Consider the following 71,526-nt stretch of genomic DNA (forward strand, 5'->3'; position numbering starts at 1 on the left):
TCTGTCTCCTCCCCCACTGGGTCTCTGCAAGGTTTTAGTCATTGCTGGGCCTATGGCAACAGAGTCAATATTAGCTGCTAGTTGCATGATCTCAGATGGGGCTAATTACCCTTGCACAACATTGTCCAGACAGCAAAAGCACAACAGGGAGATTCCTCCAGCTTTTCACTGGGGAAAAAAGGATCTGGGATTTATTGTTAATGTTAATTGTCTCTCCATAAGGATCTCAGGGCACCCCCATCCCACTCACACACAAACATTTACACATTGTTGGCTTTTAACAACATAAGAGGAGCCCTGCTGGAGCAGAACAGTGGTCCATCTGATCCAGTCTTCTGCTCCATGCAGTGGCCAACTTTTCTCTGCCTCCAAAAGAGTTTCCGTCTAAACATTAAGGAGAACTTTCTAACAGAGCGGTTCCTCGGTGGAACAGGCTTCCTCAGGAGGTGGTGGGCTCTCCTTCCCTGGAGGTTTTTAAGCAGAGGCTAGATGTCCATCTGTCAGCAATGCTGATTCTATGTCCTTAGGCACATCATGAGAAGGAGAGCAAGGAGGGTTGCATCAGTGTTTGGTTCTCATGGCCCTTTCTTAGATACCCTGGGTAATGCTGATCACCACTTTGGGGTCAGGAAGGAATTTTCCTCAAGGCCAGATTGGCCAAGGATCCTGGAGGTGTTGTTTGTTTGTTTGTAGTCTTCTGGGCATGGAGTAGGGGGTCACTGGGTGTGTGGGGGGAGGTAGTTGTAAATTTCCTGCATTGTGCAGGGGGCTGGACTAGATGACCCTGGTGATCCCTTCCAATTCTATGATTCTATGATTTATTTCTAGCAATAGCCAACCCCTCTTTCACTGATCAGAAGGAATTTGTTCTTGTCGAGGAGGTCCGGCCTGCCCTCCAGCAAACCGGTTCCTCTTTGATTCAAAACTTGCCAAACTTCCCACTGGGCTTCAGGACTCCCCCTAAAGCACAATGCGGGTAGACTCTGCTACCTTGTCAAGGAGACTCGGTCTGCTCTCCGGCAGGCCGGTTCCTCTTTAGTTCAAAGTCACTAAATGTTTTCCTAAGGAAACCTAAATCCCTTACTGAGCCCCAGGATTCCCCCTTTGAGCGCAGTACAGGTAGATTGCCACCAGCTCTCAATTCCAAAAGGCTGGCTTTCCCAGGGATGAGCTGAGAGCTACTCTTCCCCAGCCAGTTTCCCAAAAGTCAAAACAAGCAAAAACCGTCCCTGCAGAGTAGAGCTTCTGCCAGGGGAGGCTTATTGCCACAAAACACTAGGTAGGTGGTTTCCCACACACACACACACACTCAGGCACTTGGATTTAGCCCTGAGACCCAAAAAAGGTTTCTCAGACTTCAATATAAAGTCTATAAGTTTATTTAATAAAATGTGCTCGTTACAGAAAGGAAATTATTTGTGAGGCAGATAGCATAAAAACAAGAAAACCTTTAGCAATCTCTAACTTCACAGTAGTTCTTAAGTTTCAGGCAAAATAGGCAAAGTTTCCAAGAGAGTAGCAAATACTTCAGTTGATTATAGTTACCAGAGTCCAAAAGCAAGGTTTGTTCCTGACACACAGAGTGTCAGTCCTTCATGATTTTCCTGAAAGGGATCAGAGAGGTGATGAACGCCTCGGACATGGCCGGCATGTCCCTCAAAGGCTCCATAAAACTATATCAGAAAAAGGTTATTCTTATACCTTCCGAATTCGTCCGCCAGGGATCAGGCAGCCAATGAATTCCTCAGGAAAATAATAAAACGATTTCATATTTGCGATGTCACTAGCCAACTCTTTGAAGCCAAGAGATAAGTTGCATTCCTGCAGCGAATGCAAAGTATCAGGAGATTCCCAAGAGCCGGCGAGGGCTAAGGTGTGACAGGATGTGTCACCTTGGAGACAGATGGGCCATCAGTGAGCAAGCTTCAAAGGGAAGGGGGTTTGAGAGAGTCCCTTCCCCCCCCGCCCCCCCCCCGCTCTCAACACCGCCCCCCCCCCGCTCTCAACACAGACTACAAACGGAGCTTTGAAATGCATGTGCTAGGGGTAGCTAGGCCGCAGCCTGAATTAAAGTTTGAGCCAATGTTGCGCAGTGTTGTAGCAAAAGGAAACGCAGGGTGTATTTCCTTTACAGTTCTCTCTTTTTAAAAAAAAGCAATTTATGTATTTTTTATTTTTTTATTAAGGAAACAATAAAGTAGAACAGCAGAACATTATGACAATGACGGCAAAATATAGCTAGTGAAACTTGTACGTTTATGACTGTGGGGAATTCTTCCGGCATACGTTCAGAACCCTGTGTGTTTTTGTTTTGTTTTGTTTTTTGGGTAATCTTTGTTCAATCTTTGTTGGGCATTGATTCTATATTATTATCTGCCAATTATCCGAATGTTGGTTATGCATTGAGGCATTTTGCTATGGACAATTGAGAAATATCCTGAGGAAGATTTCTTCAAAACGGGAAGACAGCCAGCAGCCCGTCAAAATATAACAAAGTTATCCTCCACGAACATGTCCACTCCCCTCTTAAAGCCTTCCAGGTTGGCAGCCATCACCCCATCCTGGGGAAGGGAGTTCCACAATTTAACTATGTGTTGTGTGAAGAAATACTTCCTTGTGTCTGTTTTGAATCTCTCACCCTTCAGCTCCTCATAGGACAGTTGCTCTAGTCCCCTGATCATTTTGTTTGCTCTTTTCTGCATATTCTCCAGCTCTGCAATATCTCCTTTTAGGTCCAGTGATGGTCAGTCCTGGTTAGTACTTGGAGGGGAGACCACCCCAGAAGAACAGGGTCACAACTCACAGGCAGATACTGGAAAACCAACTCTGTTGGTCTCTTGCCTTCAAAGCACTGCGGGGTCTTCCTGAGTCAGCTGGTCTTCCACCATCATCAGTGCTCTTTAGCCTTCTCCCTCCTGAGAACACAGATCTGCAACGCTGAATGTGGAAAATTGTGAATATTTGCAACATCTCTAAACCAGGCCCAAAACCTAAAGCAACCAGTAGAACTGGATCATGATTCTTTGTGTGTCAGAATCTACAAAACTACCTTTTGGGGTAAGGTAAAGGTAAAGGTCCCCTGTGCAAGCACCAGGTCATTCCTGACCCATGGGGTGACATCACATCCCGACGTTTCCTAGGCAGACTTTTTTGTTTACAGGGTGGTTTGCCATTGCCTTCCCCAGTCATCTTCCCTTTACCCCCAGCAAGCTGGGTACTCATTTGACCGACCTCGGAAGGATGGAAGGCTGAGTCAACCTTGAGCCGGCTACCTGAAACCAACTTCCATCGGGATCGAACTCAGGTAGTGAGCAGAGCTTGGACTGCAGCGCTGCAGCTTAACACTCTGGGCCATGGGGCTCCTTTTGGGAGGGGGTGTTTTCATATGTTGCTATTGTAAGCTTTTTCATTCTGCCCAGTTTCACTCATTTATTCTTTTATACCACTTTTACACCTCATCTAGGGTATTCTTATGCCATTCGGTGACATTTCTACACTGAACATCCTTCAGATCCTAAAAATGCAGTAGATTCATACCTTTGCTGATCCCTTAGGGGAGGCTGAGAAAATGCAGATGCATATCCACATGTTGCAAGATACAAACCGATACTGGTGATTAATCCTTCTCCCTGTGACACGTTAAGAATGTTTTTCACCTTCACAGCAAAGACTCAAAATAAGAATTTCTACAGAGCCTCATTACTTGTCGATCACTGCAGTTTTCCATTGACGCTGTACTGTTTCTTCATTTTACATCAGCAATAAGAGTTATAATTTCTTGTGGCCTTCTGTTTTGTTCTGTTCTGCCTGCTTTTAATTAGTTTTACAAAAGTGTTTTTTTCTGCTTCTCAATTGAAACATTGAGTGCGTAATAAAAACTGAACTGAATTCTGGACTCTCTGCGTGCAAAGCAGATACTCTACCACTGAGCCCTGAGCCCACTTATTATCCTGCGCAAAATGCCCTGTAAAAAATCTCTCCCTTCAGCTTCAAAGACTAAGTATAGCCAAGCACTTAAAAGCAGTCAGTGGTAACTCACGGAAGCTATATTTAGGGGAGGTGTTTGTAGGCAAAATATTTGGAACATAAAAAGGGTAATTATTCAGAACATTGTCTATGATCAATTCATAGACAGAACAATGCCCTTAGACATATGTGAGTGGCGATCAGGTTATACAATTTCTGTCAGTTATAATGTCTGACCTATCATATACCCTTGACCGAAGAACGGTACACTCCTTCTATCTGGGATGGTCGTCCTCTTCCACCAAGCGCACAGCTTCGGGAGGGAAGCACATGGAGTGGTGAGGGAGGGAGGGGACACCAGATCAGCCGAATCAACCCTGGCAATCAATGGGGTGGCAGATGTTGCAGCCAGATCACCCTTCTTTAAAGCCTCACTAGAAATGTGGCAGCCTCCCTGAACCAGGAAGTGTGGCTGCGGCCCAGGGCTAGGGCTGCCAACCTCCAGGTACTAACTGGCAATCTCCTGCTATTACAACTGATCTCCAGCTGATAGAGATCAGTTCACCAGGAGTAAATGACTGCTTTGGCAATTAGACTCTATGGCATTGAAGTGCCTCCCCTCCCCAAACCCTGCCCTCCTCAAGCTCCGCCCCAAAAACCTCCCACCGGTGGGAAAGAGGGACCTGGCAGCCCTACCCAGGGCTGCCAATTAGGATTGAAGACTCTTGTGTGGGTGTAGATTCTCAAGTCTTCCCGTCATGGAATTTCATTATTCAGTCTCTTGTACCTTGACTCTCATGCCATCATCTGCATGCCTCCTCTTCATTTTTCCAAAGGCAAGGTGTGTCTCTCCTCCCTGATCCTTCCATTGGCTGTCCCCGGTGCTTCGATGAGAATAAATGCATCCCTTTTAATAGCTTTCATTTCAAGGCTGCTTAGAAGAGTTCTCCTTGTTGCAGAGCCAAGTTGGCCACATCTGCCTTCTTAGGCACTGAATTAATTTTGTAAGGGCATTCTCTCTTGGTTGATCAAGATGAACAAGTTTCTTCTCCTGGGCCTTGCTGGTTTGCTCTTCTGCACAGTTGGTAAGTACAAGAAGGAAGAGAGATATTTTTTGAGATGTGTATATGCATGACTAAACTGAGGCTATTGTATTTTGGTCACGTCATGAGACGACAAGAGTCACTGGAAAAGACAGTCTTGCTAGGAAAAATGGAGGGCAGCAGGAAAAGAGGAAGACCCAACAAGAGATGGATGGACTCCATAAAGGAAGCCACAGCCTTCAATTTGCAAGATCTGAGCAAGGCTGTCAAAGATAGGACATTTTGGAGGACTTTCATTCATAGGGTCGCCATGAGTCAGAAGCAACTTGACGGCACTTAACACACACACATATGCATGTTCACTTGAAGGGATTGTATAAGAATGTAGACAGGATTATTTTCTTCACCCAGTCAGATGACATACTCAACTTTCAGAAATACTGGATTGCGAACACCCGTACCATAAAATGGAAGTCTATGATCTGGGATGGGGCTGGAGACGACGGTTTTTCTCCAATAAAATTTTTGTTACGTGAAGATTTGTGATCACTATCAGTGCATTCAGAGGCAGAGTAAAGCTTTCTAAATCCTCTGAATGGGTGTAACTCTGGTTAGGATTGTATGTGTGTGTTAAGTGCCGTCAAGTCGCTTCCGACTCATGACGACCCTATGAATGAAAGTCCTCCAAAATGTCCTATCTTTGACAGCCTTGCTCAGATCTTGCAAACTGAAGGCTGTGGCTTCCTTTATTGAGTCAATCCATCTCTTGTTGGGTCCTCTTTTCCTGCTGCCCTCCACTTTTCCTTTGAAATGTGGTGTTGGAGGAGAGTGTTACGGATTCCATGGACTGCCAAAAAAAAAAAAAAACACAAATCAATGGGTTATAGATCAAATCAAGCCTGAACTGACCCTAGAAGCTAAAATGACTAAACTGCGGCTACCATATTTTGGTCACGTCATGAGACGACAAGAGTCACTGGAAAAGACAGTCATGCTAGGAAAAGTTGAGGGCAGCAGGAAAAAAGAAAGCAGCGGGTTTGAGGAAAGATTAGGGTTGCCAGGTCCTGCTTTGCCACGGGGAGGAGGATTTGGGGGCATCTCCTGAGGAAGGCAGGGTTTGGGGAGGGGAGGGGCTTCAATGCCATAGAGTCCAATGGCCAAAGCGGCCATTTTCTCAAGGTGTACTGATCTCTATCAGCTGGAGATTAGCTGTAATAGCAGGTCTCCAGCTAGTACCTGTAGGTTGGAAACCCTAGGAAAGAAGTATGTGTGTGCATGAATGAATGAAACTCGTTGGTACACTGAGGTCCTGAAGCTTTTTTGTGACTGCAAAAAAGAATGCCTGGCCTGCAGATGGGTTACCAGTAGGCCTAAAGAATAATGCCGTGTCCCTTTAATAGAGGCTTAATATATGGAAATGGGCAATTGAGGCTTTTCATGCCATGGAGGGGGAAAGGATCATCTGGTAAATAACATCCCATTAAGCATCTAGTAAGAGCCCCGTGGCACAGTGGTAAGCTGCAGTACTGCAGTCCAAGATCTGCTCACCACCTGAGTTCGATCTCAACAAGTTGGTTTCAGGTAGCCGGCTCAAGGTGGACTCAGCCTTCCACCCTTCCGAGGTCGGTAAAATGAGGACCCAGCTTGCTGGGGGTAAAGGGAAGATGACTGGGGAAGGCACTGGCAAACCACCCCATAAACAAAGTCTGCCTAGGAAACGTCGGGATGTGACATCACCCCATGGGTCAGGAATGACCCAGTGCTTGCACAGGGGACCTTTACCTTTAAGCATCTATTAAGGGGACAGGGTTGTTTTTTTCTTCAGGCCTGTTGGCAACCCTAGAGACTGCAGGGCAGTGAAGGGGAAGAAGAACAGGCCAAGTGCCTTGGGTCTGGAAACAGGAACATCTGGCTGTACTCAACTCATGAAGCTGCAGGGAAGGAGATCTAGATTAAATACCAGGAAGGAATGATAAGAGCTAATCTGCTTTGAGTGACTACAAAATCCCTTAGCTTTGAGATTTCCCCAAGCCTGTTGACAACTGCACTCTCTGGTTGTGAGATTACTGTTTATATTCTATATAGGGCATATCTATGCTATGAGTTTAGATCTCTTTTGTGCCCATTAAGGGCTGCGATCCTAAACACATTTATGACTGAGTAGGGCCCTACAAAGGTGTAAATCCTGTTGAGCGCAATGGGAATTACATCTGAGTAAATGTTCTTAGGATTGTGCTATGATTATCCAATGTTGCTTCACTGATAAAATATTGATAAACTTGAAGGGGATGAGAATAGTTTGTCAGAGATCTCTCTGAACTACAGACTGGAGAGAATCATTATTAAACCAGTGTAAACAGAGATGAACACATGAAACTGGATTATGCCAAGTCAGATCACTGGGCCAACACTGTATAGCTGTGATTGGAAGTGGCTCCTTTCAGTTTGAGAAAAGTTTTTCTCAGACCCTGAGAGCTCACCGTTTATTTATTTTATTTTTATTTTAGCAATTTATGGCCCGCCCTCCCTGGCCACAGCCAGACTCAGAGCGGGTAACATCATTTAAAATACATCAATATAATCAACAATAACATTAACCATAAATTCTAAATTTAAAACAATAAAATCCCAATTAAAACTCTCTCAGCCTAGCCTACCTCGCAGGGTTGTTGTGAAGGTAAAACACGTCTCCTGCCTTGATCTCTTTGGAAGGAGAAAGGGATACAAATATGTCGATGCCACTTTCCCACGCCCAGTCCCAAAAAAATTATAAGTCATCACTCAAATTGCTATTTAACATTACTGCCTACAGCTTGTGCCAGGTATTGTGCAGAGGCGCTGGCAAAAACGTGGGTGGGAAGGGAATAAAGTGTATCATAATGGGAGTTCCAGGGGGTGAACCACATTCCATTCTTGTGAGGCACTGAGTTTGCAGTTCCAATGAAGCTCGGTCAAATGAAATTTTTTCATTGCAAAAAAATGATACTCACCATTGGCAGTACTTAGCCAGACAGTCACCAGGTTAAGCCTATAAAATGACTTCTCTCAGCAATCAACGCTTGCTTTCTTATTCTTTTGTTCTTTCTTTCTGGGGTGACATTGACGAGACGAGACAAAAAAGTTCTATATACAGTGACCTCCTAAACTGAGGCCATTTATGCATGGGAGGTTTTGCCTTGGATTTACCTCTCTCTAGATGCACATTTTCCTCATCCGAATTCTCAAAACTTTGCATGCGGGCTTATTGCTGAGTTTTGAGAATTTGGATGGGGAAAATGTGCTTCTAGAGAGCGGCAGGCTAGCCTGATCTTGTCAGATCTCAGGAGCTAAGCAGAGTCAGCCCTGGTTAGTATTTGGATGGGAGACCACCAAGGAAGTCCAGGGTTGCTGTGCAGAGGAAGGCACTGGCAAACCACCTCTGCTAGTCTCTTGCCATGAAACCCTCCCCCAAAAGGGGTCGCCATAAGTCGGCTGCGACTTGACGGCGCTTTACACACACAGAGAGAGCGGCAAATCCAAGGCAAAACCTCCCATGCATAAATGGCCTGAGTCAAACCTTTCTAAATCCACTGACTTCAAATGACTTAGAAAGGCATGATCTCTGCTCAGAATTGCAGTGCTAGTGTTTGTGTCAATTTGATCCGTTTATTGGTGTATAGCTATCCGTCACCAGCAGGGATTATTACAGGAATACTACAGCATGTTGGAAATGTTGGAAATACTATAGCATGTTGGAAACAAAAAAAAACCCACAAAAAACTTGGGGTTTTAAATAAACGATATATTGTGGAAAGTGGAGTCTGATCCTGCTACAAAGATACCGTCTTTGGAGTGGCAGTCTGTAATTAGTAAGAATCTTTCCCCCGCCCTCCAGGTTTCCACACCTTGTCTTGACAAAATGCCTCTCATGAGAGCATTCTGGCATGGTTCCAGCTTCCTAGGCATTGCCTCATTTGTTGATACCTGTGGGATTCAAATGATACTGTCTTGTTTTAGTTTTTCCCTACATGGGACAATTATCCAAGTACCCCCCACCCATATGTGTGGATATTTGGGGAGTGGGTAGGTAAAGGTAAAGGTTCCCTGTGCAAGCACCGGGTCATTCCTGACCCTTGGGGTGACGTCACATCCCAACGTTTCCTAGGCAGACTTAGTTTGCGGAGTGGTTTGCCAGTGCCTTCCCCAGTCATCTTCCCTTTATCCCCAACAAGATGGGTACTCATTTTACCGACCTCGGAAAGATGGAAGGCTGAGTCAACCTTGAGCCGGCTACCTGAAACCAACTCTCGTTGGGATCAAACTCAGGTGGTGAGCAGAGCTTGGACTGCAGTACTGTAGCTTACCACTCTGTGCCACGGGGCTCCTGTCTGGGGAGGGGGTAGAAGTGACTATTGGCAGACAGCTCATAACCCATGCTAGGGATTATTCAGGCAGGGTTTAAAAATAAAATGGCCTGTATTGTAATGGAGTTAAATCAGCAGGGCAGCTGCAGTTGGACACTTTGAACAATTTTGTATGCCCCTTAAAAGGATATCCTGGTGGTGGAAAGTGCCAAGAGTTCACAGCTGATTTATGGTGATTACGTAGGGTTTTCAATGCAAGAGATGTTCAGAGGTGGTTTGCCATTTCCTGCCTCTGCATGGGCGGAGAAGGTTCTGAGAGAACTGTGACTGGCCCAAGGTCACCCAGCAGGCTTCATGTGGAAGAGAGGGGAATCGAACCCGGTTCTCCAGATTAGCGTCTTAACCACTACACCACACTGGCTATCTAAAAGGACATCCTAGCAAGGGGGAAAGTACAGAACAGAGCAAGTAAAAGGATCCCTGATATGGTGTGTTTTCTGATCAAGTGAGGTCTGACTCCTCAAAGGTGATGCCGGTATGAATGTTGTTCATCTTTTAAGTTGAACTCCGAATTCCTCACTTATCTCTATGATTCCTAAATCAGCAGGATCCTTAAGGGAGAGAGGAGAGGAGATGCCATTTTCCACAGCTGGATGTGTTTTGGATTCCTTTGCTGGCAATCAGCATTGGTCCCTAATAGCCAAGGGAGTTCTTTATTACTTCTGTTTAACGGCCGTTTGTCTTTCTGCTTCTCTTCTGCAGCTCAAGGCCTGGTGTGCAAAGTCTGCAAATTCAAAGTGGGCGCCCTATGTTTCCATTCTGCTGACCCCTGCGTAGCAGATGAGGGCCAGTATTGTGAAACCACAAGAGTGTACTCAGGTAAGGCAAAGAGATTTGTCTAGTGTTGGAACGCGCCTGAACGCATGAAGTTGCCTTAGACAGCACTGGCTACATTTTCTGGCAGGTGGTTCTCCAGAGTCTGGGGGCTCAAGCTGTACATTACTTTTTTTCGCAAGTTCTCTACAGGGACTCACAGCTACACTGCAGCTGTGAGTCCAGTGGCAATTCATGCATACAAAGAACAGATGGGCCCAATTCACATCAGGACAGCAAAACGGGGAAGGCCCTTCTACCTCCCCCCCATGCCATTTTTGGCAGCTAAAACAACCCAGGGGCTGAGGGGGTGGGCATGATTCACACCGTTGGAAGGCTGCAAGCATACTGTATCCTTGCAGTTGCCGCTTCCCGAGCTTATAGTTGCTGCAACCCCCCATTTTGTTTAACCTGTAGAGTCCCTAGGGTTGTTTGCCTGCAGGTGGGGCCTGAATTCCTGGAACTACAACTGATCTCCAGACAGCAGAGATCTCCAGGCAACCAAGATCAGTTCCCCTGGAGAAAATGGCTGCTTTGGAGGGTGGACTCTATGGCATTATACCCTGCTGAGGTCCCTCCCTTCCACAAACCCCACCCTGCCTAGGGTCTATCCCCCAAATCTCCAGGTATTTCCCAAACCAGAGCATGCAACCCTGTGTCTATAATATGCTGAACACAACCTCAAGTGATATCTTCCTCGTGTGAATCAGGAACCAGTTCACACATATAGTTATCCCATACAGAGGGATCGAGTAATGCACATTTATCTGTGACGTGGTTCTCCCATCATCCCCCAGTGTGGGGCAGGGCTTCCATCAATTCACATTTTGTCTTCTCTCTCTTTCTAGGTAAAATCAGGCTCTTCAGTAAGCACGGCTGCACCAAACACACAGGGCTGTGCAACATGACTGAGCAGAGGGACAGCGTCTTTGACATGAACTACAACCGGACCTGTTGCAACTTTGACCTCTGCAATGGAGGAATTGTCAGCCATCCCAGCATACCGCTCTTAGCTGGACTCAGCTTGGCCTTGGGGAGCTGGCTGGCACACTAGCAAGGAAGGTTGACAACGAAGCGCATCATCCCCACCCTACCGATGACCTGTTGACTGTCTGTTTTTCCAGAGGAGACAAGATTCCTTCGCCTCCTTCCCTGCCGAAGGGTCGTCATCTCAATAGTAGTCTTATTTCAGATCAGCACAATTTTGACCTCCCATGTCAAATGTAGCCCACCAGCCATGCACGGGGGCCCAATAGGAGAAACCTCCTTTTATTTTATTATTATAAACCCACAAATTAGGCAAGCCTGGCTTTTGGGGGGATTTTTTGAAATAAATACATTTAAAATGATTTATAGAAAGCCTACCTTTTCTATATACATCAGAGCCCGGCTGTGTGTTTTTCCCAAGTCCGTACCCATCAGCTACACAAACAAACCTGCTGTTAAATATTCAAATGAGGGACAGATAACCTCCACCCCTGCATGGCCTGCAGTCTACCCCTCTGCTGAATTTAGGGTTGCCAGCTCCGGGTTGGGAAATATCCGGAGATTTTTGGGGTGGAGCCTGAGGAGGGCGGGGTTTGGGAGAGGAGAGGAGAGGAGCTTCAATGCCATGGAGTCCAATTGCCAAACCGGCCATTTTCTCCAGGTGAACTGATCTCTACTGGCTGGAGATCAGTTGTAATAGCAGAAGATCTCCAGCGAGTGCCTGAAAGTTGGCAACCCTAGATGAACCAATGATAAGGGAAGCCACAGAAATAAAGGAACATATATCAACAGGCAGACGCAGGCAACTCATGTTCCTAAATGCTGGTTTTAAAAAAAAGGGATGACAAAAGATTACTTGGTTATTTGGTGATACTGCTGAGGTCATGCAAGCAAGCAGGCCTTTGAGCAGAATGAAACTGGCAACCTTTGCGGGTATGGTGAATGGCCATTGGTCCCAACTAGGGTTGTGCATATCGTTAATCCACACACACACACACACTCAAATTAAACCCAAAATAAGCCGTTTCAGTAATTTTCGGGCTTTGGGTTTACCAAATGCCAAAACCTGGCCATCTTCCTGAAGCGGAATAGATGATTCCTGAAAAAGCTGAATAAATATTTGGCTTTTCCAGGTTTGTCTATTTGCCTTTGCTCAGAGGCACAGCTCTGTGCTTTCTCCCATTTTTCTATCTTTTTTTATTGGTTTTATTATACCTCTTGAGGTCTTCTTTACTGGTTTTGATTGGTTTTTGTTATATCTTTTGAGGTCGGGGTCGTGCAATCAGAGCCAACTTTGTCTGAACAACTTGCCAGGTATATCACCCAACAGAAGACTAGTCTGCATAGCAGAAGAGTCATTTAAAAGACGGGGATCACCCAGCCCCGTCCGAAGAGATATAACCACCAACTAAAAGCACCAGCTTCAACAGCTGCTGACCACCAGGCTTCTGAAGGAGACTTCTTCATCCACATGGATGAGCAATCTAATAGTCTATTTAAACAATTGCCAGTTAACTCTCAGGAGAGCAGTTGTGCAGAAAGGATATGGTGTAGAAGAACTCAGACAGGCTGTATGAGAATGTCCATGCATGAGAAGGCAAATACATTGTACTGTGGGGTTAAGCAAGGAATACAGCAAAATAACTTGTCAAACATCCACTTACAGATTGACAAATGATCAAACTAATTGTCGAAAAGTTAGGTCTGTGTTCACAACCAGAGAACAGAGTGCGAGCTAGGGTTGCCAGGTCCCTCTTCACCATTGGCGGGAGATTTGGGGGGGGGCAGAGCCTGAGGAGGGTGGGGTTTGGGGAGGGGAGGGACTTCAATGCCATAGAGTCCAATGGATAAAGCTGCCATTTTCTCCAGGTGAACTGATTTCTATCAGCTGGAGATCAGTTGTAATAGCAGGAGATCTTCTGCGGTTACCTGGAGGTTGGCAACCCTAGCATGAGCCCAACCATCTCTGTGTTTGTGCAACCCTAAATATATGCCCCTGGATGCCAAAACTCAGTTCCCATTTCCTCAACCCCACTAAGCCTTCCAGGGTTTATTGAGAGACCGATGGAACAATACAAGTAAAAGAAAAATGGAAGCCTGCTGAATAATTGATGTATGCTGCACATGCCCATGTGCAAGAATGCAGACTGGGAAGATAATATGCAGAACAGCCTCCTAAGATATGAATTCACACAACGAAATAAGTTCACCCTGCTTCACGCCAGATGATCTGAGCCCTATGCAAAGTGTGGAAAGTATAGCCCCACTCCCAATTATAGCTATTTAGGAAAAATATCATGGGTAAAGCAGTGATGTGTTATCAAGGGTGTTGATCCCAGTACAAAAGTAATAGTTTATGTTTAAAAGTTAAACGAGACAATGTTTTAAAAATGGGAATTGCCAACTAATGTACAAGAGCAATTTATTTTCGAAATAGAGAATGTGTCATGGTAGCTCCATCTAGTGTTCACTGAGGGGAAAATCCATATACATTTCATAATCTTGAAGGGATTTTGTGGCCTTTCTACCTGCTTCCTTTGCTTTGCAGTCCCATTTATTTGTTTGTTACTTGTTATTTATTTATTGGCAAAAAATTCTGAGTTTCTCTTTAGTTTTAAAAGCATCACACAATGATTAGACTGAACAATGTAGAATTATTGAAATCATAAAGAGCTAACAGAATAATGTAACTAAAACCAGATTATAGACAGTATATGTTTGTGGCTCAAATTACCAAGGATTTAAGCTAAATGGAAATGATAGAAAATGCTCAATTGAAACAGAAACATGTTTTCTCCTTCTTGAAAAACAATCCACAAAGGAATTTGAGGCACAGCCCAGAAGAGTGGGCTGTGGTTCAGTGGCAGAACATCTGCTTGGCATGGGAAAGTCCCAATTTCAATCCCCACCATCTCCAGTTAAAGAATCTGGCAGTAGGTGATGTAGAAGACCTCAGCCTGAGATAGGGTTGCCAACCTCCAGGTAATGACTGAGCTAATAAGCAGCACGTTGTCTCAAACTGCTTAGTGAGTATGAGAAAAACTGTATGATATTAGTAGCAATTTATTGTAATGCCATGTAAAAAATACCTGAAGTAATAGCAATTTAAATCAAACAGAGTCTACTAGATTTAAACATTGTCTACAATGTCTCCGAGGCAGTGCAGTCCTCGCGCTTCACTCTAGGATCGGGGTTAAATGAACTGTGCGGTTTCTTCTTAAAAAGTTACATTCCTTATGAACTGACAGTAGCCCTTTTGCGCAAGCTGTTTAATATTGTGAAGCTAACAATTATTTTTTGACCTTGTACTTGAAATTGTCTATGTCATGTTGTTATATATGAATCATTGATACGTCATCAATGTCAATAATTTATATTCTTTGGTCTGTAAGATTGAGTTTGAAAATGTCTCTTGCTAAGTCTTGTAGACAATGTTTAAGTCTGGTAGACCTTGTTTGATTTAAATTGCTATTACTTCAGGTATTTTTTACATGGCATTACAATAAATTGCTACTAATATCATACAGTTTTTCTCATACTCACTAAACAGTTTGAGACCACATGTTGCTTATTAGCTCAGTTTCAACCTCCAGGTAATAGCTGGAGATACCCTGCTATTACAACTGATCTCCAGCCAACAGAGATCAGTTCACCTGGAGAAAATGGCCACTTTGGCAATTGGACTCTATGGCATTAAAGTCCCTCCCCTCTCCAAACCCCACCCTCCTCAGGTTCCGCCCCCCAAAATCTCCAGTTATTTCCCAACACAGAGCTGGCAACCCTATTCTCAAGGCAGCTTCCAAGAAATATTTAATTTAATTTAAAATAACAGAACAATGCTAATCTTTTAAAATTTACAGCATTTATTTTGTTGGATATATAATAAGCCAGGCTCTGGGCAGCTTGCAGCACAAAGTAACATCACATTAACACTTAATGCCACTTTAATTGACTTTTAATGCAACCTCTGATTAGGCAGTGGTTCTTAATGAACCAACTTGTGCCTGCCATGGCTGGCAGGAGCCACGATAAAGGAAACATTCCTCTTCCTAATATAATACAGGCACCGAAAAACAGAGAACGTTGCCTTCCCCCTCCCCTTCAAAATGAAATAACTGATTTAATCATATAACCAAATAATTAATTTACCATTATACAAATTTGGCTATGATGCCTTTGAGTGGGGACTCCTTTATGAAGAACAAAAGGCAAATGGTAGGAAGCTCACAAAATGGTCGGCAGGGAAAGGTGGACGTTTTGTCACTTATCGCCGTTGATCTCATAGGCGTTGTCCAATCGGGACTTGAGACAGTCGCAGAACCAAATGGAAGCATGTCCACCATTTACGAAAGCGAAAGCCAGGTAAGAAGAGGTGGATATGATCGAGGACTCTTCTCTGGGGGAAGGGTGGGGTACCAAGAGACACAGCTGAGACGGCCGTGGCCCTTCACATTCTCCGCAGTTGTCACCGGCCACTTTAGTCATGAGGCAAAGGGGGGATAACTCCATTACACTTGTCAGTGGTGCAGCATGTCTGGATGTGTGTAAATTTACCATACCTTTCGGTTGAGTTGCAGTACCACTCCCAATACCGATCCCGAATGCATCCGTATGTCACAGAATACAGCTCTTTATCTGTGTGGAGAAAAGAGAATGGTGTGAATAGGATGTCCTGTGTGAAGGGAAAGTGATCTCCTATGTGGGACAGTCTGAAAGCTGGTGGAGAGGACATCGAAGAAGAAGAAGAGTTGGTTTTTATGCGCCGACTTTCTCTGCCACTTAAGGGAGAATTAGACCGGCTTACAATCACCTTCCCTTCCCCACAACAGACACCCTGTGAGGTAGGCGGGGCTGAGAGTGTGACTAGCCCAAGGTCACCCAGCTGGCTTCATGTGGAGGAGCAGGGAAACAAAACCAGTTCACCAGATTAGCCTCCGCCACTCATGTGGAGGAGTGGGGAATCAACCCTGGTTCTCCAGATCAGGGTCCACCGCTCCAAGGAAAAAGTGGGGAGGAGAGTAGAAGTGGGCTGGGGCCTGGCTAAGGCCTGATGATTCAGAGCAAAGATTCCAGCTAGAGGATGCAGGTACCTTGTGCTCTGGGCCAATACAGCAAACCAGCCAGCTGTTTCGGTTCGCCTGAGATGTCCCTATTTCCTTCTACCTGGTGCCCTCATTCCCTACTACTAGAACCCTGCTCACAAAGAGTCATTCAGGTCCTAACTACATACCCCACTGTTTCTGCCCCGGGGTCCTGCAAAACCAGATGCGCACTAAAAGATCTGCCCTGAAAACCTCAGTCTCAGATAAGCAGGGCCTGAGCTGAGGGGTTGCCTGTACATTTCTCCAATGGAGCAAATAGCAGGTCCCTGGGGCATTTCAGGTCAGGAAATCAGCTCATGGGGGGAGGCTTAAGTCCCTCTCTTCCCATATGGAATGGTACCCATCTGAATCAGGACCCTGAGTCTCTGAGAATTAAATGTAAAAATCTCTGAGAACTCCCCACCCAGAACTTCCAATGCACATCTGAATTAACAAAACCAGGGTCTGTGGGGGGTGGAGGGTGGGGGAGACTCAAGGCAACTTGAAAACATTGCAATATAGCAGAGCTATACTCTTCTAAGTCCATAATTAAATCTATTGTTCACATTAAGCATTCTACAGGGTCAAAAGCTGGAGCAGAATTGCTAAAAGATAAACATATCAATGTTAATTTTATATTATGTTATATTCCATTTACTACCACATCTGTTTCAGAAGCCAGGGAATGATAGTTTATTGCAACATAAATGAATGCACGGTATTACAGACTGATTTAGGCCAAAAACGCAAGGTCCCTTAACCCACTTTATTCTCTGTTTCAGCCAGGATCAAATTTCCCCGGGCTGGGGGGGAAACTGTACGCATTACCTTGAAAAGCAGGGACGAAACTTTGCCAATTGATCCATGTAAACAGAAAATGCGGGAGACATGAAGTTCCTGTTTAGTTTGGAACACACCCCACACTCCCAGTGATTGGTCATTTCAAATTGACCAATGAGGGCCTTCCCTGCCCGGGAAGCGACCAATCACCGGGGGTGTGGGGTGTTGCAAACTAAACAGGAACTGTGCATGTCTCCCACATTTTCTGTTTACATGGATGGATTTGCTCACAGTTTCGTCCCTGCTTTTCAAGGTAATGCATACAGTTTTCCCCCAGCCAGGGTCAATTTGATCCTGGCTGAAAGGAGGCATGAAGTGGGTTAAGGGACCATGCGTTTTTGGCCTTAGTGTTGTTTAACTGTATTTGAAAAAAGTGTATTATTGTGTATGCATATCTATGATGTTAGCCACCCTGAGCCCAGTCCTGCCTGGGGGAGGGTGGGATATAAATAAAATTTATATTATCTTCTATTCTAAGAAGCTTTAGCAGCGTTTTTGGGGAGGTGAGGCACTTGCAATGGACGTTGTGAGACCAGGGGTGATGTATGTATACGTGTTTATCCCTCTTTTCATCAGTGACATGTTGGAAGGTATCCTGTAGTCACTTACCAAAGTAGGGAGCTGCAGATTTGCCCTCTATGCTCCACCGCAGCAGATGATCTGAGCACGGTATTGCAATGCTCAGCTGAGACCATGGGAGACAAAGGGACAGTTGTGTCCTTGCTGTTGGTTCTGTCTGAGCTTCTAAGGTCTGTTCTAAATGATATTGTTACCACATTCCTGGCAGGAGACATAGTATGAAGAGAGTATTTGATACAGTTGTTGATTGTTGCAAGCATTGCATAGTGTACTTAACCCCCGCCCCAGCTCTTAATGATTTTTATCTCTTATTGCCATTGCAAGTTTCCTAAAAGAAGTTATAAAAACTAGCACTCTGAAAGTATTATTAATGTACTTTGAAAGTATTATTAAGGTACTTTGACAGTACTGTTAAGGCAACTTTCCCTAGTGGTTTCAATAGCCAGTCTGACCCTATTAAATGTTGCAGAAAGCTTTAACTGTGTGACTGAAAGTAATGTTAATTTGTTCCACCATTGCCTTGTCTTCCACTGATCCAAAAGCCAACATCACAACAGTTTTCATAAAAAGAGGCTAGAAACATGAGAAGGGTGCCGACGTACTTTACAACTGATCTCCAGCCGACAGAGATCAGTTCCCCTGGACTCTCTTTGACAGGCACCTGCACGCTTGCAACGTGTGTTACTACAACTGCAGAAATATGACTTGACCATCCAACATGTTCCAGGCAAAGAAATGCTCATTGCAGGCAACACCTCAATCCCACTGCTGACACCATGTTATGCCTTTTAAGGAGGGGAAAGTCCAGTGCTGGAGCTGGTAGTGGATATAAGAACTGTATTTATTATAACACAACAACCAACTAACTCGATAGGCCACAACGAGGCCCGTGTAACTCTAACCCCTCCTCCAGTTATAGTCACAAGACCTGAGCCTCTCTGTTCTAGAGAGCCTCTGGGAGTTGTCCTTAAAGCGACAGTACCAATATACCGCACAGGACCCCCTCCTGGCAAAAAAAGAGAAAAGAAACCTGGAAAAGAAACCTTGAGACTTTGGCAATTGGACTCTGTGGCACTGAAGTCCCTCCTCTCCATAAACTGTGCCCTCCTCAGACTCTGCCCCAAAAGCCTCCCGCTGGTGGCAAAGAGGGACCTGGCAACCCTAGTTACCCCAGAAGCAACAAGGATGTGCCCCCCACTTGCTTCTAATAATTTACACAGAAGCCACACACATAAGACCTAATGGAGGAGTTGCTTTTGCATTCCTTTCACATCCTCAGCCATGACTCGGTGCAGTTTTGGTATCAGTTTGCTCCAGACTCCGTTTTTTTCACTGCTAGGCCCATGCTAAGGTGTGCACATGTACAGGGGTCAAGAATGGTGGTGCATGTAAGGGGGAAGTCCCAGGGCATCAGTATTTTTTACAGCTTGCTAAATGTGTATGTGTTTATGGCATTTGGGTCCTGAAGTGTTTGATAAACTGACTATGCCATCTTTTTAATTAAAAAGGAAAAAGAATCGGGCTTTTCCACTTTGGGTTTCTGATGTACCACCTTGACTTCTGAACTGCATCAACTGCTCTCTTCTTTTACAGACATTATTGTTTACTGGTCATTGCTCTCCCAATTTCTCTTCAAGTTTTTCCTGTAGTGTTCCCCCCCCCCCCCAAACCATCCAAAATCCGGTGTGGAAAAGCAACTCCTAGGAAGAGCTCCTACTTCACACCGAGTTCAGTACCATGGAGATACAGCAGAGGGCACTGTTGTCTTACACGGACCAATCTGGCACTTTTAAAAACTAAAGTGCATGGATGTAGAAAGGTAGACAATACATAGGCAGTTTGGTTGAAATGAGACACTTGGGTCATTTATTCGTAGTTGCTATAACCTCCTTTATTCCTAGGGTTGCCAACCTCCAGGTAGTAGCTGGAGATCTCCTGCTAATACAACTGATCTCCAGCCGATAGAGATCAGTTCACCTGGAGAAAATGGCTGCTTGGGCAATTGGACTCTATGACATTGAAGTCCCTGTCCTCCCCAAACCCCACCCTCCTCAGGCTCCACCCCAAAAGCCTCTCGCTGGTGGTGAAGAGGGACCTGGCAACCCTGTTTTTCCCTGTTTCAGCCAGGATCTAACTTTTCAGTATGCACGATATCCCGTTCCTTGGTAGCTCAACACTGTTCCAGCGCAAAACCAACCCGGGTCCTCCCGTTCCTCTGTTAATATGACTTTTCCATGTCCCCTGAACTCAGCCCGGCTCAAAGTTCCATGCAGATGGTAAGCAGGGGAAACACAGAAGACTGGCTTCTCTCACAGACAATCACGAAGCAGTGTGTAAAGAGGCGGGAATTCAAGTGCTTCCTGCTTCCTTGGAGCACTTTCTGAGCAAAATAAAGGCTTTTTTAAAATGAGGGTTGGATTTTCTCTCCCCCCACCCCTTCTTTCAGATTGCTCAATTTTTTTTTTGTTCTTAAAATGATTTTTTATGCAGCAGTTGGATTTTTTTTGGGGGGGGGATCTCTCATGGTGAGCACAGCAAGGTAATCCAATTACAGAGCAGCGTTTAAAGAGGTGGGACTTGATTTGAGCGTGGGAGACAGTTGGTGCATAAATTCCCAACAGAAAAGTGTGAGTCCAGCCAGCAACAAACCAGCCAGCAACAAACTCCCATGCATAAATGACCTTGGTGTGTTTAAAATCCTTACTAATGTGGGATTCCGCACAACTGGCTTCATCTTCCATTTTAATTGCCAGCATCGCCATACTAGGGATCTATGGTCCCTGTACACTATACTGGCATACTAAATCTCCATACAGAGGCATGAATGTATACATTATGGCCTTCCAGTGAGAAGGTATGTATGCCAATCATTTGATCTTCCCTTCACTGTTGCGGTGGCCAGGGGTTTAGCAGTAGAGTATCTGCTTCATGTATGGAATGTCCCAGGTTCAATCCCCAGCATCTCCATAGACTGGTGACCTCGTTTAAATTCAGGAAACAGAGGCAGGCTTTATTAAATAATTTAAAACATATAGAAAGGCAGATTTATACCTGTCAGAACTTCTCAGGGCTGCCCACTCAGGTCTTGTTTGTGGAGATACTCTGAGGTACATAAAACCCGGAGTGGAAATGTCCCAAATTCTGGCATGTTAAAATTACTGCAAAATATGGAATCTTGACTTTGGAGCAGCCAGCTTAACTGTTACCATGAACTCTTTGTTTGACTCTCCCACTCACCCACACCTCCAGTAGGATTGTTGTGAATCAGCCTGCCAACACTTCCTCAGACGAAGAGGAACTAGAGGGAGACGGCAGGGTGAGGACAGAGGAGCAGCCTCAGCAGACAGAAGACCGTGAAAGGAGTGAAGAACAAGAAGTCACGCTGGGTCTGCAGCCTGGCAGCTCAGCAGAACCATCTGCTTCTGGGGTTCAGCCACAGGTGGCCTCAGAGGGTGGCCAAGACCGCTTGAGCAGAGACGCCCAAAGATCAGGGCCATGATAGAAAGCCATCGGAAAAGTGCAAGGCTACAGGCTTTGCACAGAGCACTAAGCGATAATGAAACCAGGAACGCCTAAGAACATAAGAAAAGCCCTGCTGGATCAGACCCAGGCCCATCAAGTCCAGCAGTCTGTTCACACAGCGGCCAACCAGGTGCCTCTAGGAAGCCCCCAAACAAGACGACTGCAGCAGCACCGTCCTTCCTGTGTTCCACCGCACCAAAGATAATGAATGCCTGAATGCCTAATGAGTGACAGCTGGTCTGCATTGAGATAAGGTCTATTTAGGCAGGCAATGAGCTCAGCGTTTTGTGGAAGCAATTCGTTTGCTTGCAGCCACCTTGGGTCTCTGTTATTCTCTGGACTCCTGGGCCTCTGCGACCCTGACCCTGAGAACTGAATCTGACCTTGAATTCGGATTGCCCCTCTGATTCTGGACTCGAACAGCAGGTTACCTGACCTCAGACTGTTTCCCTGATTGCGCTACTTGCCTCTGGCCCCTGCCTCTGCCAGCATTCCAGACGAGGATGGAGGCCAAATGTGAAAAGGCAGCTCATCATGCACTTCTGAGCTCCAGGGTGTGCAAAGCATTGCAATCGAAGTGATAGATGAGCGTGGGAAACCAGACTCACAAGATCCCGTTTCTGCCCATGTGGGAGAAAGAGAGCTCCCCAGGCTCCTGAGTTGTATGTTCTCATTGGCTCCCGTGGTACAACTGCCCAATCACGGACTTGGGGGGCATGGCGTGGGCAGCTGAGCGGGCATATAAGCAGGGGTTTGGGGCACCATTCGCCAGTTCTGTTCTACGGTTACCTAATAAAGCAGTTGCTGTTGGAACTCCGTCTCCGGTCCCATGCTGACTTAACTCTCTCTGTACTGCCACAACCAGCTAATCAATAAATAGGGCACAAACCATTTGAGGGCAAGAACTCAGGCACTGCCTTAATGCTTTGTTGCTTCCCAGGGCATCTCAGCCCTCTGCGTCTCCATCTGTCACCAAGGGGAGGAAGCACTCTTACTTGTACTACTCTCTAGGGGGGCGAGGATCAACCACTGCCCCTCCTCTCCTGTCTTTGCATATTCATGACTGAACTGGGCTTAGCATGTATCAAAGAGATCAGACTCACCATGTTCGAAGTGTAAATAAACAAACAAAACACTTATCATACAAAAGCACAGCAGACTGAGCAAGGACAAAAGAAAAGGTGATGAAACCAAAATCCTTTCATCCTAACTCTTGCAGACCCTAAATGATGAAAAATTAGGATAAACTATTGATTCTTGAATGGAGCCCCGTGGCGCAGAGTGGTAAGCTGCAGTACTGCAGTCCAAACCTCTGCTCATGACCTGAGTTTGATCCCAGTGGAAGTTGGTTTCAGGTAGCTGGCTCAGCCTTCCATCCTTCCGAGGTCAGTAAAATGAGTACCCAGCCTGCTCAGGGTAAAGTGCAAAAGACTGGGGAAAGCAATGGCAAACCATCCCATAAACATAGTCTGCCTAGTAAACGTTGTCATGTGACATCACTCCATGGGTCAGTAATGACCGACGCTTGCACAGGGGACAACTTTTACCTTTTACCTATTGATTCTTGGAGTTTCAAGCATTTAGAAATCATGCGTTGCCTAATTGCACTGGTTAGGGTTTTCCCTTGTAGTCTTAGCAACATGTGCTCAAGATGCAGTCCACCTATACATAGGAGGAGGTCTTGATTCTTTACGTCCAAAAGACTGGAGAGCTAAGAGAGCTTCTTCCTCATGTGTGTGTGTGTGTTAAGTGCCGTCAAGTCGCTTCCGACTCATGACGACCCTATGAATGAAAGTCCTCCAAAATGTCCTATCTTTGACAGCCTTGCTCAGATCTTGCAAATTGAAGGCTGTGGCTTCCTTTATTGAGTCAATCCATCTCTTGTTGGGTCTTCCTCTTTTCCTTCTGCCCTCAACTTTTTCTTCTTCATGTACAGAGGTTTTATTCTCCCCCCCCCCTTCTGCCCTCTCCTCACAGGCATATTCATGGAGGAGAGGGCTATCCATGGCTACTAGTCATCATGAATACTAGTCATGATGCATACCTATTATCTCCAGGATCAGAGGAGCGTGGCTGTTATATTAGGTGCTGTGGAACACAGGCAGGATGCTGCTGCTGCAGTCGTCTTGTTTGTGGGCTTCCTAGAGGCTGCTGTGTGAACAGACTGCTGGACTTGTTGGACCTTGGTCTGATCTAGCCTGGCCTTTCTTATGTTCGTATGTTCTTATGACCATCTTTCTCTTCCTGACCTAAAAGGAAGGCTTCTTCTTTCCTCTTGGCCCCTTGAAACTCTATAGAGAAGGTGAGGCCACACTTAGGAGGGTCCTGGCTATTGACATTCTTCGGACTAGGACATTTACATTTCTGCGGAACTGGATGGTTGAAAGGTGAGTCACACCCACTCCTGAACTGACAAAAGGAGTTTTGACTCTCAGAAGCTAATGCCCTGGAAATCTTTTTGGTGTTTAAGCCAGGTGCTACTGAGCTATAACTTGCTCTTCCTCTTCTACTGCAGACCAATATGGTTACTCACTTGAATCTAGGCCCACTCCTCTTTCTCCCCCCCCCACCAGCCAGTAAAAGCCACTTTGTAACCTTTGAGTCTGTACCAAGTGCAGACAAAATTAGAATTGACCTTGATACACAATTTGGGGTATTCACATTCTGGGGTGTAAGCCACTTCACTTCAATCAGTATGCTAATTAATCAAATACTGGCTCAATACTCCAACTTTCCCTTCCATCCATGATTCAAGTGGGCTGTCAATTTAATGTAATTTATTTAAAATGTGAGCACATTTTGCTCTGTGGACATTAATTCTTGTATTTGTCAGATTAATTTTTAAAAAGGAAACTTGCTTTTAAAAATGAAAAAGTGTTCAGGGAAGGAGTGGATGGAGGGTCTCCATGGCACAGGCATTAGCCAGTCAGCACTGCTCTTGGCTATCTTCCGTTATAAATTGTTTCGTCCCCAGAACTCATCTCTGGAGAGGAAAAGAAAGGAATGCTTGGACTGAACGTTCTTCCTTCCTTTAATGGTGCAGCTTAATTGGCCAAACCCTTAAGCCTAACCACACGTGTGTGTGTGTGTGTGTGTGTGTGTGTGTGTGTGTACAGTGTCGTCTAGGCACAGCTGACTCATGGCGACCCCTTATGGGGTTTTCAAGGCAAGAGACTAACAGAGGTGGTTTACCAGTGCCTTCCTCTGCAGAGCCACCCTGGTATTCCTTGGTGGTCTCCCATCCAAATACTAATCAGGATTGACCCTGCTTAGAATCCAAGATCTGACAAGATCGGGCTATATACCATGCTTCCCCATACATATATCTATTGATCATTGCTCATAAACTCATTCTGCTCTAACAACGGGGTTATCCATCTCTCTCTATCTTTACCAAATAAAGGACATTCAAGGACTAAGTGACCCAAGGTACCTCTTCCCCGTGTTACAATAGCACCAACGTTCTGGAAAAGGGACTCCAGCAAAGCTGCCTTTTTGTTCAGGCTATGGTACAGAATTTAATCTAGCAACCAAAAAAAAATTACAGTATCTGGGACCAGTCGAGAGAGTTTAAGTATACCGGGAGGATTATCAGAGGTTCTAATCCAGTAAGAGGAACACACTCTTCTTCTTGCACATTTGTACTTCTGAAATCTGACTTTAGTAACTGCTTTTGAACCCATGCCAATGCTACTGTATCATTCTCGATAGATAATAAAAAAGCAGAAGTGAAGCCTAGCTATTCTAAAGCACTCCCACCTCTCTAACAGTGTTACATCTGTCTTCACTCAGGTTCCCATATATGTCATTTCTCAGTTTGCCTGAGGTTCTGTTCTTGAAGTGGATTAGCCAAGGATTTTGTGTTGAGGAAGTTTTCTTGTTCTTGCTCAAGAAATTAAATAAAAATACTATCTTCCTAATGAAAGATATTTAACCAGGCGGGAGGGGAACACCAGCAAGTCATCTGTTAAGCTCTTGTAAAAACTCCCCATTCTTTATGAAGGGATAGGCGATACTGCCCAAATGAGAACAGAGGAAGTTCAAAGAACAGGCATAGTTTTTAGAGACATCCGCTTGCATCAAGGGTAACAACTGGGGCATCTTGGCATTGCTGATGTAATTGTACTAAAAACGCAACTGAGGTATCTCATGATGACATTCAAAGTTTGAGGACACCTGGGTGTGTCCTTCCCTCCCATGTTTGGTGAATTTGCTGTGCTGGATTTGAAATTCCCTTTGCAAGCTGAGAAAAATGCTAAATTAGTGTGCCATTTCTATCCTCTGATTTTACCAAGATAAATGCAAACCAGGGCCGGATCTAGGGCATAAGGGGGAGCAGGTGCCCTGGGTGGTGAACAGAGAGGTGGTGGTGGCAGGAGGTGTGGGGGGGGGGCTCAATTGCATAGAAGAGATGGCTCGTTCTGCAGTGTGCACACCCCTTTCCCTCGATTTGTCTGCTGCTAGGGGAAGGGAGAGGGAGATTCCGGGTCTCAGAGGGAAGATTGCTCCTAAGGGTTGTATATAGACATAAAATGGCATGGGGGATAGGAGAGTAAGGAACCTCACAGGACACATCACACACTGGCGACAACTACTCTCTGACAGCAACCTTTTGAGACTGATCCATCAAGAACTATTTAAACCGATCCATAAAGAACTATTTTAAACCAATCTAAAGCACCCCACTTAATTAATATCTGAATAATATCTGACATAGAGAGTTTTAACTCTCAAAAGCTTATACCTCAAAATCCTTGTTGGCCTCTAATCCTTTTTGGCCCTTAATACCTACTTCTCCCTCTAAACTTCTCAGCAAAATGACATGCTCCGTGGTGTCAAAAGCTGCAGATAAATCTAGTAGGAGCAACAAAGAGGCTTGGCCTGTCTACATTCAGATGGAGATCATCATCTAAGCTAAGGCTACCAGTACTATCGCTATCTCATAACCTGGCCTGATTTGGCTGAGAGCCTAGGGGTTATACTGGGTCCAGCAGGACTGCTGGAGAAGCAAGTTAATGCAGGTCCAAAAATGCTTTCTTCCAACTTCTAGCCCAGAAGATGGTCCCCTACCTTGACTCAGGTGACCTGGCCACCTAGAGCCATGTAACATTGAGACTAGAGTACTATAATGCATTCTGCATTGGTCTACCCTTGAAGTTGACTTGGAGACTCCTGTTGATACAGAATGCCTCATGTCGGTTATTATTGGGAGCTAGCCAAAGCATGCATGTTACACCCATTCTACAATCACTTCAAAGAAGAAGAAGAAGAAGAAGAAGAAGAAGAAGAGTTGGTTTTTATATGCCGACTTTCTTTACCACTTAAGGAAGAATCAAATCGGCTTACAATCACTTTCCCCTCCCCACAACAGGCACCTTGTGAGGTAGGTGGGGCTGAGAGAGTTCTAAGAGAACTTTGACTAGCCCAAGGTTACCCAGATGGCTTCATGTGTAGGAGTGAGGAAACCAGCCTGGTTTACCAGATTAACGTCCGCCACTCATGTGGAAGAGTGGGGAATCAAACCCAGTTCTCCAGATTAGAGTCCCCCACTCCAAACCACCGCTCTTAACCACTGTACCACGCTGGCTCTCACTAGCTGCCCATCAGTTACCAGGCTCAGTTCAAGGTATCACAGACAAAAGCCCTTCATGGCTGTGGACCCTCTTATCTGCAAGCCAGCCTCTCCTGCTATGTTCCACCATGACAAATTTGCTCACCTGAGCAGGGACATCTGCAGGTGCCACCCTACAAATGGGCCAAATCAACAACTGTCCATATGTGTGCATTATCTGTGGTGGCCCGCAGTTTTCGGCATGGGCTGCAAGAGAAGGTCAGGAAGGCTGGCACACTCATTCTGCAAACTATGTGAAACAGATAAAAGGGATATAGTATAATGGAATGGTTGTGGAAGGCAGTTTTATAAAAGGATTCCCTGCCCCAAGACCTTCCTCCAGCACCAGGAACCCAAAAACAATGGACCCTCCTCTTCGGGACACAAAGCGTATGATTTTCTCCCTCTGCCCCCTTTCCAGGTCTACGCTTCCCTGTTCCCCATTCATGGACAGACTGACTTACAGCCAGTCAGTCTTTCCCATAGCTATTTTAACTGGGCTTTAGCTTCTCGGAACATGTGTTATGGTTGCCAGCTTCCAGGTGGGGCCTGGAGATCTCCTGGAATTACAGTTGACCTCCCGACAAGACAGATCAGTTCTCTCTGTAGAAAACTGATGCTTTGGAGGGTGGACATTATGGCATTATACTCCACTTATGGTAGTCTCCCTTCTCCAAACCCTTGCCCTCCTCAGGCTACACCCCTAAAATCTCCAGGAATTTCCAAACCTACAGTTGGCATCCTTAACATGTATGGTTTTATTGGGTTGTCACAAGCGACCTGTTACTGTGCTTCTTCAACAGAAAGCAACAGACAAAGGCCGTTTATGCCAGGAAGATTTTGCCACTCGCTCGAATGACAGTTTTCTGATCCAAAGTTTTAAATGCCTATCTATGGGCGCGATTTGACTGGACAAAGTCTGAGGCTGACTGGAATGGGCTTATGCTTGCTAAGCCTAATTGCCTAGAGGTTGGACAACCGCCATCTTCTTTCCAGTCTTAATACTATATTTTGGATAGGGCAATGATGTTGCTTGCTGGTTAAGTACTTGCCTCCCGTTCCAGTTTCTCCTGCTAAATGGGATAAATTGTGCTAGATTGGGATCCACATATACATTCAACTTCAAAGGTCCCCTTATTGCCCCTGGACTCAGGCCTTAATTGTTTGTGTGTAGGACACTCTGCCTGTGATAGCCCTGATGGGGGACTGATTTGGGTAAGCATTCGTCTCCTGCTGCCAGGGATGCAGTGTGAAGGGAGGCCCAGAGGGAATCTTTGTCTAGGGATATGTGATGGGTCTTGATATGGCTGCCTGCTAGTTTTCTGCTTCAGATGTTGCTAGGGTTGGCTACCTCCAGGTGGGGCCTGGAGAGCTCCCAGAATTACAACTGATCTCCAGTCAACAAGTTGTTGACAAGATGTTGACAAGTTGGGGAGTGTCCAGAGGAGGGCGACCAGAATGGTCAGAGGTCTGGAATCCATGCCCTACGAGGAGAGACTTAGGGAGTTGGGTTTGTTTAGTTTGGAGAAGAGAAGGTTGAGGGGAGACATGATAGCCATGTTTAAATATTTGGAAGGATGTCATGTTGATGAGGGAACTAGCTTGTTCTCTGTTGCTCCAGAGACTAGGACACAGAGTAGTGGATTTAAACTAATAGAAAAGCAATTCCACCTAAACATTAGGAAGAACTTTCTGACGGTGATGGCTGTTCGATGGTGGAATGCACTGCCTCAGAGGGTGGTGGAGTCCCCCTCTTTGGCGGTCTTTAAGCAGAGGCTGGATGGCCATCTGTCGGGAGTGCTTTAATTGTGGGATCCTGCATTGCGGGGGGAGGGTTGGGGTTGCTGGGGATGTAAGAGGGAGGTAGTTGTTAATTTCCTGCATTGTGCAGGGAGTTGGACTAGATGACCCTGGTTGTCCCTTCCAACTCTATGATTCCATGATTCTAACAGACATCAGTTCCCCTGGAGGAGATGGCTGCTTTGGGAGATAGCCTCTATGGCAATATACCCCACATAACTGTATAAATCATATAGCAGAAAATGATCTACTGGCGGATCACTAGCCAAGGGATTCTGGACAATCTAGCACTGATCTCCAGCTGATAGAGATCAGTTCACCTGGAGAAAATGGCTACTTTGGCAATTGGTCTCTATGGTATTGACTCTATGGTATGGTAAGTCTCTTTCCTCTCCAAACCTCTCCCTCCTCAGGCTCCGCCCCAAAACCTCCCACCAGTGGCAAAGAGGGACCTGGCAACCCTAACTAGCTGGTCTGATCAGGATCACTCAACACTGTTTAGTTAACTGCTTACGGATCCTGAGTAGGAACTCCAATTTTACAAATTTAAACCTCTAGGGAGGTGGCATACGCATTTTCTAAATAAACAAAACATGGGCTATGAAAACCTGATGTCAGGCCTCTCCCATTGTACACTATGGACACACATAGCATGCCCTGGTAATAGCGTGGGAAGCAGATCCTTAAAGGAAGAAGAGTCCTGCTCAGGGTGGCATACAACAGTTGTAGAAATGCACCATTATGTCATCCTTCCACATTGCTGAAGAGTTGTTTCAAAAGAAGAGATGTTTCAGTAGAGGGTGAGGCATGTAGAGACTCCCCAGATTTAAACAAAAGGTTTTTTCCCCCTGATGTCTGACTGTACACTGAGAGAATGCATGTACAGAAGCCATATCAGTAATTACCTTTTCTAATTACCATTCATTAACTCATTTTAGAAACTCAGAAGGGCAATACTATATGACCAGAAAAACCAATCCAAGAATATTATTGTAGATAATATGCCAGAAGAGGCTAGAAGAACTGAGATTGGGGGGATGGAAATCTCTTAACCGAGGAGATTTCTCGATAAAGTAGGGGTGAGCGGGGGGGGGGGGGTTTGTTTGTTTTTAACTTTTAAACATTTCTTTTATTTCTTGACAAGTTGCTACTTTGGTTTATTTCTGTTTTAACTGTGTACTTTTTAGTGTTAAAAATTTGAACTTGTAGAATGACTTGGCTTTTCCAAGACAAGAGCCAATGAGGAGTAAAGTCACTGGTTCAAATCTTTGTTCAGTGCTGGACTTAGAGTTGCCAGGTCTCTCTTCTCCACTGGTGGGAGGTTTTTGGGGCAGAGCCTGAGGAGGGTGGGGTTTGGGGAGGGGAGGGACTTCAATGCCATAGAGTCCAATTGCCAAAGCGGCCATTTCCTCCAGGTGGACTGATCTCTATCGGCTGGAGGTGAGCTGTAACAGCAGGAGATCTCCAGCTAGTACCTGGAGGTTGTCAACCCTAGCTGGACTTTATGCTTCCCATGCTGTAGGGCCCACATTCAGTCATTGGCATCTCCAGTTGAAAGCATATCAGGCGGCAAGTTCCAACAAAGACATTTCTCTGTCTGAGACCCTGGAGAGCTACTTCTAGTTACAGTAGATGGACCAGCTTCATACATTAATAAGAGCTCCAAGAAGGATCTTAACATATGGGAGTAGGTGGTTTATTAGGTTACACTATCTGGTTGGCACATCGCTAGGGCATGTACAACCAAGGTCAGATTACAACATGCTGAAGGCTACATACTGATATGAAGTAGGGTTGCCAGGTCCCCCTGGCCACCAACAGGGGATGGAGGTGGGGGAGACTTACAAGCGGCAGACGGAGACTGGAGGGAGACTGGCGTTGACGCAGTGATGTCACTTCTGGGAGTGACATCATCACGTCTCCAACAATCGTGGGGACACTCTGGCGTTTGAGCAAAGACTCTATGGTAGAAGCCTTTTTTTAAACTATAGAGTTTGCCCAAATACCAGAATATCCCAGTTTTCGTTGGCGACACGATGGCCTAATTTCTGGAAGTGACATCATTGTGTCAACGTCCAGGGCCAGATTTAGGTTTGATGAGGCCCTAAGCTATTGAAGGTCATGGGGCCCTTTATATGTCCAGCTGTCCTTTGTCAACAACAATATTTATGCAGGCTAGCAGGCGGGGCCCAATACTTACATCATAGGAGCCTACACAACACAAAACACTATTGCTGTATGTAGGTTTTATTTCATTTGTTTTTTTATCTTATATTTTGGAAATGTACATCCAGTTTTTTTTTCCTTTAAATTTTTGGGGGGACCCCAAGAGAGTGGGGCCCTAAGCTATAGCTTGTTTAGCTTATATGTAAATCTGGCACTGTCAAAGTCAGCCTCCCTCCAACCTCTAGTACGTCCCCCACCACAGCCACCAACCAGATGAACGGTGCTGGGGGAAGGGGCTTGGAGGGGGCTTGGTGTGAGTGAATGGCAACCTTAATACGAGGCCAACATGCTGAGTTTGAGAGGCCCACAACGTTTCCCCCCAAACTGGTAATTTAATAATTGTTAGTAAATTTTCTTTCGTACTTAAATGCCCCTCATAATTTGAACCCTTAACTGTAGTTTATGAACTTGTGCCTAAATCCAGCTCTACATTCAACGGTGGTAGGACTTGTCTTTTATAGTAGGGGCATAGCTGGCTTTTTAGATGAAGAGAGCACCACATTCTTGGCCACGGTCTCTGCATGAGAATACCGAAGAAGACCCAAATATGGGATCACCCCCAAGCTGCAAGTCTGCACTTTGAGGTTGAGGTGTGTGTGACAAGAGGCGATTCCACCAATTGAACTAACCAGATTTCGAGATCCAAGTCTCTAGCTATAACACAGTTGCCATAGCAGTCCTAGTAACTCCAGAGGGAGCGTCCCACTCAGACAAATGGCTTTAGTGTTCTTTGGTTCTTTGTACGTGCATGGTATGCCGTGGGAGGCACCCTAGTCGGATGCAACAAGAAGTCACAGCGAGGCCAAGCGTTACTGCAAGGTCCTAAATAATTCGGGGTGTGGGAAACAGCTCAGCAGCCCTGCCCAGAAACAAAAACATCAATAATACCTTAATCATTAATTGGTTCAGCAAATGTTTTTTCTCTCCATCCCCATTCTCAGCGCTCCCCCACCCCATTACCCCCCATTACCCCCCATTGATAGGATTCCTCAGTTGTCACTCAAGGGACACCATTCTAGGGTCTCCCCGACATACCAAGCTTCGGGCTCTCCCCAGTTGTATGTAGGCCTCCCCAAATCTGGGCCACGATGGGTGTGTTTGGAACGACAACAACCTGTCCTCCACCCAACTGTCACTGTGACGGCCCTGGGTTTTGACAGAGGATTGCCTGTTACAGAAACAGTATATAGGAGAGGGCCATGATTAATCTTTGGTCTGTGTCCTGACAGATCAGCTGCAGGCATTTCTCCCAGCTTCCAAGGAGGTGTCTGTTTCCCCTCTGCTGCCTGCTCCGTGGATATTTGAGGATATGCCTAAGAGAGCTGCTGCAACCTTGTTCCTCACAGTGGCCTTCTTCCAAATGGGTAAGACAATGTGGAAGGCGGAGTTCAGCTCAGTCTGGCTTGCAGACTTCTCGTGACTGTAATTGTTACCTCGTGCTTTCTCGGCTTTCCAGGCTGCGGCTTTTTAAACCCCGTTTCCCCTCAGTAATTGCAGGCGAGCTGTTGGGAGTAGCCTCGGGGTCTAATTAAACGTTGCGTGGAAATGTGGGCAAAGAAAGCCTGACGGTCCGCTTCTGTGCAGGGCGGGGAAGGGGTGATTTCGAGTAGAGATGCAGTGCGGAGTGGGAAAGGGCTCACTTATGGGCAGATGCAGCTGGATCGGGTTGCCAACTCTGGGTTGGAAACTACCTAAAGATCTGAAGGTGGAGCCTGGGAGAATGGGGTTTAGGGAGGGGAGGGACCTCGGTAGGGTATAATGGCATGCAGTCCTCCTTCCAAAGCAGCTGTTTTCTCCAGGAGAAGTGGAATACATGTTTTTAATACATAAATAAGTGATATATGTAGTCTGGGGATGGGTTGTAATTCCAGGAGATCTGCAGCTGCCACCTGGGGTTTGGCAACCCTAAGCTGGGAGTGAGAAAGCTCTCACATGAGCACATGAAGCTGCCTTCTACTGAATCAGACCCTTGGTCCATCCAGGTCAGTACTGTCTACTCAGACCGGCAGCGGCTCTTCAGGGTCTCAGGCAGGGGTCTTTCACATCACCTACTTGCCTAGTCCCTTTAACTGGAGATGGCGGGGATTGAACCTGGGACCTTCTGCAAGCCAAGCAGCTGCTCTACCACTGAGCCACGGCCCCTCCCCAAGCAAGCCGTGGAAGGGTGCGAGTGCAGGCATCCCCCCGGAACTTTCTCGCATCAAGCAGAAATTATATCTCTGAGATATCTCTTGGAAGATAAACATATATGGATATCATGTTTGGTGGCCAAATTTCTGTATATCGCAATTGCCAAACGAAAGTCATTGTTAAACCGTTTAGGTTTTATGTAGATAGAATACCATTTAGTTTTAATTCCATTTCAGTGCTTAGCATCATATTTGGATTTTATTCAGTTAATCATGCTTAAGATAATATATAATGTATTGTACACTATTTGTGCTGGCTCATTTTGATCTCCTTTTTGGAATTTAATACCTTTTATTCTGTACATGTGACGGATATTTTCTGGTCATGGACTGTTTTAATAAAACTGAACTGAGTGCAGGCATCAGAGGAGATGCGAGAGTAGGGAGTCAGCAGGGGTTGGACCCACCAGAAGGCATGGATCCTGGCAGCAACCCAGCCTCAGGATATGCGGACGCTGGCCCTGGGTGGGCCCCCACTTGGAGTGAATGTAACACCTGCACAAAACCAGTGAACCCCTCTGAAGCTCTGCAGGAGGGTAAGGGGCTTGAAAGGAGTCGCAGTGGGGAAAACAGTGGCAAGAGGAGAGTAGACCTCTCCCTCTCCAATTGATCCTCCCGCCCCACCGTGTTTTTCAGCACACTATGACCATTTTTGCATGGTAATTAGCAGCGTTCCAGGCTGAATTGCCCCACAGATTTTTTTTGAATTTTGCACACTGAAGTGAGTGCAAAGCAGGTGCAGACCTGCTTCGCGTTACAAAAAAGCCCACTTAACCCGACTTTTTGTCTTTGCTCTGCGGCTGCCGAGAAGAATAACCAGAGGGAACCATGCAAAACAACAGCGCCGCGTTAGCGATGCACATGCTAATGGCTATGCAAATGAACGAAGGAGCAGGCGAATGGGGATGGGTGGAATTTCTCCTTTTGCGTTGGGACCGTGAATAGGCATTTTTAAAGTCGCATTTTTAGAAAGAGCTTTGAACAGGTTTCAGAATTGACCATGCATAAATGACCAATATTTCAGTCTGTGTGCACTATTTCATTAAAGGTGCAGAGTAGCAGATTGGAGGTTTGTTCTGACTTTGCAAATGCGGGAAGCGTAAAGTGGAGGTGGGCTGCCTTTGGCTGGCAGTGATTTTTAGTTACCCTGAAGGGGCAGCAGATAACAATTTTTTAAAATTAACTTTCACCTGTTTACTATGCTGCAGGACTAGGGTTGCTAGGTTCCTCTTTGCTACCAGCGGGAGGTTTGAGGCCAGAGCTGAGGAGGGAGAGGTTTGGGGAGGGACTTCGATGCCATAGAGTCCAATTGCCAAAGCGGCCATTTTCTCCGGGTGATCAGTTGTAATAGCAGGAGATCTCCAGCTAGTCCCTGGAGGTCAGAATCAAATTCACACCTATGCTGTGACTAGGAAGTAAGGGAAACCAAAAGGGCACGAGGCTCAAGTGAAAAATACTCTATACACAGAGCCAGAAATCAATATTAAGCAATCACTGTATTATAAATTTACCATATACGATTTTACGAAGGTCCGTTACATCAATTGACCTAAAAATATCCTCACGAACAAAACACATGCCACAAAATTCCTGGTCTCCATACAAAGTGCAGATGAGACCGATTGTTGCAAAGATCCAGTTAACCAGTAGGACTATAAATTCGTAATCCACTAAGCAACCACAGTAAACTGTGTGTGTTAAGTGCCGTCAAGTCGCTTCCAACTCATGGCGACCCTATGAATGAAAGTCCTCCAAAATGTCCTATCTTTGACAGCCTTGCTCAGATCTTGCAAACTGAAGGCTGTGGCTTCCTTTATTGAGTCCGTCCATCTCTTGTTGGGTCTTCCTCTTTTCCTGCTGCCCTAAACTTTTCCTAACATGACTGTCTTTTCCAGTGACTCTTGTCATCTCACAGTAAACTACCACAGTAAAAAAAGCAATATATTCAATAGTTCCCAAACAGCTTTTCTGTATACGTGGTGCACACAGCAGCAGTAGAACTGATGAGCATCAATAGGCTCCTAGGATGGAGTTAGGGTTGCCAACCTCCAGGTGACAGAGATAAGTTCACCTGGAGAAAATGGCTGCTTTGGAAATTGGACACTGGGGAATTATACCCCACTGAAGTCCCTCTTCTTCCCAACCCCCCCCTCCTCAAGGTCAACCCCCAAAATCTCCAGGTATTTCCCATCCCAGAGTTGGCAAGCCTAGATGGGATGCTATGGGTAAACAGAGGTTTGATGCAAAGTATTTTACAGTATGGAGCATCCTCCCAGCTGTTCGTGTTCTGCATCAAAAAGAATCTAGATTCTGGGTTGAAATTAAGTTAGCAAAAGGCATAACGTTAGCATGATTCACTCAGGTTGCATGCTTCATTCTAAACCTTATACTTGCATACTTAGAAAAGGGGTATTATTATTAAAAATTCCCAACCTGCCTCTGAAGGAGGGAAGTGCTATTGCAGTGCTTCAAACGAATCAGCCTGCCATTTTCTTAAAAAACAAAAACAAAACCCTGATCCTTTTAACTGGAAATGCCAGGAACTGAACCTGGAACTTACTGTATGAAAAATAGATGTTCTACCATTGAGCCACAGCATCTCCTGGCACAGAAGAGCTTTTCATTCTTTGTTGTGTAGCACAGCTAATAGTTCTCTTGCAGTACCCTAATATCAATCACACACACACAAGAGCTTGGGAATTATTGGCCTTAAGGTTGCCAACTAGGGTTGCCAACCTCCAGGTACTAGCTGGAGATCTCCTGCTATTACAACTGATTTCCAGCCAATACAAATCAGATCACCTGGAGAAAATGGCCACTTTGGCAATTGGACTCTAGGGCATTGAAGTCCCTCCCCTCTCCAAACCCCACCCTCCTCAGGCTCCACCCCAAAATCCTCCTGCCGGTGGTGAAGAGGGTCCTGGCAACCCTATTCCCAAGTGGCCTGGAGAAAAAGGTCCTGCCCCTTTAATACAGGTTTAATCAGATAATTTTGGAGGACTTTCATTCATAGGGTCGCGATGAGTCGGAAGCGACTTGACAGCACTTAACACACACATACACACAATCAGATAATATTTACCGGGTGAAGTTGTTTTGTTCCATGCTATGAAAAGCTGCAGTTGCCTATCTCCACTCATTAACAATGCAGTCCTTGGCAGATCTACTCAGATTCCTACTGACGTCTACTCAATGGGTCTTGTGTGCAAGCACCGGGTCATTCCTGACCCATGCTGTGACGTCACATCCCAACGTTTACTAGGCAGACTTTGTTTACGGGGTGGTTTGCCAGTGCCTTCCCCAGGCATCTTCCCTTTACCCCCAGCAAGCTGGGTACTCATTTTACTGACCTCGGAAGGATGGAAGGCTGAGTCAACCTTGAGCCGGCTACCTGAAACCGACTTTCGTCGGGATCCAACTCAGGTCAAGAGCAGAGCTTGGACTGCAGTACTGCAGTTTACCACTCTGCGCCAGGGGGCTCTTCAATGGGACTTACTGCCAGGAAAAAGGATTCTTAGAATTCCACTGCAAGACTCTGTTAAAGGGACAGGACATGTTTTCGCAAACCGGTTTCCAACCCCAACCGGTCTAGAAATACAGTGACAGTACAAGACTTGGGAATGCAGGGTGGCATGTTTATTAGAGCGTGTGAGGGATGCTTTTTGACTGACGGGCACGGTAAGTGTTGAAATGAAGACACAGAGATGTTTCTGCTGGAACAAACCACATGAGAGCGTCATCCCTTTTCAATCAATATGTCTTGAGAGGTGTCGTAACTTTCTGCTCCCCTACTACTACTCCCTAGAGGAGTGGCAGATATTTTCGGAGTGACTCCTAAGGCAATCTTTCCTCCCCTTGCTGAAACAGGCAATGTGAATAGCTACTTTAAAAGAGCTCTTTCAAACCAGCCTCCCGAAGGCTTCACACCCTAGGGAGGGGGTGTGGGAGGCAGGAGGACCCAGGTTCAACCCCTGGCATCTCCAGTTCGAAAAGATCCACGGAGTGGGTCATACGAAAGACCTCAGCTTGAGACTCAGGACAGCTGCTGCCAGTCTGAGTAGACAATACTGACCTCGATGGACCGATGGTCTGATTTAGTATAAGTTTTTTTTTAATATATATATGCTGACTTTCTCTACCACTTAAGGCAGAATCAAACCGGCTTACAATCACCTTCCCCTCCCTACAACAGATACCCTGTGAGGTAGGTGGGGCTGAAAGAGTGTGACTAGCCCAAGGTCACCCAGCTGGCTTCGTGTGCAGGAGTGGGGAAACAAATCCAGTTCGCTAGATTAGCCTCCGCTGCTCACGTGGAGGAGTGGGGAATCAAACCGGGTTCTCCAGATCAGACTCCACTGCTCCAAACCACCACTCTTAACCACTACCTTATGCTGGCAGTTCATTGGTGTCAGGATTCAACCCTCAAATTTGTATTAAATACCAAAGCTGGGTCCTGAGGGTGTGGGTGAATTAATGCAGATTGCCTTTCCCTCACCACGGAGTAACCAAAGCCTGGTACCATCTACTTGTGATCAAGAAGAAGGGAACTCCACCTCCAAAACATGCATGGCTTTTGGGTAGGGATTTAAGGTTGCCGGCTCCGGGTTGGGAAATCCTTGGTTTTGGGAGGCAGGGCCTGGGGAAGGCAGTCTTTGGAGAAGGTAGAGACTTCAGTAAGGATGTGATGCCATAGAGCCTGCCCTCCAAAGTTTCCATGTGCTCTGGGGAACTGATCCTCTAGTCTGGAGCTCAGTTGTGATTCCTGGAGATCACCAGGCTCCACCTGGACGTTGGCAACCCTAGTAGGATTAGACAAATTCCAACAATTTATCTTGTTTTAGGCGTGAGGCATGGCCCTCTTCTTGGCAGAAAGCGAGCGAGACCTCTGCTGCTTAGTTGTCTCAGAGGGCAACCCCCACCTACTCAATGCTTGGGGTTGCCAACCTCCAGGTACTAGCTGGAGATCTCCCGCTATTACAACTGCTCTCCAGGCGATAGAGATCAGTTCCCCTGGAGAAAATGGCCGCTTTGGCAGCTGGACTCTACGGCATTGAAGTCCCTCCCCTCTCCAAACCCTGCCCTCCTCAGGCTCCGCCCCAAAACCTCCAGGTATTTCCCAAACCGGAGCTGACAACCCTACCAATGCTAGGCATTTGTTCTGTGTTTGTTTATACCCTATTTGTCTCCCCAACAGGGAACTGAAAGAGCTTACAACGCAACTCTCCCCTCCCCCATTTTTATCCTCACAACAACCCTGCAAGGTAGGTTAGGCTGAGAGAGAGCGACTGGCCCAAGGTCACTCCATGAGTGAGCTTCCATGGCAGAGTGTGGATTCGAACCTGGCTCCCCTAGATCCCAATCTGACCACTAACCACCAGACAACAGCGGCCGATAGAGCCTCTCACCCCCTCTCCTTTGCCAGTCCAATTTGAAGTAGAGGCAGTTTAAAAAAAAAACATTTATTCAAAACAGCAGCCCTTTACATTCCTACTCCACCATTTGGCTTTTGGTTTAGCTAAGCACACACCAATACATGTGCGTTTACACTCACACACTTATTTGCACAGCTATGTTTGCTTGGCTGTTTACCCTCTCCCACCCTTCGAGGGGAGCGAGCATTTTTTAAAAAGCGCTTTGAAAGAAGGTTAGTTAAACCCAAGTATGACGAGATGCCAAGGAACAGGGGCAAAAAAGGAACTGGCATGCTTCAGGGGGTGCTGAGTGATGCTTTAGTTATTATATTAAATCAGTCTCCCCCACCTTATTTCCTAGGGGGGGAAATGGCCTATACTGGTTTACAGAATACAGGCAAACATAAAAACAATGGGGTTTTTTTCACGGAGGTTGGTGGCGGTTTCACGTCTGTTTTACCACGCTGCTAATTTTTGATTTTTCACGACAGCTTCGGATTTGCCCCCCCCCCCAAAAGGGCGTCATCCCAGCATCTTTTCGCTCTTTTTTTAAAATATTTTTTTATTGTTTTCTCATTTTATGCATCATAAATCAATTTCCATTAATACTTAACAATATAAAATTGAATCTATAAAAATTTCTAATCTAAGAAATAACAGAAAATAATCCCAGCATCTTCTCAAACCTGTGTTGGTGCGATCTTTGATTTTGCCGTGCGGTTTTTGCCGCAGGGCTCCATGAAAAAATTTTCCCTGGTTCGAACTTCGCATCAATTTCCCCCGCCCATGCCAGCTAATTTTTCCTCCCCTGTGAACGGTGATTGGCTGGGGGAGTTTCGCGCTTGGACAAGAATGCCGCCCCTTTTGCTGCCTGCCCGCTTGCCTGCCTGCGTGGAGTCGTGGCACTTCTCTCCCTCCCGACATACTTTCCCCGCCCCTCGCCCGGGATGGGCCTTGGAGCCGGGCCCACGCCTCCAAGCCCAGGGGGACGCCGGACGGACAGCTCCAGGGGGAGGCTGGAGGGGCCGCGCCGTGTGCGCCTTGCGCGCCAGGGGGTGGGGGCAGCTCGGTCCAGGGCAGCTGGACCCACGGGAGGGTTGTTCAAGGGAAGGGGCTGTTGGCCCCCCTACCCCAGCGGGGAGGGGAGGAGGGATTTTTGAGACTTCAGATGGGGAAAATGTGCATCCTGGGAGCGGAAAACCCAAGGCAAAACTCCCTCCCATCACCCTTCTGAAGAGGGCAGCCAGTCTCTCTCTTGATGCACTGGGGCCGGATCGGGGCCGGCGAGCAAGCCAGGGGCCTTCTTTCCTCTCCCCCTCCCATGCACACAGGCTGGATCGGGTCCGGCACACCAGCCAGGAGCCCTCTCTGCTCTCTCTTACCATGCACTGGGGCTGGATCAGGGCCGGCGCGCAAGCCAGGGGCCTTCTTTCCTCTCCCCCTCCCATGCACACGGGCTGGATCGGGACCGGCACACCAGCCAGGAGCCCTCTCTGCTCTCTCTCACGATGCACTGGGGCCAGATTGGGGCCGGCACACAAGCCAGGGGCCTTCTTTCCTCTCCCCTCGCCCCACATACACACAGCCTGGATCGGGACTAGCACGCTAGCCAGGAAATCTTGGGAAAGGGGGAAGCAATGCGTGCGGATCAGCATGCTGCAAAGGGAAGGCAAGGGAGAGTGTTTGGCCATTTATGCATGGGAGCATGGTAAATAGAAAAATTATATAAGAAAACCAGAGGGACTGGTGCTTCTTATATATATTGGGGGGACATATTATATATTGGGGGGAGACATACTCTGGGAAATCGCTTTAATGCAAGAGGTTTACAGTGGCCATTTATGCATGAGAGCTTTTGGCTTGGATTTGCTGCTCTATAGATGCACCTTTTCCCCATCCAAATTCTCAAAACTCAACAATCAGCCCCCAGGCAGAGTTTTGAGAATTCGGATGGGGAAAAGGTGCATCTAGAGAGAGGCAAATCCAAGGCACTCCTCTTGAATCGGCACAGGCTGGAGCTGCTCCATTCCAACTTTCAGCTAAACACTTCTCTGGGCACATGGGTGCAACTCCTGTTCCCCCCCCCCCAAATCCTGCCTGTCATTAAAGGGCAATGGGTTCCACACCTATGGAAAATAGAGGGAAGCTTTGAGGAAAGCGCTGCCTTGCCCCCCCCCCCCAAAAAATTTGGAATCTGACTGTTCCAAAAGCAGAACAGAGCGAGGGTGGAAGAAAAATGGAGGAGACCAGAGGGACTGGTGCTTGTTTTTTGCGCTGGGGCCGTGCCCACAGAGGTAATCTGCTGGGCGGAGTTGGGGGCGGGCATAAACAATGAGCTTGCTGGAAGGGGAGGCCTCCTGCCAAGGGGACAGCGTGCTTTGTTCCCATGAAAAACCAAAACTACGTCAGGATTGACGGGGATAAATTGCAGCCATGAAAATTTTTTATAAAACACTTTTTTTTTTTTTGCTCCGTGCCAAGAGAGCATCAAAATTGTCCGTGAAAAGTTGGCCAATGTGAAGCATCTGCCCACATGAACCTTCCTCCTGCCAATAGAAAGTGCCCACAATGCCATCATAATTCTAGAGAATGTTGTTTTAAAAGTGCTCTGAAACAGGAAAGATAGGGTTGCCAACCTCCAGGTACTTGTGCTGATAATAACTCGGTTTTTGGAAACAGCAGCACGAAGGCTCAAAATGATATCAGTGTTAACTAACTATACAGCTAATTATTTATATTGTATAATGACAAAAAATGAAAAACAAACATTGCATCATGTATCAATATAATTGTAACCCTTTCTGATGGAAAGGACATTTCCCTTTTATTCAGATCAAATTCTATTGCATGGATTGGAGGGAGTTTATAACCAGTAGTTCCATTATCCCTGACTTTAGCCTGTTTTCTGATGCCTTGATGGGCCAGTCTGGGTGTGGACTTCATTAACGGGCATCTCTGGGCTCATTCTGCGCTTCTGTTTCTATCTAGCCACCTCAGCCCTTTGCCAGGATGTGGAAGAGAAGAGGCTCCAATGTTACTTCTGTGCCTACGAACAAGCATGCGCGGAGAACTTAGTGCAGTGCAAAGAAGGAGAGAGATGCGGCACCATGTTGGGGCACTCAGGTATGTTCCACTGCGTGCACGCTCAGTAGGGTTGCCAACCTCCAGGTGATGTGGTAAACAAAGGTTAGCGTGCTGTAGGATACTCAGTAAACTAGAAACAGCACTTCACAAGCTAGTCACAATGATTATAAAATAGTGGTATTTAATAACATATCCACCACTGATAGTATGTAGGCAAAAACATGTGTTGTTAATTATTGCCTTAAAAGTAACACCAAAGAGAGGACTATGCCTTATTACAAACAAATAATAGTATTATAGGTAAGTCCATGAAAGGGGGTGCCAACCTCCCTTTCTTCCACAGATATGCTTCTTGAGAGTAGCAATTCAGTAGTTGCAGTTGTTCTCAACAGAAGCCCGGTGATCTTTCTGTTTCAGCGATTAACGCCTTCTTCAGGGACCAATGCTGGCTGTTATTAACATTCTCTGCGTTGGCCAACATGTTTTTGCCTACGTACTATCAGTGGTGGATATGTTATTAAATACCACTACTTTATAATCATTGTGTCTAGCTTGTGAAGTGCTGTTTCTAGTTTGCTGAACCTCCAGGTGGTGGCTGGAGATCTCCCGCAGTTGCAACTCATCTCCAGGCAACAGAGATCAGTTCGTCTGGAGAAAATGGCCCCTTTGGAAGGTGGAGTCTATGGCATTGCACCCCATTGATAGGGTTGCCAACCTCCAGGCAGTAGCTGGAGATCTCCTGCTATTACAACTGATCTCCAGCTGATAGAGATCAGTTCACCTGGAGAAAATGGCCACTTTGGCAATTGGACTCTATGGCATTGAAGTCCCTCCCCTCCCCAATACCCGCCCTCCTCAGGCTCCACCCCAAAAACCTCCCACCGGTGGTGAAGAGGGACCTGGCAACCCTACCCATTGAAGCCCTCACTTCACCAAACCCCACCCTCCTCAGCTCCACCCACAAAATCTTCAGGTATTTCCCACCCTGGAGCTGGCAACCCTAATGCTCAACTCAACCCCGCAGCCGAGTACCTCTTTCCCACCTACCGCCATGGCCACCCTCAGTCCACCTATTCTCTGAAGGACCCGAGGAGCATGCCTATTATCTTAGGTGCTGTGTAGCACAGGCAGGATGGTGCTGCTGCAGTCATCCTGTTTGGGGGCTACCTAGAGGCGCCTGGTTGGCCACTGTGTGAACAGACTGCTGGACTTGATGGGCCTTGGTCTGATCCAGCAGGGCCTTCCTTATGTTCTTATGTTAACTTTCTATGTCTTTGTCATTTTCAGATTATAAAGTACACGAGTCCATCTTCGGAAAGGGCTGCATCTCAGCCTCAAAGTGCGGCAATCAGGACCAAATCACGTACTGGCGCAACCCATTCCGGGTTACCTACTCCTGCTGCGACACCGATTTCTGCAACAAGGAGAGCTTTGGGGCAGACCAGAAGGGCATCGCTGCGGCAGGCCACACCTCCATCCCTGCCCACCTCCCCTGGCTCTTTGCAGCTACCCTCCTGGCTGCCCTACCCGCCCTCCTCTCCTAAGAACTAGAATCCACCTGTTCCCTGACGCGGGTGCCCACCAGCCATGACTGAGCTCTGCCACACGCCCAACTTTGGCCAAGAAACCACTGCAGGGGGAGTAGGGTTGCCAACCTCCAGGTACTAGCTGGAGATCTCCTGCTGTTACAACTGATCTCCAGCCAATAGAGAGCCGTTCACCTGGAGAAAACGGCCACTTTGGCCATTGGACTCTATGGCATTGAAGTCCCTCCCCTCCCCAAACCCCCACCCTCCTCAGGCTCCGCCCCAAAAACTTTCCACCGGTGGTGAAAAGGGACCTGGCAACCCTACTTATCGGTCTGCAGCAGAACAGTTAGATTTGAGCACCTCAAAGAACTACCTACAGAGCATCTCAAAGATCAACAAGAATCTCAGGGTATATGTTTTAGAGAGTCACAGCTCCCTTCGTCTCCCTTTGTCTGACAGAGGGAGCTATGACTCTCTAAAATTTATGTCCTGAAATTCTTGTTGGTCTCTGAGGCACTACTGGGCTCAAATCTAATGGTAAGACATGTTGAGGTTCTAAGCGATGCCAAGCTGAAGTGGCTCCATAGCATTATTTTTAAAATGGCAATTTAGTCTTTTGAGGGAGGGCATTTAGAGACCCCTTGTAATCTGAGGCCCTAAACTGTAGTTTACTTATCTTGTGCCTAAATCCAGCTCTGCATAGTGGCTATGCCCTGACCTGCATAGCCCAGGCTAGCCCGATCCTATCAGATTTTGGAAGCTAAGCTGGGTCAGCCCTGGGTTAGAACTTAGATGGGAGACCACCTACAAAGTCCAGGGCTGCTGCACAGATGGCAAACCACCTCTGAACATCTCATGCCTTAAAAACCCTGTGGGGTTGCCCTGAGTCGGCTATGAGTCGAAGGCAAAAAGAAAAAAATACTGGCTAAGATGACAATACAGCACCTTTTAAATGTTTATTTGAACTTTTACCTTCTCTTCCACCCACAAAACTGCTTGCAAAACTCACCACTGAACAATTTGAAACTCATTTTTTAACTTGAGTCCCAGAAATTTTCTTATAAATGTTTGACTTTGGACATGACAACATTGCGTTTTGGTAATATTCTGGTTTGCTTTCCCTTGCATTTCTAGTGAAACCCAACAGTTTTTAAAGTAAATCTGTTTTTTTGTGTTTTTTTTAAGTAGGTTGAGGAAGGGACAGAACTCACATATTGAGCTGGTGTCATGGCTATCAGAAAGAGCCCTGGCCTGCCATAATTCCTGCTTCAGGTCTGCATTCTCGATGCCGTCAAGTTGGAAGGGACTGGCAGCATCTGCAGCAAGGGGCTTTCAAAGCCAGTGAGAAGCAGAGTTGGCTTGCCGTTGCCTTCCTCTGCAGAGTCTTCCTTGGTGGTCTCCCATCCAAGTACCAACCTCGCTTAGCTTCCAAGATCTGACGAGAGCGGGCTATGCCATGCCGCCCTCTTTCTGAATTCTCAGCACACGGTCGTACGCCAGCCACTACTCTCTAGTAACCACCCTCACAGTTTCCCGTTGCCATACGGCAGGGAGGCTGCTAACGTCAGATCGTTTTAACTGCCGAGGCCAGGCAACGGGACTTTCACCTCTGGTGGTTTCTAGCGCAAAAGGTGTCTGAACCAAGCACCTTTGGCATGTAAAGTATGTGGTCTACCACTAGGGTTGCCAGGTGCCCGCTGGGGGCGGGCAAACTCCCGGCAATTTACCCCTCTGCCCGCCCACCACCTGAGGGTTGGGGGGGAAACACGCACGCGCGCGTGCATACCGTGCGCATCACGAGGGGCCTTATACCTCTTCGTTTGAGTGGCAAAGGGCCGCTTTACCACTCAAACTAAGAGGTATAGGGCCCCTTGCGAGGCGGCAACAGCCTCCCACCGGAGGAGAGGGGGGACCTGGCAACCTTATCTACCACTGAGCCACATCCCCACCCCTAAGTTATTGTCATAGAATATTCTCTGTAAGCACTGGATAAATTATTTTTGTATATGTGTGAGTAGTGCCAACCTTTTCTTTATATTCCATTACTGAAACAGGGATGCCTGCTTGGGGGGGGGGGCCTGTTCTGGACATACAAACTGATGCCTCTCGACAGCTAACCCCAAGTCACCCACAGTGCTGTCCCTCGCATACTTTTTTGCCTCCTGGCTTCAAGGGGCCTAGAAGGATATAACATAAGGTTGCCTAAATCTCCAGAATTACAACTGATCTCCAAACGACAGAGATCACTTCCCCTGGAGAAAATGGCTGTTTTGGAGGGTGGACCCTGCAGCGTTATAGCTTCTGAAGTCTTTCCCTTCTTTGAAACCCCGACCTACCCAGGCTCCACCCCAAATGTCAAGGAATTTCCCATCCTAGAGCCGCTCAGGATTGCACTGCTAGTGAGAGCCACGGCTAGGGTTTTCAACTGCCAGGTAGTAGCAGGAGATCTCCTGCTAATTCAACTGATCTCCAGCCGATAAAGATCAGATCACGTGGAGAAAAATGGCCGCTTTGGCAATTGGACTCTATGGCACTGAAGTCCCTCCCCTCCCCAAACCTCCACCCTCCTCAGGCTCCGCCACAAAAACCTTCCGCCGGTGGCAAAGAGGGTCCTGGCAATCCTAGCCACGGCTGAGAGGCAATTTGAACTACAGTTTCTATGGCCAAGTTCAGTACTCAGAACACTGCATAGAGTTGCTGGTGGTTTAACCTGACCCTGCTTCAACATCTGCTTTCAGCAGTAGCTTGAGATGTAGACATTCGGTGACGTTGCTTACCTCTTTGCCATGAAAAGCCTCCCCTGCTGATTCCAGCAATCCATTTAAGGACACAGCAACAGGTCAGGCTACTTTCTGATCAGTTGGCAACCCTGCATATGCTATCAGGTGTGTCCTTAAATGAGAGGGGGGGATTTATTGGGATTGATATTCATATCCCTGCACTCATCTTCCAGAATATGTACAGCCATTCTAATATTTTGTAAATATTTCCTGTGTAGAAACGGTTAGTGCACTGATATCAGAAGTACATCTATTTCTGTTTACCTGTCTATGATTGTCGATTAAAATGTTACAAGATTATTCAAGTCTTATTTTTTTAAAAAATGGCATACTCCAGGACTGCAGATGAGTCCATAGAACATGGCACTATTGACAGAGGGTGGTGAAACATCAACAAAGGCAGTGCAGAGGGGCCATGGCTCAGTGGTAGAGCATCTGCTTGGCATGCCGAAGGTCCCAGGTTCAATCCCCGGCATCTCCAGTTAAAGGAACTAGGGAAGTAGGTGATGTGAAAGACCCCTGCCTGAGACCCTGGAGAGCCACTGCCGGTCTGAGTAGACAATACTGACTTCGATGGACTGAGGGTCTGATTCGGTAGAAGGCAAGGCAGCTTCATGTATTCATGTATTCATGACAATGATTTCACCATGGCAAAATCGGAACATATGAAACAGCAAGTGCCAACATGGCAATTTAACCTGAATACTGAGGTTTTAGTTTAGAAAAAATCAACTCATACATTAACATCCCCACTTCATCCCATGCTAGCGGAGTCGCTCTGCACAGGATAGCGCAGCCGGACAGTCTCGGGGGGGGGGTGCGCCCCTCACCTTATAGAGCGCGTAGTGCAGGTACAGGTAAGGGGTGCATCGCTGGAAGTCGCGCAGGGCCTCGGCCGGCGGGTAGCAGAGCTGGAAGACGGGCAGGCTGCGCTTGCAGCGCCACAAGCAGGAGGCACGCCGCAGGACGCACCCAAAGAGCTCCAGCTCATCCAGCTTCTTGTCCAGCATGGTGCCAGGGCCTGGCTCTCCAAAGGCCGGCTCCCCAAGCCAGGGCTCCCCCAGCGCCTCGCCACTGTTGCCGCACTCCTGGTGGCAGTGTGCCTCGCTGTCGCGCAGCAGGCGGTGGAGCCACAGGCTAGCCTCCAGGGTGCGGACGCTCTCCTTCCAGCCCTCGCCCTCATACTGCTCCAGCGCATAGGTGTAGGTGTACTGCGGCGGCAGCAGCTCGGCTGCCGGGAAGCTGCAGAAGCTGTACTTCTCCTACTGCGTGCCGGCCAGGGCAGCCAGCAGCAGCGGAAGCAGCAGCCCCGAACTTCGCCGCTCCATGCCTGCCCCACCGCTGCCGCTTCTGCTGCTGCTCCGGAGCCGCTCAGCCACTCGGAGGTCCATCGGGAGGCTCTGGGGAGCAGGGGGGAAGGAAGGCGTGAGGCAGGCCCGAGCGGATCCCACACAGTCTTAGCGCGGCTGGCGGGTGAGGGGAGGGACTAAATGGCCAAAACGCACGGGAGGTTTTGCCTTGGATTTGCAACTCTCTAGATGTGCTGGGGCGATGGTGCGTGTGCCCACAGAGAGGGCTCTACATGCCACCTCTGGCATGCGTGCCATAGGTTCACCACCACTGGCCTAAAGCATCCCTGACTAGTGTTCGTCCAGGTACTGCTTGAAGACTGCCAGAGAGGGGGAGTTTACCACCTCCCTGGGCAGCCCGTTCTACTGCTGAACTACTCTCACCGTACAAAAAAACCCCTAATGCCTAGCCGCCCACAAATTATACCCCTTATTGCGAGTCTTATCCTCTGTTGCCAACAGCAACAATTAGCTTTATGTTATTATGACGGCAAAGGAGTGCTGGAACTGCTAGGAAACCCTTGTATCCAGGTGATCCTTGGTAGAACTGCCACCACCTGGAGAAAATTTAATGATAGGTGACACAGGAAAAGGGCAGCAGGAAAAGAGGAAGAGGAAGACCCAACAAGAGGTGGATTGACTCAATAAAGGAAGCCACAGCCTTCAATTTGCAAGATCTGAGCAAGACCATCAAAGATAGGACATTTTGGAGGACTTTCATTCATAGGGTCGCCATGAGTCGGAAGCGACTTGATGGCACTTAACACACACAGGTGACACATAGGATTTCCAGCTACATTTTAAATAACCTGGAGCAAAGAGGTTTAGACTTTCAGTGTAATGGCTCTAAAGTGTTTCCTTTCCTCATAGGATAACACTACAGTCCAATTTAAACATGAGGCAAATTAAGTATTGGGTTGCAGCACGGCTTAAATGAGACCCTAGGTCTGTGCAAATTCACGCAGGGAAAGCTCTTTTCTTTGCCGGATTCACATTTAAATTAAACTTCAGGCCTGGTTTAAATATGCAGTAGAATGAGGTAGCAGGACAGTGATCCCTTAATACAGCACTTGTTGGTGTGGTGGTGGAATGCCTTACACCCCAGGATTAGTACCAAATTCTCAACCCAAACGAGATAATTTTTAGGTTTGTACTCTGCAAAGGCACAGAAGCTATGAGGGATTATTTGCTAAGTAGTAGAAAGAATGTGGAGAAACAAATTGGGAGGGAGCACCTCAGAGCCAGAGCTACAGAAATGTAGATGACCCTGGCCAGAGGAGAACAAAAGTCAAGCAACATCACACTTCATGAGAGCCAGCGTGGTGTAGTGGTTAAGAGCAGTGGTTTGGAGCGGTGGAGTCTGATCTGGAGAACCGGGTTTGATTCCCCACTCCTCCACATGAGCAGCGGAAGCTAATCTGGTGAACTGGATTTGTTTCCCCACTCTTACACATGAAGCCAGCTGGGTGACCTTGGGCTAGTCACGCTGTCTCAGCCTCACATACCTCTCAGGGTGTCTGTTGTGGGGAGGGGAAGGGAAGGTGATTGTAAGCCAGTTTGATTCTCCCTTAAGTAGCAGAGGAAGTCGGCATATAAAAACCAACTCTTCTTCTTCATCATCCACAGTCATATCTAAAGCTATACAGAACTGTAAGAAGTCAAAATGCAGAGGAGACAGGAATGCAGAGGAGACAGGAAGAGAAGGAGCCTCTGCAAGGGGGGAATCCAAGGGGAGATGATAAAAATAATTGAGAATGAGGGAGAAGCCATTCTTATTCTTAACCATTTTACACAACGAGAAGACCCCAGAAGGTAGCCATGACTACATTGCGGAGGGGGCGTGGCTCAGTGGTAGAACATCTGCTTGGCATGTAGAAGGTCCCAGGTTCAATCCCCGACAGTTAAAGGGACGAGGCAAGTTGGTGATGTGAAAGACCTCTGCCTGAGACCCTGGAGAGCTGCTGCCGGTCTGAGTAGACAATACTGGGTAGACAATACTGATTCGGTATAAGGCAGCTTCATGTGTTCATGTGTACATGGTGCTAAAATCTAAAAGGGGGAAACCCCAGATAATGAAACCAAGGTAATGTGTGTATGAAGTGCCATCAAGTCACAGATTACTTATGGCGACCCCTTATGGGGTTTCCAAGGCAAGAGACTAACAGAGGTGGTTTGCCATTGCCTTCCTCTGTATAGCGACCCTGGTATTTCTTGGTGGTCTCCCATCCAAATACTAACCAGGGCTGACCCTGCTTAGCTTTGAAGATCTGACAAGATTGGGCTATATCATGGTGCCTACCCTTCCAACCAAGGTAATAGATGAATCCTTATTTGCCATTGTTAGGAATATGTAACCCTAATCTGGATAGCCCAGGTTAGCCTGATCTCATCATATCTCAGAAGCTAAGCAGGCTCAGGCCTGGACGGGAGACCTCAGAGGAATACCAGGGTCATGCCTGGCTACTCGTCGGCCGTGGAGCAAAAAAGCTGAGAGCTGAGGCAAAGCCACAGAGTGGCTGCTAGCAAAGCTAAGGGAATGGCCACCGCTGACAGGACTGAGGCGCCCCAGTAAAAACACCAGCAGGTGGTATTGGAGGTGTCACCGGAAGACCGGGCAGTCCAGCTTAGGGGAGTAAAGGGTCTATTGAGTTAGGGGATACTTCCATCTGAGACGAATTGGCAAAGACACCACCTCAGACACAGTGGCTGGCGGTGGAGATCGCCCTCACAAGAGCCCCTGTCAGAAAACTGGCACAGTGACAGGGAGAAGCACAGAGGGAAGCAGTGTACCTTCCACTCAGGAAGCTCCAGCATGCCATGGGGTTCAGGAGAGCCTTGTTCCATCAAGAAGTTACACATACTGAAAGGGCAGAAGCGGCGTGGGTTTCCACCACCCTAATCAAGACCTTTCTATCATACTGCCCTTGTACAAATCTATGGTGAGACCACACTTGGAATACTGTGTACAGTTCTGGTCACCACACCTAAAAAAGGATATTGCAGAACGTGAGAAAGTGCAGAAAAAAGCAACCAAAATGATTAGGGGACTAGAGCAACTGCCCTATGAGGAGCGGTTGAAACGCTTAGGGCTGTTGAGGCTGGAAAGAAGGCGGTTAATGGGAGACAGGAGAGAGGTCTATAAAATTATGCATGGTATGGAGAGAGTGGACAGGGAGAAGATTTTCTCCCTCTCTCATAATGCTAGATCGTGGGGTCGTCTGCTGAAGCTGGAGGGGGAGAGATTCAAAACAGATAAAAGGAAGTATTTCTTCACTCCACACATAGTTAAATTGTGGAACTCCCTGCCCCAGGATGTGGTGATGGCTGTCAACTTGGAAGGCTTTAACAGGGGAGTGGACATGTTCATGGAGGAGAGGGGTATCCATGGCTACTAGTCAAAATGGCTACTAGTCATGATGCATGCCTATTCTCTCCAGGATCAGAGGAGCATGCCATTATATTAGGTGCTGTGGAACAAAGGCAGGATGGTGCTGCTGCAGTCGTCTTGCTTGTGGGCTCCCTGGAGGCACCTGGTTGGCGGCCACAGTGTGAACAAACTTGATGGACCTTGCACTTGATGGGCCTTTCTTATATTCTTATCTTAAATAATTTGGAGCAATGCAATAGAGCAGTGAGAATGTTGGACAGGTTAATTCTTCTGCTCAGATATTGGGCTGACTACCCAGTCCTGACACAACTTACCTAGATATAGATGTACCAGCAGTTGAAAGTGACGTCACACTTTGGCAGTCATGTGGGATAACAGCTAAACATATGGTAAGCTGTGGGCACTGGAGCAATGTATTTGGGGGGCTTCCTTCAAATTTTTGTTGAATTTGCCATCAATGTTGAAATGGTTCTGTGACTGAAGCTCAGGGCAGATTTTGTTTTCCTAACATGAATCATGGTTCCTGTTGCTTCTGCTTCAGAAAGGGTACACAGAAGGGTCCATTAATTTATACTTTGACTACAACCTACCCGTACCTTACGACAGGAAGAAGCATCCCTCCGTTCCCTGCTTCAGACGCCAAATCTTACACTCTAAGCTGAGGAGACCTGGGTTCAAACCACCATAAATCTTGGAGGTGGGAAGGAAAGTAGAGACTTTCCCTCACAACCACACCGGGCATTTCTGAAGTTCAGGGTGATGTTAAAAGTCCACCTCCCCCCACTGGATTTATGATGGATACAAGTTTTGACTGATTTCTAAGGTGTGCCAAACAATTTTTTTTAATAGAAGTTGCATTTCATAAAAGCAGGATGTGTACATGGGGAGAGGCAAGGGTGGAGACAGAGGGGAAAGTTTCATCGCTCCCTGCCTATTTATTTTAAAAGCTGTCAAGAGCTTCCCAGAGAACCGCAGCATACATTATAATGCATGACAAACACAAACGCCTATCATGAGACCGTCATGGTCTAGGATTTCCTTCCCCTTGCATGACAGGAGCAGGCATCATTGAGGTCTTTCTTTTCTTTTTGCTGTTTTGTCTTAGCATCTCCATGGTAACACGCATATGGGACCATGACAGCTACTGATTTCCACCAAAGTCTTTTGACGCTGGCCATGATGTTGTTGTCAGCTCAGCATGACTGTACTGAGTTCAGGACCATTCTGGATTCATTTGCTTCCCAAATAGTACTGGGCAAGGTGACAGGGGACATTTAAACCCCCGTAAAGTTTACTGGGTGACCAGAAATGGGGCCAGTGCATGTGGAGGCTCACATGGACCATTGATCTGCCCCACATAAAAGAAGGCATTTTAAGAGGGGAGATTCAGGCTTTTTCATTTGTGACATTTAAAAAATGAGAACTTGTTTTGGGAATAGGGATTGTTTGGGAACTGTTTCTAAAATGTTGGCGCTGGTGGGAAGAAGAAGAAGAAGAAGAAGAAGAAGAAGAAGAAGAAGAAGAAGAAGAAGAAGAAGAAGAAGAAGAAGAAGAAGAAGAAGAAGAAGAAGAAGAAGAAGAAGAGTTGGTTTGTATATGCCAACTTTCTCTACCACTTAAGGGAGAATCAAGAGAATCAAACTGGCTTACAATCACCTTCCCTTCCCCTCCCCACAACAGACACCCTGAGGTAGGTGGGGCTGAGAGAGCTGTGACTAGCCCAAGGTCACCCAGCTGGCTTCATGTGTAGGAGTGGGGAAACCAACCTGTTTCACCAGATTAGAATCCGTCGCTCATGTGGAGGAGTAGGGAATCAAACCCTGTTCACGAGATGAGAGTCTACCGCGCCAAACTACCACTCTTAACCACTACACCACAGTGGCTTGCATCTTGTTTGAGTTAGATCCAGATGGTATGAGTAGGGGCCAGAGGGAATCTTTGTCTGGAGACCCATGGCAGCTCTCAGCAGCTCTGTCTGTATAATATAAACTCCCAGGGCTGTTGTGCAAATCCCAGGGGCAATGGGGCATACTCTTTCATGACAGCAAGCTTGATGATACTGGCATACTCTTTCATGACAGCAAGCTTGGATGATACCTATGCAAGTTGCCACAAGTTGCTTGGAGGAAGGGCAAAAAAAAAAAACCCTCCCAGGTGATTCATAAACATGCCCAGTTTCTTTCATAGGTCACAGCTTCAGTAGTCAAAGCTCTGTAGGTCTAGATCTCCACCTGAGACCCTGAAGACCCTGCTGCCAGTCTGAGTAAACAATACAGACTTGGATGGACCAAGGGTCTGAGTCAGTATAAAGCAGCCTTGAGTGTGTTAATGTGTTCATGAGATGACAAAGGTGTCCCAGAGCTGTTGGCAGGATCCTTGCATAGTTAGGAGAAAGCAACTGGATTCGAGACCCTTTTTAACTCTGGCGCTCTAGCAGAACTGGTTTGCGCTCTTGTGGTTTCAGGGCATTATCTGACCCTCCTGCATACTTTGCTGTCTCTGCCTATACCCGGATTAGTATGTTAAGACTCTTGTCATTATCTTGTTGAGTGTTTGCTATCCCGTGAATGGTCTTGTCTCAAGTGACTCAGAGTGGGAGAAACTCAACTGCCTTTAATAGCTGTGGATGTTTCCCTGAATGGGTCATTCATCTACACAGGTGGGGTTGAGAAAAGTGCTTTCAAGATGGTGCGAAAGAGAAACTGGACAGTTTTGAAGGCACAGAGGGGCCCAGACAGCCAGGACACTGGCAGATCTGTGAGGGGATGTTTCTAGTGTTGTTGGTGGTGTTGGGTTGTTTTTAAGGGCTAATTTTAAGGGAGCCAGCGTGGTGTAGTGGTTAAGAGTAGTCATTTGGAGCGGTGGACCCTGATCTGGAGAACCGGGGTTGATTCCCCACTCCTCCACATGAGCGGCGGAGGCTAATCTGGTGAACTGGGTTTGTTTCCCTGCTCCTACACACGAAGCCAGCTGGGTGACCTTGGGCTAGTCACACACTCTCAGCCTCACCTACCTCACAGGGTGTCTATTGTGGGGAGGGGAAGGGAAGGGGATTATAAACTGGCTTGATTCTCCCTTAAGTGGTAGAGAAAGTTGGCATATAAAAACCAGCTCTTCTTCTTCTTTACTGCCATAAGGAGCAACTATGCAGATAATGAGGGAAGAAAGGGTTAGCCTTTCTATTCCCCCAGGAATTTTCCTATCGGAACACACATATACACACCTCAGTTATTTGCCCTGGAAAATAGACTTGCTGGGCTGCCCATTATGGTGGAAAACCTCCTGGCCCTGCTCCCCCACCCCCTGGTTCCTGTCGCTGCTCGATGGAGCAGTGGAAGCAAAATGGGGGGGGGGGGCTGGAGTCACATAATGCCACAATGTCACTTACGGGTTCATACCCAGAAGTGACATCACAGCATCACATGACACTCTAGGAATTCCTAGAGCAGCGCACTGATCTGCACATTCACTTTCCACCAGTGCATAAATGGCCAATGTTACTGCGCGATCCATTTGCTGCATTGTTAGTAGGGGCTTTTCCCACCGCAGTTTTTCACCCCTCTCCAATTTCTAACAACAATCGTCACACACAAGTCTTCCCTTCCCTCCCTCCGATCCCTCCCTTCCCTCCCAGATGTCTTCCCTCCCCCACAGTTTACCCGGTAGAAAACAAAAAAATGCTTTCCCATATATATTTTTTAAAACACAACATTACTATAAAGTTATTCCATAGTATTGATGCTATGCCACAAACAAGGAGTGCATTTTCCCTGGGATGCTGTAATGGTGTCATGGTTGTGTGCATTGTAAACTATATTTCATGAATGTCTTTGGACACCACTTTCGCTGATTTCAGAGAGGTACCTGATAAAAGAGCATTCTTTCTGTATCAATGTAACATTATAATGTTATGACAGTGCATTCCTAAGCAGAGTTACCCCAGTCTAAGCCCATGCATTTCAATGGGCTTAGACTGGAGTAACTCTCCTTACGAATGCACTGTGAGTGAACTCCAGGAAAAAGAAAAGAGTGTGGGATTAAGCATCCTTGCCTTACCAACACATTAGTGTTGCCAATCTCCAAGTGGTGGCTGGAGACCCCCCACTATTACAATTGACCTCCAGACAGAGAATAGTTTCCCTGATCTCTGACAGGGATCAGTTCCCTTGGAAAAAATGGCTGCTTTGCCAATTGGACTCTATGGCATTGAAGTCCTTCCCCTCTCCAAACCCTGCCCTCCTCAGGCTCTGCCCCCAAAATCTCCAGGTATTTCCCAACCTGAAGCTGGCAACCTAAGAGAACTCCAGGGAAAAGAAAGTGGTGTGGGGGGAAATCACAGGATCCTCACCTTGCCAATCTCCTGGAGAGAACTCCAGGGAAAAGAAGGGGGTGGGATTACGCATCCTTGCCCTGTAGGGTTGCCAGGTCCCTCATCGCCACCGGTGGGAGGTTTTTGGGGTGGAGGCAGGGTTTGGAGAGGGGAGAGACTTCAATGCCATAGTGCTCAATTGCCAAAGCAGCCATTTTCTCCTGGTGAACTGATCTCTATCAGTTGTAATAGCAGGAGATCTCCTGCTACTGCCTGGAGGTTGGCAACCGTATTGCCTTGCCGACCTCCTGGAGAGAACTCCAGGGAAAAGAAAGGGGGCAGACGATGTGCAGCAAAGCCAAGCCTGTCACATCCGCATCAAAATAAGGAGGTGGGGAAAGACAGCTGTGTCTTATGATCTTGCTCCGGGGAAACCTGACCAAGAGGTGCACATGTGGAAAAGGTCAAAGAGAGCCCAGGGCAGTATCTATTTGCCCTTTCAAAATACTGGAAAGGTCTGATAACATTCACTCACACACCTTCATCTTCTGCTTATTTGCACACCTAGTTTCCTGGCCTTCATCCTCTTATATAACATCAATGTTTTCCATAACTCTGTGGTAACATTGTTAATTCTGCCCTGTTCCAGCACTGAGTCATGGATGGTACAAAAAAGAATAACAATACTTGACTATGAGCAGGCATTGGTTTGTTTGGAATGACTGCTGGACTGTCTTGTAAGGACTTATACAAGGGAATTAGCAACGTGAGTCAACCGGCCCAAAGAGACCATGTCGAGCTATTCAGTGAGGCAGAACCAGTTCTAGCCATGGGACGTGTCAGCCATCAGGAGGATCTCAGTACCCTCCACTTCTTCCTCTGAGAGGCCCTCTAGTGAAACTAGTTGCTGACCAAAGATTTAGAAGTAGGACTGGTTCAACTTACCCTGTCATCTCAGGCAAGGTATGCCCATCACCTCCTGTACCACTGCTGCCCAGGAGCAAGCCAAGTGGTAGTGCAGGCCTAAGAGGCAATCACAGCCCAAAATTATGCTTGTTGACTCCTCCTACTTCACCAGCCAAGAGCCAGCTGAGCTTCAGACAACAGGTAGGGCACAGCTCCGAGAGGTGACAGCCATCACCTCCCACTACAAGTGCCGGCCGAGTTCTGGCAACTGGCAGGATAGTCTGGCAGTGGGGAGCAACATAACTGGCCTAGCACCAGAGCTGCGACATCACTTCCAGCACAAACCTGGAGGTGACATGCCCGTGTCACGGTGATGCTCTATGGTTTACCATAGAGTTTGGGGTGAATCCTAGGGAGTAAACCCATAGTTTCAGATCGCTCCTAGAGCATCACTCCCAATGCTGTGATATAACTTCTGGGTTTGCACCACAAATGACATCATGACGTGGGCCCAGGGGTGCCAAAGCAGAAGACCCGGAACTCTTACCTCCTACTGAGGGCCAACCAACCACCAACAGCATGGCAGCACCATCTCCATTGTGCCATCCCAGAACTGGCCCTGTCCCAGGAGTAATTTGTTTAGGCGCATCTGCCTGTTTTCAAGCACCCTGTTTTGTGCCAATGATTTGCCCTCTTAACAAGCTGAGGGTGAAAATAGTAACCTGTCTGCCAGAAGGAAGACATTCCAGTAAGCTACTGGCAGACAGGTTACTAGTAGTACCTCTTTTGAAATGGCCTTTGGCATTAAGTGCTAAAAATAATTGGTTCTTGTAGGTTATCCGGGCTGTGTAACCGTGGTCTTGGGATTTTCTTTCCTGACGTTTCGCCAGCAGCTGTGGCGGGCATCTTCAGAGTAGTAACACTGAAGGACAGTGTCTCTCAGTGTCAAGTGTGTAGGAAGACACTGTCCTTCAGTGTTACTCCTCTGAAGATGCCGGCCACAGCTGCTGGCGAAACGTCAGGAAAGAAAATTCCAAGACCACGGTTACACAGCCCGGATAACCTACAAGAACCAATGAACTCTGACCGTGAAAGCCTTCGACAATATTTTGCTAAAAATAATCTTCGTGAGAATTCATCTTATGCACAAGCACACACAGATACAGCGCGTGTCAATTTCATCTTTCAAGCGACTGGTGAAGGATGCTTCCTGGCTCGAAAGGGACCAAGAAGCCAGCCTTACCCTTCTGCGTCTATTATTCCTATTTTGGACGATTTTTCCTACGTTCTATCGAACTATTGTTGCTCGAAGACTTGTGCGTTGACATCATTTGCAATTGTCCTTTCAGAGTGCTATACAGCACGTTTATTAATGATATATGTTATTGATTAGAACTCGCATATTGGTGTAGCTGGATATTGCCCGTTTTGTTCTGTAGCTGGATATTGTAGGCTTTGTGCATGCTTGTTAACAATACATTTGTATGTGTATATATGACTTTACAGCAATATATTGCCAACCACACCTTCATTTCTTGGTCACCGTGCTGTTTTCACTTGTGTCAGACCACTTGGAGGTTGGGAACCCTCCTTGGAGACGTTCCAAAGGCCCTGCAAAGCATCCCTGCTTGGTAGGGCATTCGAGGGTGTGTGAACAGCGGGCATCTTTTAAGGGGAGGAGGTGTCAAGGCTGATCCTGCCTTGGTGTGGTAGCATAACCGGGTAGGTTCAAGTCACTGCCCAGTAACTCACACAAAAATGAAGCAAAAAATCTTTATTGAAGAAATGCAAGAATCTTTATTGAAGAAATGCAAGTTTTTAAAATCAAAGCATATAGTTCAGTGGCATCGTAATGCACATAAAATAGCAAAATCAAACCGACTGTGCTATTTATCGTAACGGCAGCAACACTGATTGTGACAGCTGACGTATGATGTTCCAGATCTTACACGGTGTATCTCCAGGCAACGAGGGTGGTGGGTGGAGGAAATGGGATAAGAAGGGGAATTTTCTCTTTCTCCCATAGTCTATAATCTAGGCATTGCCAACCATAACCTCCTGACCTCCCCAACCAATCACAGGGCTGCCTCCCTGCAACTTCCTGGGGTGAGAGTGAGCTCCCCCCCCCCAATACCAGATTCACAGCTGAACCGTGTGAACTAATTAACAGCCTCTCAAGATGACCTTGATGAGTGATAGCGTGGTGTAGTGGTTAAGAGCGAGGGGCTCTAACCTGGAGAACCAGGTTGGTTTCCCCATTCCTACACGTGAAGCCAGTTGGGTGACCTTGGGCTAGTCACAGTTCTATTAGAGCTCTCTAAGCCCCACCTACTTCACAGGGTGTCTGTTGTGGGGAGAGGAAGGGAAGGAGATTGTAAGCCGGTTTGATTCTTCCTTAAGTGGTAGAGAAAATCGGCATTAAAAAAACAACTCTTTTCTTCTAATTCTCACTCTGAGGGGGGTTAGTTGAAACCTGAAAGCAGTTAAAATGCCGGAAGATGAGGCCTTTGGCTGGAATTTTGCTCTAAGGTGGCTTTTCTCTTGACAGGAGGGTAGGAGAGATTTGGGATCTGTTATTTTAATCTGGTTTCCACTGGAATTTGATACCAACCTGAAAGGATGGAGAGGCAATCTTGCTTTCCAAGAATGCCTACTTGTGTGTAAGCTTAGTACCTGCCAGCTTCTGGCAAGGTTAGGAAACTTAGCCATGTAGAAAGGATTATTTATCTCCCAGTGAACCCTACCCTTGACTTAATCTAGTAAAGATTGTTTTTTGCTAAGACAAACAACTTTGTTATTGTGCGTGTGAGTGACTCACCTTACTTTCAATAAGTCATAACCAACGACCCTATCCCTCTGAATGGTAGCAGATGAATAAGTCAGTTCCAGAACTTCAACAGAATTTAACTGGTATTATAAGCTGCCTTAAACCACGAGGAAAGGTGGAGTATAAATGTTTTAATTAATTAATTAATACACACGAAGGTGCTTTATACTGAATCAGACCCTTAGTCCATCAAGGTCAGTATTGTCTACTCAGACCGGCAGCGGCTCTCCAGGGTTTCAGATGGCTGATCTTTCACATCACCTACTGACTGATCTTTGTAACTGGAGATGCTGGGGACTGAACCTGGGACCGACTGAATGCAAAGCAGAGGGTCTTCCATTGAGTCACAGCCCATCCCCTAAATAAATGTGGAGAGGCAACTTACACATATACTAAATAAATACATGAAATATGCATCCCGCTGATCTCCATAGGAAGCCCATTCTACAAGCAGGAGCCACTATAGCAAAGCGACAGGCTCTAGCGTTTTCCTCAAGAGAGCCACCTTAACGGGAGAACAAGTAGAAGATGGCAATCAGAAAACTGTAATTGTTGCACAAGGACATGGGGGAGAGATGGCCCTTCACAGGTGCCTGGAACAGTTGTGTTTGTACGCAGACCGTGATTATTTCTTTTTTTAATGTGAGAATTTTAATCGGAACATCGTTTGGGTTGTTCTTATTATAGAATAGCTACTGCCCTGACCTGGATGGGCCAGGCTAGCCTGATCTCGCCACAGATCTCAGAAGCTAAGCAGGCTCAGCCTTGGTTAGTATCTGGATGGGAGACCACCAAGGAAGACCTAGGTTGCTGTGCAGAGGAAGGTACTGGCAAACCACCTCTGATAGTCTCTTGCCATGAAAAAAAACCCAAAAAGGGGTCGCCATAAGTCCGCTGCGACTTGACGGCACTTGACACGCACACACACACTGCAGTTTAAGCACAAACAGTGTTTTACTATTTGAATGGGCAGTTGTGGGAGAGGGTGGAGGAGGATGGAAAGGAAACTAATACAGAGTACCACAAGCATGGGCACACTAACACCATTTCTAAAAGGCATCCCAACATGGCCACAGAAGCAGATGCCTGCCACTGGTAACGCCAGTTGAGACATTATTTCTTCTGTGCAGTTCTTTCCTGCATGCTGCCCCATCTGAGGAATTTGTGAGGGGAATTTGGGGGCTCTGAACCAGGTCAGTATTGTCTACTCAGACTGGCAGCAGCTCTCCAGACACTCAGGCAGAGGTCTTTCACACCACCGATTACCTGATCTTTTAACTGGAGATGCCAGGGATAGAACCTGGGACCGTCTTCATGCAAAGCAGATGCTCTACCACTGAGCCATGGCCCCTCCCCTTCCCCTTTCAATTTATTTTTCTCCTCAAAGTTTATTTCCCCCAAATTCCTCCTTCCAAAGATAATCATAATTTCAGCAAATTTCCCTTAAGAATTCAGTCCACTCCATTAATTTTTTCCCCAAGAAAGAAAGGTCAACATTGATCAGGGATGTGTGAGCTCCTCCTTCAGCTCAGCTGACATCAGACTCAGAGAAGCTGACCCAATTGTACCAGTCTCCTGAACACTTAAGCTCAGAATACTCCATGTTTCCAATTATCAGGAGTCTTATGAGGTTCTGCATGACCCATCTTCCCACCCCCAACCTACCCGTTGTTGCTTCTGCAGATGTATGGGTGGTGGGTGACAAACAAGGCATCTGGGTCAGCTGAAAATTATCATCAAATCATAGAATGGGATAGGACCACCAGGGTCATCTAGTCCAACCCCCTGCACAATGCAGAAAATTCATAACTACCTCCCCCCACACTCCCAGTGACCCCTACTCCATGCCCAGAAATTGGCAAAAAAAACCTCCAGGATCCCTGGCCAATCTGATCTGTAGGAAAATTGCTTCCTGACCCCAAAGTGGTGGTTGGCACTATCCTGGGCATGCAAGAAAGGGTCGTGAGAGCCAAACACTGATGCAAACCTTCCTGCCCTCCCTCTCATGATCTGCCTATGGTCATAGAACCAGCATTGCTGACAGATGGCCATCCAGCCTCTGCTTAAAAACCTCCAGGGAAGGAGAGCCCACCACCTCCTGAGGAAACCTGTTCCACTGAGGAACCGCTCTCACTGTTAGAAAGTTCTTCATAACAGATTGTTCTCTTTTTTAAGTAATTTTTTTAAATTTTTCAAACTATTTATTACATACTACACCTACCATACATACATACAATACATATAATACACATACAGAACATTACATAGCACAACACACACCCAACATTGCGCTACAATATATCGTACATACTTTGCCAGGGTGCACTAAAGGCCTATAATTTCACTATGCAATCTATTATCTAATATAAAAAACAATACCATTCATTACTAACAGCCTTATTATCTTAGTGTTACATGGTATTTATGGTTTTTCTTTTCGTGTCTTACCCCTCCCTATCCATCAATAATTATTACCACCTTATGTTTTTTCCCCCGGAGGTAGTTAAAGGACTTGCTCAATTAATATTATATCCACACTAAATTACCCCCCAATACCAATAAGATTTATTTCTAATAACTAATTCATGTCATACAACCTCCTTAGAATAAAAAATAAAAACGAAGCCAGTTTTACTATTTAAACAAGTCTTGCATAACATATGAGTAATACAATTCCCATTTCTCTGAATTCTTCACTGGATCTCTTGTTCAATAGATTTGTCAACTTTGCAATCACTGCTTATTCTGCTACTTTATTTCTCCAATCTTCAGTGTCTGGGCTTTCTTCTGATTTCCACTTTGTTGCAATAATGACTCTTGCCGTTGTACTCATGTATCTCACCTGTTCCTCTGAGGACTGCATTATAACAGATGGTAGCATACCCAGCAGCATAACGTGAGAGTCCAGTGCAGATTTTACTTTTAAAATTTTCTGAATTTCTGAATGAACTTCCATCCAGAACCTTTTGATCTTCTTGCAAGTCCACCCCACATAAATTGTTCTTGATGTTCTCTCTCCCTCTTCATCTCCACCTCCCCACCGCCGAATCTCAGACGCATGGAGTCCATGATGCACCAGGCCTACTTAGGGAAATGTGATCTTGAGAATATCTGACATGAAATGTAAGGCACCCAAGCAACAGCACTTCAGGGCATTGGTGTGATTTCCTAACTTGGAAATTGCTGGACAGGAGACTCAAGGGTCAAGAAACAAGATACTATTTTGGGACACACATTCCATTTCAGTTTCCCAAGTCAACTGCAGTCATGTGTCAACGCAGCATTCCAAGCAATAGTCTGATGAGCGTATGAAGGTACAAAAACCTTCAGAAAACATGTTCCTAATACTCTCAGTTAAAATTCCTGCAGTGGAATTTAGGGCCAGTGGAATTTGCACCAGAAGACTAATCTGGTCATTATGTCCCAGACTTGTCGTCTGAGCCCACAATTTCCAAAGCCTGGTGACATCCCTAAGTGTCCACCGACTACGGCTGCCAACCTCCGGGTAATGGCTTGAGCTCCCGCTATTACAACTAATCTCCAGGTGACAGAGATCAGTTCTCCTAGAGAAAAATGGCCGCTTTGGCAATTTGCCTGTATGGCAATGAAGTCCCTCCCCTCCCCAAACCCCACCCTCTTCAGGCTCCACCCCCAAAATCTCCCACCGGTTGCGAAGGGGGACCTGGCAACCCTATTTATTGGGTCCTGATCTCCCACTTATAGAGACACCCCCTCAATCCACCATTTTACTTGCCCTTAAGATACCAGTTGGCTGAAACCCCAACACTTTAGCATTTCCCCATAAAGAGGATAGCCCAACCCTTTATGTTGCCCTTTTCGGACCTTACAACCATCTTTTAAGACTGATCTGCATAATTTCCATCTCCCTATTACAGATCAGGCCCTGAGGCAGAGAAAATACTAGCTTGTCAAAGGCCATCTCGTTCTGTTTTAACTTTTTTTTTATTTTTCAAACAGATAAACAAAATATACGAACATACAGACATACACATCAGACTCTTACGTTATACTGGAACTTACTCTATAGTTTCAATTCGATTATACATTCTTTGGATTGTTATGTTTTCATATTTTACAATAGATTTTTAACTTAAATTCTTACATTCTATTGTTTTTATATTCGTTAACAGCTATATAATCAAAGAATACTTTCCATTTATCATAAAACTCCAAGGTTGATCTATTGTGCACTCAAGACGTCAACTTAGCCATAGTTGCACATGCTGCTACTTTATTTGTTTGTTCAGTTGCATCCGGATAATCATCTGCTTTCCACTTTCTTGCATACTCCACCCTTGCCACTGTCACCATATACTTAAAAAGTTCATTGTATCTTTTCGGTATGTTATCTGGCAGAATATTTAGCAGAGGTAAGTCCCATTTTATTCCATAAGGGGTTCTCCCAGGATAGTTTTATTAGGATTGTGTGTGTGTGTAAATTTCCATTAAGTTGCAGCCGATTTATAGTGACCCCTGGTGGGTTTTTCAAGGCAAGTGATTAAGCAGGGGTGGTTTGCCATTGCCTTCCTCTGCAGAGTCTTCCTTGGAGGTCTCCCTTCCAAGTACTGATCCTGCTTAGTTTCCGAGATCTGACGAGAACGAGCTATACTATACCATTCCACATCCTGTTATTCGGATTAGAAGAAGAAGAAGAGTTGGTTTTTATATGCCAGTTTTCTCTACCTTTTCTAAGCAGATTCAAACCAGTTTACAATCTCCTTCCCTTCCTCTCCCCACAACAGACGCCATATGCGGCAGATGGGGCTGAGAGAGTCCAGAGGGAACGGTGACTAGCCCACGGTCTAGGGTTGCTAACCTCCAGGTACTAGCTGGAGATTTCCCGCTATTACAACTGATCTCCAGCTGATAGAGATCAGTTCACCTGGAGAAAATGGCCGCTTTAGCAATTGGACTGTATGGCATTGAAGTCCCTCCCCTCCCCCAAACCCCGCCCTCCTCAGGCTCCACCCCAAAAACCTCCCGCCAGTGGCGAAGAGGGACCTGGCAACCCTACCACAGTCACCCAGCTGGCTTCGTGTGTAGGAGTGGGGAATCAAACCCCGTTTTCCATATTAGAGTCCACTGCTCCAAACCACCGCTCTTAACCACTACACCACACTGGCTCTCTGTGCAGCCTCTGTATTGCAATTGAAAGCCTACTCAGTGCAGTGGATACCATGTTGGAACAGAACCAAGGAGCTTCCTCAGGCTTTGGCCATGACCCACCTTGGGACAATCACTAACTAGGGTTGCCTGGTCCCTCTTCCCCACCGGTGGGAGGTTTTTCGGGCAGAGCCTGGGAGGGTGGGGTTTGGAGAGGGGAGGGACTTCAATGCCATAGAGTCCAATTGCCAAAGCGGCCATTTTCTCCAGGTGAATTGATCTCCAGGTGAATTGATCGGCTGGAGATCAGTTGTAATAGCAGGAGATCTCCAGTTAGTACCTGGAGGTTGGCAACCCTATCACTAACTCCCAGTTAACTCAGGGGTCCCCAACCTTTTTGAATCGACAGGCACCTTTGGAATTCCACCATAGGGTGGTGGGCACAAGCACAAAACGGCCGCTGCAGGAGGTGGAGCCAAGCATAACTCTAATAGTAAGTCTTCAACAGTTTAGGAAGAAACTCTGTTTAACAGGATGCCTTTTAATCTGCACAGCCAATCAGAAGCATTCCCACATTTCCTTCGTATTTAAATACTACTCTTTCCCAAGTCTGAGAAAAGTTACAGCACATCTTAACATAGGGCTGAGAATATTCCATAACCAGTGTGGGCCCTCTAAGTATTTAGTGACTATGACTTTAAAACTAAAAGGCACAGTACAAATATCAAAATAAATAATACACATTAAAAAAGGTAAGCAGTTTAACATTTTAAATCTTTACTAACTTCTAACATGCCTTTAAAAAGAGCAAGATTCCAGTAGCACCTTAAAGACTAAAAAAAATTCTGGCGGGGTATGAGCTTTCGTGCGTCAAAGGTCACTTCTTCAGATCCTATCGCGTTCTAACATTCCATTACCTTCCTTCAGAATATATTTCAAAAACTTAAAATAAGCAAGTGTGTCTTTTTGAAAGCAAGCATCTAGCACTGAAAGAACATGTATTTGGTCACTCTGAGATATCAGAGAAATTTTGGAACTGTAGCTAGCCCAAGGTCACCCAGCAGGTTTCATGTGGAGGAGTGGGGAATCGAACCCGGTTCTTCAGATCAGAGTCTGCTGCTGTTAACCACTACACCACGCTGGCTCTTAAATAAACAGATGGGAGAGGCGAATGTTAAATACACAAAATAATATATACTTCCATGGACTCCAATTCAAACAAGAGACAACTACACATGGACAGCTGAATAAAGCTGGCTAATCTGATAACATTATATATGCCACAGAAATAAGACATTCTGCAACTTTCATCTTTCAAGATGGGAGGCTTTACAAAATTACTTACAAACCATGGAAATTACAAAGAACGTGCCAAAGAGAGTACTTATTTTTTTCTATAACACCAGCAATGCCATCCTAAGAAAAGTTATACCCTACATAGAAATTTATACATAGAATCATAGAGTTTGAAGGGACCACTGGGCTCATGTAGTCCAACCCCCTGCACAATGCAGGAAATTCACAACTACCCCCCACACCCCCAGTGACCCCTACTTAGAGTTGCCAACTGCCAGGTAGTAGCAGATCTCCTGCTAATTCAACTGATCTCCAGCCGATAGAGATCAGTTCACCTGGAGAAAAATGGCGGCTTTGGCAATTGAACTCTATGGCATTGAAGCCCCTCCCCTCCCCAAACCCCGCTGAACTCCTAACAATATGTAACATGTCCCTTAGATCAGCCTCTGTACCAGAGGACTGGAGAATGGCCAATGTAACACCCATTTATTAAAAAAAAGGTTCCAGGGGGGGACCCGGGAAATTACAGGTCAGTTAGCTTAATGTCTATTCCAAGTAAAATAATGGAAAGCATTATTAAAGATAGAATTGTCAAGCATATATAAGGGCAAGCCCTGCTGAGCAAAAACCAACATGGCTTCCGAAGAGGGACCTGGCAACCCTAGCTGCTGGTCTGAGTAGACAATACTGACTTTGACAGACCAAGGGTCTGATTCAGTATAAGGCTGCTTCATGCTTCATGAGAGTGGACATAATACGTGGGGTCGTCTGCTGAAGCTGGAGGGAGAGAGATTCAAAACAGATAAAAGGAAGTATTTGTGCACACAACACATAGTTAAATTGTGGAACTCCCTGCCCCAGGATGTGGTGATGGTTGCCAACTTGGAAGGCTTTAAGAGGGGAGTGGACATGTTCATGGAGGAGAGGGCTATCCATGGCTACTAGTCAAAATGTATATTAGTCATGATGCATACCTATTCTCTCCAGGATCAGAGAAGCATGCCTATTATCTTAGGTGCTGTGGAACCCAGGCAGGATAGTGCTGCTGCAGTCATCTTGTTTGGGGGCTTCCTAGAGGCACCTGGTTGGCCACTGTGTGAACAGACTGCTGGACTTGATGGACCCTGGTCTGATCCAGCATGGCCTTTCTTACGTACTTATGTTCTGACAAATAAAGTGTGTAATAGTCCTTTATAATGTGTATTCCTAGTACCTTGTATTAATTACTGCTGTTGAAAAAAACTTGCACTTAGAAGTTCAGATAAATAACCATCAGTAGCCTTAAATGACAGTTGTATAACTGACCCCACTCCAACCACCTCTCTTTTTATGGAGGAAAAAGATACGTTTCGCATGTGTTCGCAACAGTTAAGAGCTGCTGACTCATTAGGTTGTACTGACAGGGCATGAGGCAGCTTTTTGCTGAAAAGGAAAATGTTCACTTAGAAGAAAAAGAGTTCGTTTTTATAACCCGATTTTTCTCTACCTTGAAGGAGTCTCAAACCGGCTTACAATTGCCTTCCCTTCCTCTCCCCACAACAGACACCTTGTGAGGTAGGTGGGGCTGAGAGAGTTCGGAGAGAACTGTGACTAGCCCAAGGTCACCCAGCAGGTTTCAGGTGGAGGAGTGGGGAAACAAATCTGGTTCACTAGATTAGACTCCGCCGCTCGTATGGAGAGTGGAATTAAACCTGGTTCTTCAGATTAGAGGCCACCGCTCCAAATCACAACGTCATGCTGGTTGACAGCCCATTCCTTAAAGCCACCGCAGCCGGGGACAGCGTGGCTGCAGCGCTGCCACGGCACCTCCACAGAGATATCGTGGCCGCTGTCGGGGGGGGAGGGGGGTTTATTTTAAAAATTCAGAAAATGGGGGGGGAGACCCCATTGCAAACAGCGATTCTGTGCCACCAAAAAGGCGGCATGGCAACACTGTTGCATTAGGGGGCAGAGACCCTGCGGACATGCAGGTATTTGAAACTTTGCAGAAGCCTTTTAAGAATTTCCTCTCCCAACTTCCTTGCAGCAAATGATGAAAGGAAGGTAGACTATAAGAAGGGAAGGTCAGAGATACAATTTATCATGAAGAGACCCTGTGGACCATCCTCCTCTATGATCAGGTTCTTTGGACTTGGCAGAAGCCTTTTAAGAATTTTGTCTCCCAACTTTCTTGCAGCAAATGATGAAAGGAAGGTAGACTATAAGAAGGGAAGGTCAGAGATACAAATTATCCTGCAGGGACACTGCGGACACCCTCCTCCGTGAGCAGGTACTTGAGACTCTGCAGAAGACTTTTACGAAGTTCCTCTCACAACTTTCTTGCAGCAAATGATGAAATGCAGGTAGACTATAAGAAGGGAAGGTCAGAGAGATACAATTTATCATGAAGAGACACTGTGGACCATCCTCCTCTATGATCAGGTTCTTTGGACTTTGCAGAAGCCTTTTAAGAATTCAGCAAATGATGAAATGAAGGTAGACTATAAGAAGGTAAGGTCAGAGATACAAATTATCCTGCAGGGACACTGCGGACACCCTCCTCCGTGAGCAGGTACTTGAGACTCTGCAGAAGACTTTTACGAAGTTCCTCTCACAACTTTCTTGCAGCAAATGATGAAATGCAGGTAGACTACGAGAAGGTAAAATTCATCATGCAGAGACACTGCAGACATCCTCCTCAGTGGGCAGATACTTGGGATTTTGTAGGAGACTTTTAAGAATGTGCTCTGACAACATTCTCACAGCACACCGTTTGGCAACGGCTATCAGAGTACCATCAGTATCTTGTGAGTTTGTTGTCCCCTCTCTTGACGTGACTTTTCCTCTTTCTCTGACTCAGACCTGCTTCGCTTCTGCCTCTGGTGTTATGTGCCATGCAAAAGCTGGCTGTTTACTCCTGCCGCACCCACCCGCCCACCGAGCCAACCTCGTCTGCAATGGGAGGGGTGTTCCTATATATAGCTCGAGCAGGCAACATAAACCCCCTTCATTGACACATAGCTGCTGGGCTCGCCGTTGCTTGGAATTACCGCCCCCCACATTTCTGTCCAACAGCTACGCAATGGGTAGACTTCTGGTCTTGTGCGCTGTGGTTCTTGCCTGCTTTGGTATCGGTAAGACATCCATTCAGTTTAAAGGCTTTATCTTTCTTCTTGCATTTTTTAAAAAATGATTTCTATTTCTGGATCTAATACCTGGGGGAAAATGTGTTTGCACGTGATATTCTTTTCCTGTATTCCATGCTAAAGTTCTTTCCATCTGGGAACATTTTTTAAAAGAAAAAATAGTCACCCAAACTGGGAAAGAGAACTCTTTCTTGAAAGCAGAAACCTCTATATGGAGTACAAAGAATACTCAGAGAGAAAAGGAATTAACATTTGCCTTCAAGGATAATATCCCCCAATTGTAGAATAAAAGGATACTTGCACCGCAGACTTAAAACTGTCTCCTTGCCTTCTCCGTGAATCCTGATCCCACACTTATTTACTGATTACATTTGCAACCTACCTGGCTTTTATGGAACTCACTGCCACAATTTATTGATTAGATTTTTAGTTTGCTGGTCATTCAATATCTGGTTCCCCCCTAATTTGATACTCACAACAATCTTGCAAGGTAGGTTAGACAGAGAGATACCAACTGGCCCAAGGTTCCCAGGCCGTATCCCACCCAGGCACTTATGAGACCCCAGACTTCCCTTTAGCAGAGCAATTCTATCCTGTGCCTTCATTACATAACCTGGAAACCGTCTGCTGTGTTTTAAATGCTATACTACACCGCTATGACCCCCAGAAAACCTTGACTTCTTGAATCCCAGCTCATCTTTGCTCTGATGGTAACTTAATAAATATCCCTTCGAGATCCCAAAATGTTTACACATTCCTACAGTCTTTGCCTAAACCCCACCATTCCCCAATTGCATCTTAATTTTTTCACATTGGAATTTGGGGTGGGGGGAATTGCTCACCTGAACTTTCCAATGAAAGTTTTTGTGTGTGTTTCTAAGAAAAACCCAACCTGAGCATTCCCCAAGGAAGGTTTACAAATTATTATTATTTATTATTCATTTGACTTTTACCCTGCCTTTTCCCAACCAAGGTCGGGCTCAAGGCCACTAAATGTGACAAACCAACCAGCCAGCCAAACTCCTATTGTAGGGTTGCCAACCTCCAGGTGGTAGCTAGAGATCTCCTGCTATTACAACTGATCTCCAGCCGACAGAGATCAGTTCCCCTGGAGAAAACGGCCGCTTTGGCCATTGGACTCTATGGCATTGAAGTCCCTCCCCAAACCCTGCCCTCCTCAAGCTCCGCCCCAAGAACCTCCCATCAGTAGTGAAGAGGGACCTGGCAACCCTATCCTATTGGGATTAACTTCCAACCCCTAAATTTCTGCCTATGCAATGCCACTGAGGCTGCACCCCTAAATCTCCAGGAGTTTCCCAACCTGGATCTGGAAAGCTTACCCTCCCACCCCCTGCCAGAGGCTGGGGATGACCTGACAATCCTGTCAGGACCGCACCATTTGGCAGGGGCATTAACTCTTTCCCTCTGCACCATTTTCCCCAACCCTAATGATCCCCCAAACTGCTGTTGTCCCAACAAGAAAATAATGTGAGTAGGGTTGCCAGGTCCCTCTTTGCCATTGGTGGGAGGTTTGGGGGGCAGAGCCTGCAGAGGGTGAGGTTTGGGGAGGGGCTTCAATGCCATAGAGTCCAATTGCCAAAGCGGCCATTTCCTCCAGAGGAACTGATCTCTATCGGCTGGAGATCAGTTGTAATAGCAGGAGATCTCCAGCTAGTACCTGGAGGTTTCCAAACCAAACAACAGCACACCAGCTCAACTTAACTTAATTGCTCAAGTTGAAGATTGTTCGGAGCTCATCCAATCTCCCGATGAGATAAGAGACTGGATGAGCTCCGAACAAGCTTCAACTTGACTTATCATAACACAGAAGTGAACTTTTCCGTCTCCAGCACCACTCTTGCTGTCAATCGGTGGTGAATCAGATTCCTTTACAACATTCTTACTACTTTCTTCTGAGAGACTTTATTATTTATCATTCAGTATGGATTCGATGTATATTTCTGTACTGCACTGGTACAGTGGGAATTAGGTTAGGGTATAGTAGATGGTTATAGGAGGATTTATTGTTAGTATTGTAATTGTAAGTATTAGTTTCATGACTTTAGAATAGGCTAATAAATTGGTTGAGTTAAGTTGAGCCAGTGTGCTGTTGTTTGGTTTGGAAACATTGTTAATTCAGCATAAGTTACTTTGATATTGTCAACTTGCTAAACAGTACCTGGAGGTTGGCAACCCTTCATGTGAGCAACCTGTAAGTTTGCACCAGTGGGGTCAAAACCAGCTCCAGGGGGAGCCATTTGAGGCAGGACGAATGGTACAGGAGGAACAGTTAAAGCAGTGGTGGCGAACCTATGCACGCGTGCCAGAGGCGGCACGCAGAGCCCTCTCTGTGGGCACGCGCGCCGTTGCCCCAGCACATCTAGAGAGTTGCAAATCCAAGGCAAAACCTCCCATGCGTTTTGGCCATTTGGTCCCTCCCCTCGCCCGCCAGCCACAATAAGACCCTGAGGGGTCCGCCCGGGCCTGCCTCCCGCCTTCCTTTCCCCCCTGCTTCCCGGAGCCCCCCATGGGCCTCCGAGCGGCTCTGGAACAGCAGCAGCATGCAGCGGCGGGGTGGGGCAGGCATGGAGCGGCGAAGCCAGGGGCTGATGCTGCTGCTGGCTGCCCTGGCCGGCGCGCAGTATGAGAAGTACAGCTTCCGCGGCTTCCTGGCTTCGCTGGAGCAGTACAAGGGTGAGGGCTGGAAGCAGAGCATCCCCACCCTGGATGCCAGCCTGCGCCTCCACCACCTGCTGCGTAACAGCGAGGCGCACTGCCACCAGGAGTGCGCTGCCAGCAGTGGCAAGGCGCCAAGGGAGCCCTGGCTTGAAGAGCCGGGCCCCGGCGCCGCACCGGACGAGGGGCTGGCTGAGCTGGAGCTCTTTGGGCAAGTCCTGCACGACTTCCAGCGACACACCCCTTACCTGTACCTGCACTACGAGCTCTATAAGGTGAAGGGCGCGCCCCCCGGAGTCCGTCCGGCCGCGCGATCCTGTGCAGAGCGACTCCGCTAGCATGGGATGAAGTGGGGATGTTAATGTATGAGTTGTTTTTTCTAAACTAAAACCTCAGTAGTCAGGTTAAATTGCCATGTTGGCACTTTGCGATAAATAAGTGGGTTTTGGGTTGCAGTTTGGGCACTCGGTCCCAACTCGCCATCGCTGAGTTAAAGCCTCTCTATCCTCTCCCACACACACACACACACAGACACCAGCAAGCATCCATTCCTTCCACCTTCAGAGCTGCAAGCAGCCTGATGAGCCCAATTGGGTTTGAGGTAGTCAGGGCTCGGGAGCAAACCAGGGTGGGTCAAAGTCAGTACTTGGATGGGGGATCAC

The 71,526-nt window shown here is 46.6% G+C and overlaps 3 protein-coding genes across 3 annotated transcripts in view; all 3 read left to right on the forward strand.

The window, feature by feature from the left end:
* Window positions 1-4,945: 4,945 nt before the first annotated feature.
* LY6G6C (lymphocyte antigen 6 family member G6C) lies at window positions 4,946-11,282 on the forward strand. The gene is made up of 3 exons (XM_056866972.1): window positions 4,946-5,051; window positions 10,115-10,231; window positions 11,074-11,282. Exons 1-3 carry the CDS (start codon window positions 5,000-5,002, stop codon window positions 11,277-11,279), a joined length of 375 nt encoding a protein of 124 aa, XP_056722950.1. The 5' UTR covers window positions 4,946-4,999; the 3' UTR covers window positions 11,280-11,282.
* Window positions 11,283-32,180: 20,898 nt separating this feature from the next.
* LOC130478771 (sperm acrosome membrane-associated protein 4-like) lies at window positions 32,181-43,099 on the forward strand. The gene is made up of 3 exons (XM_056850990.1): window positions 32,181-32,235; window positions 41,469-41,594; window positions 42,843-43,099. The coding sequence occupies exons 1-3, from the start codon at window positions 32,181-32,183 to the stop codon at window positions 43,097-43,099; spliced, it is 438 nt and encodes a 145-aa protein (XP_056706968.1).
* A 27,674-nt stretch (window positions 43,100-70,773) lies between these two features.
* Window positions 70,774-71,526, forward strand: part of LOC130473545 (endoplasmic reticulum protein SC65-like) — an 18,020-nt gene continuing 17,267 nt past the window's right edge. The window contains exon 1 of the mRNA XM_056845091.1: window positions 70,774-71,139. Coding sequence (XP_056701069.1) covers window positions 70,774-71,139 — 366 coding nt within the window. The remainder of the gene's footprint in view (window positions 71,140-71,526) is intronic.

The sequence above is a fragment of the Euleptes europaea genome, chromosome 1, assembly GCF_029931775.1.
Source record: "Euleptes europaea isolate rEulEur1 chromosome 1, rEulEur1.hap1, whole genome shotgun sequence".
Lineage (NCBI taxonomy): Eukaryota > Metazoa > Chordata > Lepidosauria > Squamata > Sphaerodactylidae > Euleptes > Euleptes europaea.

Bases quoted from the DNA above. Each gene is read 5' to 3' on its own strand.
- LOC130478771 (XM_056850990.1), top strand. From the start codon at position 32,181: ATGCCTAAGAGAGCTGCTGCAACCTTGTTCCTCACAGTGGCCTTCTTC. The intron at 32,236-41,468 runs GTAAGACAATGT...TAGCCACCTCAG, and splicing joins AGTGGCCTTCTTCCAAATGG to CCCTTTGCCAGGATGTGGAA. The intron at 41,595-42,842 runs GTATGTTCCACT...TGTCATTTTCAG, and splicing joins CACCATGTTGGGGCACTCAG to ATTATAAAGTACACGAGTCC.
- LY6G6C (XM_056866972.1), top strand. From the start codon at position 5,000: ATGAACAAGTTTCTTCTCCTGGGCCTTGCTGGTTTGCTCTTCTGCACA. The intron at 5,052-10,114 runs GTAAGTACAAGA...TCTCTTCTGCAG, and splicing joins TTTGCTCTTCTGCACAGTTG to CTCAAGGCCTGGTGTGCAAA. The intron at 10,232-11,073 runs GTAAGGCAAAGA...CTCTCTTTCTAG, and splicing joins AACCACAAGAGTGTACTCAG to GTAAAATCAGGCTCTTCAGT.